Here is a 72,089-nt window from a genome sequence, read left to right on the forward strand (position 1 = left end):
ACGCGTGAGCTCCACCCACTTCCGGCGGAGTCTCCGACGCACCAGAAACATGTCACAGGGCCGCGCCTGTCATGTTCCCCGCCGGCACGGCCCAGATCTCTTGCGTAGTGTAGTGGGGGGGGAGGATGCCCGCATGCGGCTCCACACATGGCGGACATCTACCTCCACGCGAGGGGATGTCACGCCCACAGCAACGCACACGGAGGTGCCCCAATGAGCCCTGCCGTGGCGTCTCCAGAGGTCCAGGACCGACTAAGGTAGGAAACCTCACCGTTCCAAACACCCTGTCGATTCCATCTGGGGCAAGAGACCATCTTTATCCTGCAGGTAAGCCTGAGAGGTCTCCCATCAAGGACAGGAAACCTAAAACTGAGGCGGGAGAGAGGTGCCACCCTTTTTAACCTGTAGGTTTCCTGTCCTTGATGGGTGGATCCTCTCTCTCTCGTGGTGCTGTCATGGGAGTACGAATAAAAAGGTTATTACTTATGAAATGGAGGGGGGGGGGGTGAGGGGTGAGGAAAGAGACTGAAAACGAGAATAAAAAATAGCACGTGTTTATTATGTACAGGAATGCTGAGCACTATATACAGGTAGAGAATTTGCAAAGTGTCAGGGATCCCCAGTCTGGACACAAGATATCTATACAAATCACATAAAAGTCTACCATGTGAAACAAGCGGAGAGTCTTCTTCAGGACTACATGACCCCATGGGAGGAATTCATTTCTGTAGTGTCGACTTTCACGTACAAGGGGAACGTCTAGGCCTTACAAATTGATGGAGGTTTACAACGCCAGCTCAAAATCTAAAAGCTAGTGAATGCCCTCGCCCTGCCAATGTGAACAAAACCAAGGTTAGCAGTTCTGGTTGTACCCATCTCATTACATACCTAGCATTATATTGCACTGGACTTAAAAGGGGTATCCACATCTCCAAGATTCTATCCCAATATGTAATAGGTGTAATAATAAATAATATTAGCAAATATCTCTAATTAGAAATGTAGTATAGTACTTTTGATGCACTCTCTCTCTTTCCTCATGTGCAGACATTGCAGGACCTTAGGTATCCATGGTTACGTCCACTGATAAAGTCACAGCTAGTTGCTAGTGGACGTAAGCATGGATACCTAAGGTCATGCGATGCCTGCACATGAGGAAAGAGACATAGCGAATCAACAATACTATATTTCTAATTGGAGATATTTGCTAATATTACTATTATACCTACTACATATTGGGATAGGATCTTGGAGATGGGAATACCCCTTTAAGAGTAACAGTTGTTTTAGAAGTTTTATATTCTTTAGTACCTGTAAAAACGAGAAACAAGGAGCTTCCTTTTTCCTCATGGACTGATCTTTCATTCTTAAAATTCACAATTCATAGGTAAAATGTGCTTTCAGTGACTAATAGGAGATGGTATATTGGTGATTAGAAAATTCTTTGGAGAAGTTTAAACAGTAATTTCAGAAGAACTTGCAGCAGAAGGACTTTCTAGCTCCCTCTTCCACTCTTCAAAGAATTTTAAAAAGGACCAATTGCCATATCCCATCTAAGTAACGGGAAAATTGAACAAAGAGTGAATGATCAGTCCAGGAAGAGAAAGAAGCTGAGTTCTGGGATGAGATGCATTACAAAAGTTGCTTATTTTCACATGTCCAATTGATTTATGAAATAAAACTGACAGTTACTCTTTATTAACTCTGCAATAGTTGGTCGATTCACTATGACAATTGAGGACTTGATATGAAGCAACACCTGATGCTAAGGGACTATTCCAAACTGCTGAAGTAAGAAGTCCAGGAAGAATTCACAAATAGATTTAAAGGCGATAATTACCTTCATTTTGAGGACAAAAATAAGTAACTTTGCATTAGAACGTGATTAAAAATGTATTATCGTTTAGTTTCTACAGCCCAACGTGTCTCCATTGTAACAGATTCTGTACAGTCAGATTTATACTTTTTTCTTGCTAACCTATTAAAATGGAAGGGGATATAGTTAATAGGATCAGTCTAGAAAAGGCTTTGACTGTTGTCTGTTACCATGAAGAAACATAGATCTGTATCAGAGGTGTAGAAAAAAAATCAATTAAGACATTTTTAATAATGTCTCATAGCACAGTGACATTTTTTATTTTAGAGATATTAAGACAAAAATAAAAGTGCAGGACCGAAAAGTATAGTGCGTGATAAAGGAATATAAAAACACCAAAAATTGTTGTGTTCTACCAATCCCTCACAATGTCAATACTGGTGAACGGATAAAATTTGGTTTCTATTCTTGTCATATGCATCTTGGGAGAAAAAACAGTTTTACATGTTAATCTTCACTTGTGGAAACAGAAGTGGTACTTGGTGGTCCACTGTCCTGCAAATATGAGAAGACCCCTGTGTTGATTGTGCCCCCCGTACAGCTGCTCCATATTTTCAATGCAAATTCCAGGAAGAAAAAAAAAACTGCGCAAAGTGAATAATACTATGCAATAAATGTTGAGAGGTCTCTATACAGACTCAGCGCCTCCGCTTAGCTGGGGTGGGCCCAGTGTCCGGCGCAGTGGGGTTCAGCAGGTATGCTGCTGGGTTTACTTCCTGACGCAAGATTCCACTGAGGATAAATTCCGCTGATGTGATGGGAACCGATGCTGGGACTGACTTGCAACGAGCAGCGTCTTCAGGACAGGATACGATAACACATTTTTCCTAAGAATAAAGTCAGCAAAGATCATATGGTCTGAAGTCAAAGGCAGCTACTATGTTCACCAACGGCATTCATGTGCTTGCTTACCTTAAATGACCGAGGCAATTTAGGGAGGAAGGTCGCTCCACTGCAGCGAATGATATCTTTCATGTGGTCAGGTTCCGGTTTGACATTCGCAGTTACATGAATTTCATAGCCCTACAATGACAAATCCATTTATAGCAGCTGGCTCTTTGCATTTAGTATCCTTCTGCATAAATAATGTCACAAATGGCTAACCCACCTGCCTGGCACAGCTCTTAAACCTGCAACTTTTCACAATGCGCTGCATGCAACTCAATATTAACTCCTTAAGGACTGAGCCACTTTGTACGTTAATGACCAGGCCAATTTTTTCTATTCTGACCACTGTCACTTTATGCAGTAATACCTCTGGAACGCTTCAACGGATTCCACTGATTCTGAGACTGTTTTTTCGTGACATATTGTACTTCATGATTGTGGTAAAATTTATTTGATATGACTTGCATTTATTTGTAAAATAAACAAATTTGGAGAAATTTTTTTAAATTTTGCAATTTTCAAACTTTGAATGGTTATGCCCTGATATAAGAGAGATGTGTCACACAAAATACTTAATAAATAACATTTCCCACATGTCTACTTTACATGAGCACAATTGTGAAACCAAATTTTTTTTTTTTTTTGTTAAGGAGCTATAAGGGTTAAAAGTTGACCAGCGATTTCTCATTTTTCCAACAAAATTTAAATTTACAAAACCATTAAGGGACCACATCACATTTGAAGTCACTTTGAGGGGTCTATATGACAGAAAATACCCAAAAGTGACACCATTCTAAAAGCAGCACCCTCAAGGAACTCAAAACCAAATTCAAGAAGTTTATTAACCCTTCAGGTGCTTCACAGGAACTGAAGCAATGAGGAAGAAAAAAATAAACATTTAAACTTTTTTTCACAAAATATTTAATTTAGACCAAATTTTTTTTTATTTTCACAAGGGTACCAGATAAAAATGGACCCCAAAATGTATTGTGCAATTTCTCCTGAACATGCGGATACCAAATAAGTGGCGGAAAACTACTGTTTAAACGCATGGCAGGGTTCGGAAGTGAAGGAGCGCCATTTGACTTTTTGAATTCAAAATTTGCTGGAATAATCAGCAAACACCATGTTGCGTTTGGAGAGGCCCTGATGAGCCTAAACAGTGGAAACCCCCCACAAGTGACCCCATTTTGGAAACCAGACCCCTCAATGAACTTATCTAGATGTGTGATGAGCACTTTGAACCCCCAGGTGCTTCTCAGAAGTTTATAACGTAGAGCCGTAAAAAAAAACAAAAAAAAAAACACACACACACACAAACACCACAAAAATTTATTTTAGCCCCAAGTTTTTTATTTTCACAAGGGTAACAGGAGAAAATTGACCTCTCATTTTGTTGTGCAATTTCTCCTGAGCACGCCAATGCCCTACATGTAATTGGCAACTACTTTTAAGGCACAGTGCAAAGGTCAGAAAGGAAGGAGCACCATATTATAGTACAGATTTTACTGTTATGGTTTGAGGGTGCCATGACTCACTGGGAGATCCCCTGAGGTGCCGTAACAGCAGATTCCCCCATAAATGACCCCATTTTACAAACTACACCTCTCAATGAACTCATCTAGGGGTGCAGTGATCATACTGATACCAAGGGTGTGGCACAGTCACAGTGTGTCACAGAATTTTATTCCATTGGGCAGTGAGGAAAAAATAAATTTTTACCGCAAAAATGTTGTTTTAGCCCCATTTTCACACTGGATAATGGATAAAAATGGCACCAAAATTTGTCCCACAATTTCTGCTGAATGTGGCAATACCTCATATGTGGCTGCACAGTACTGCTTGGCCACACGGTGACACTCAGGAGGGAAGGAGCGCTATTTGCCTCCTGGAGCGCAGATTTTCCTAGAATAGTTTGCGTACTCCATATACAGAGCCCCTAAATGCTAGAAGAGCAGAATCCCCCCTCAAGTGACCCCATTTTGGAAATTATACCCCTGCCAAACATGTGGACACTAAATGTGGTTTAGACACACTGCGGTGCTCAGAAGGGATGGGGGATTTGGATGCGCAGAACTTGCTGAATTTCTTTTGGGGGCGAGGAGCCATTTAGCTTTTCCAGAGCCTTTGTACTACCAGTAACGTGGAAGCCCCCTATATTTCCATTAACACATGGGTGAGGAGCCATTTAGCTTTTCCAGAGCCTTTGTACTACCAGTAACGTGGAAGCCCCCTATATTTCCATTAACACATGACAGACCTGAGTGGGGGCTTTTATGTGAAGCCTTTATTGGGAACATTTTACATAACATTTTAGATCACATTTATCCGGCGCTCTACGCTGAGCACTTACTTTGGGGTTTCCATCTAAATCTCCAAATGACAAGATTCAGATGAAACCCTGGAGGGATCCATTCACTATAATGGAGATAAGGCAGCAGAGTTACTCTGGACTCCGTCTGGCCTCTGTTCAGCGTTATCCTTCTTTTCAGAGGTGCACAAAACTGTGGCTGACCGCGCTTTTATTTACGCCTAAAAAGATGGGCACCGCCGGATCATAGGTCAGGCGCCGTCCACAGTGTGTCTGTCTCATTACTGGGAATCTTCCATCAGGGGTTTCCGTCTGAATCACGTATTTCAGAGAACTGCACCCCTCAAGGTGCTCAAAACCACACTCAAGAAGTTTATTAAACCTTCAGGTGCTTCACAAAAATTAATGGAATGTGGAAGGAAAAAAAATTATCAATCATTTTACCCTTTTCCCACAAAAATGTTGCTTTAGCCTCAAATTTTTCATTTTCACAAGGGTAACAGGAGAAAATGCACCATAAAATGTGTTGTGCGATTTCTCCTTCGTGCGCCGATACCCCATATGTGGTGGAAAACTACTGTTTGGGTGCACAGCAAGGCTTTGAAGGGAAGGATCACTGTTTGAGTTTTGGAATGGGAAATGGCTGGAATCGATAGACGCCATGTCGCGTTTGGACGGCTCCTGATGTGCCTGAACAGTGGAAACCCCCCACAAGTGACCCCATTTTGGAAACTAAACCAGTCAAGGAATTTATCAAGATGTGTGATGAGCACCTTGAACCTTCAGGGCTTCACAGAATTTTATATTGCTGAGCCGTGAAAGTTAAAAAACACATTGTTGCCACAAAATTATTATTTTAGCCCCAAATTTTATTTACATAAGGGTAACAGGAGAAAATGGAAGCCAAACTTTGCTGTGCAATTTTTCCTGAGTACGCAGATACCCCATATGTGGTGGAAAATTACTGCTTTGGCGCACAGCAGGGCTTGGAAGGGAAGAAGCACTATTTTGGCTGGGATAGGTTGCGGACACCATGTCACATTTGAAGAGCCCCTGATATGCCGAAACAGCAGAAACCCCCACAAGTGACACCATTTTGTAAACTACACATCTCAAGGAATTCATCTAAGGGAATAAAGAGTATTTTTAACCCTCAGGCGATACACAAACTTGTATAATATTGGGCTGAGTAAATGAAATACTATTTTTTTCCACTAAACTGTTGCTTTGACCCCAAGTTTGCAATTTTAAAAAGGGGCAATAGGAGAAAATGTTACTCAATTTCTCGAGTACATAAATACCCCATAAGTGGTCGAAAACGACTTTTTAGGCACAGTGCAAAGCTCAGAAGGGAAGGCGTGCTTATACTACAGTGCAGATTTTACGGTTGTGGTCTGCAGGTGACATGATCCACTGGGAGAAACTTAAAGGTCCCAGAACAGAAAAAAACCCCGATAAGTGGCCTCATTTCACAAACTACACCTCTCAATGAATTCATTTAGGGGTGCAGTGATCATATGGACACCACATGTGAAAAAAATACTTATATTTTTTACTACAAAAAAAAAAAAAATAGCCTAAAACTAAGTGCCCATGTTGCGGAACTGAAGCATATTTTTTACGCTTCTCCCTGGCGGGAAAATCGCATGCGGATTTTACATGAGGTTTTCCCGCCAGGTCGAAGCGTTTGTGAGGCGTCTTTGCAGCGTCTTTGCATGCATTTCCGCATGCGGGTTATCAAGCACTTCTCCAAGTGATTTAAGCATCACTTGGAAAAGTGCTTGACAACTTGTTCACACTATATAAATCCATGCAACCGGCATGGATTTATATAGTGTGACCAAGTAATAGTTAAAAAAAAAGAATCAGAATGGTAAAAAATAAAAAAATAAAGTTTATACTCACCTTATGATGCATTCTGTGCCCCGTCCGGAGTCTTGAGCGGCTCACGCTGTTGTGTGCAGGACCTGCGGTGACGTCATTGAGTCATGTGATGGGTCACATGACTCAATGACATAGCAGGTCCTTCACACAACAGCGCGACGGAGGGAAAACATCAGAAGATAAGTATAAACTTTATTTTATTCTTTTTTTTACAGGTTCTCTGGTACCCAGGTCTGGATGAGAGTCTCCTCTCCTCCAGACTTGGGTACCATCCGCACATTGATTCCGCTGCGCTTCCGCAAAATTAATGAACATGCTGCGGATTTTTGACCGCAGCATATACGTTGCGGAAAAATCTGCAGCATGGGCATTGACATTGCGGAATGCCATTGGGGACCATGGGGTGCGGATATACATGCATTTTACAAGTGTTTACGCTACGGAAATTCCGCAGCATATACTCTTGTAATAAGCAACGTGGGCACGCAGGCTTAGCCCCAAGTTTTATATTTTCACAGAGGACAATGGGTAAAAATGGTGCCAAAATGTGTCACACAATTTCTACTGAACGTGGCAATACCCCATATGTGGCTGTACAGTACTGCCTAGTAGTGATGAGCGAGTACCGTAACATTCGTAATCTCTATACTCGTAACGAGTACTTTGTAATAATCACGTATTTGTTCCGGATAGCGAGTACAACGTAAGTCAGTGGGTAATGTGAGTAATTTTCTGCTGGACCCTACAAAGGGGTCTGGGGGCCTGAGGAAAAGGCTGGAATGGATGGGAAAGTGATGAAACAGAATGGGAAGAGCCAGGAGAATGTGCCTGCATGCATTTCTGACTCACATATGGTTTCTGGGAACAAGTTTCTCGCAGTATTACGCCACTTTTACAGACACACAAGAACTACCACCAAACCTAACCTAAATTGCATTTAACAGGCCAAAAAGGTTAAGAAACAGTTTTTCCTGCATAATCACTTGTATATAAAGCTAAATAAACCAGAGAAACAAAAAAAAAATCCCTTTTAGCCTTTGTTCACACATACTGTTGTGGCTTTTTTTTTTTTTTTCGCCTTTTACAATTGGGAGGGCCCTGACATACATTTTAAAGGTCCCTTTGTCATACATCATTTTTAGTTCGCTATTCCACAGCACTTTACAAGCACAGCTAGAACGTACTAGTAGGTATGTTGATCTTTGACATAAGAGGCCTCAGGTAGCTCTGTAACATGCGTTTTGGAGGAACAGATGTTACTTAGACATTTGGGCGGTCCCTCCATCATTGACACTCAGATAGTGGAATGCATGTTCCATAGCAGTTTACAATGTGCCCATTGTAGCGTTGGGCTTGACCCTCCTCCTCCTCTTCCACCACCATGTGATACTGCAGCTCTAAATTCAAATGTTCAGAGGCCCTGCAGTAGGCAGGAAAGCTGAGTTTTGCGAGAGCCCTCGTGTGGCCCTGTAACATACATTTTGAAGTGCCCTCCTCTAGAAATTTTGGAGGTCCCTCGTGTACATTTGAGAGTGCCCTCACTTATTCATATTGTAGGGCCCTCACTATTATTTAACTCATTTAAGGGCAGAGACTACAGTGAAAAAGGCCAAAAGGCATGGAGAACTAGAAGGTAGCAGTGAGTGCGGCTTGTGATCCTCCAGTTTGGCTGAACTGTGTGAACCAGAAAAATAAAGCTGAACTCAAATATATCACTTGTGCAAGTCAAAGGATATATGGTGCCCCCCCTCCAGGATGGGTTGGAGAAGCTTCTCCAAATGGCTCAGAGATTTTGACTGTCAATATTCCCCAGATTATATAGGAAGAGAAGACTTCTTGATACTGTACTACTTGGTCCAGTGCAGAATGTGCATCGTATTTCCAAAAATTACTCCTGGGGGCTGTGTCAGAAGTGCAGGAAGATTCCATGACAAGGGCCTCCCTGGACAAACATTATCTATGATGGAGTACTGTAGTAGTTGTGGCCCTCAATTCAAGTTTTCAGAGGGCCATCAGTCGGTCATCAACAGTCTGTGTAAATTTCTATTGAATATGTATCCCCTATCTCAGTCACAATGTGGCACAATCTGTGACAAGAGCCTCCAATGACAAATATTAGTTTGGTAAAGATATGGTCACATCTCATCGGACATCATGACACACTGGTGTACACCACCTTGTAGTAATTGAGTCTTAAAGGAAGGGAGTAAGAAAGGAAAAGAGTGTGTCTAAAATTAATCTTTATTATGAAAATTACTAAAATTGATAATTAAAATACCTCATACACATATATCCGTTAAGAATGTATATAAGATCACAGTTATTAAAGTCGATATACAAAAATCTGTGATCCAATAAATTTAGATGAGAGCTGATGTAAGTTATCAATCAAGAAAACCCTGACTCTTGTCCCTTGTAAATTATTTGTCAGGTATTTAAATTTCATATATAGGAAGTCATGGAGCTGATCACTACAGAGGTCATTATTTTATGACTCTTCAGTAATTAATTTTTGATCAGTCGCCTTGCTAACCCGTAACTTAGTGCAATGTATTCACCAATAAGTATGCTGACAATGCTAACATCAAATAAATTGTGATAAGCATTGGCTGACCTACAGATCCTTATAGATATAATGCAATCCAGAGATAATAAATTTAATATACGGACACAGAATTTTATATCAGCCAGCACTCTCACTCATGCAATCATAAATTATCTTCTTATTTCAGATTATATAATCCTGTCTGGTGTGGTCATAAGGGCCCTTAGAAAAAGCCGGTATTCCGGCGAAACACGCGTTAGGGACTCTAGTTAGATGGTGACACAAAAAAAAAAAAAAAGATTGAATATATAAGTCTTATGGAGCTGTGCAACAAATAAACATTGTATGACCTGATGAGTATGCTAGCTCTGCTCTGATGCTGACAGCCTTTGATCAATAGGCTGGATCGTTGGTGGTACTACGGAGCTTGAATCGCTGCCCGTTCGCAGGCGTAGTGCGAGTGGTATATTGCTGCACGTGGCTGGGCTGTTCCAACTGGCTTAAATATATGCCGATTTGAACAGTTTTTGTGAGGGTCCGCACTAGCAATGATCATGCGGACTGCTCAATTGTGTGGCTAGCACAGAAACATTTAGGGCGGTAGATTTGAATGTCCACTGGCAGTCCTGACAGCATAACTGCATGTAGGATTGCCAATGTGAACCGCTCCAATTGTCCATGACCGGCTGGGCACATGTGATGGAGTGTAGTTGCTCTCCTATAGAAATGGTTTATCTTACAGCACGCAGGCTAAAATCAATATGTTAATTTATCTATGACCACACTAGACAGGATTATATAATCTGAAATTATATAATTTATGATTGCATGAGTGAGAGTGCTGGCTGATAATAAATTTAATATACGGACACAGAATTTTATATCTCTGGATGGAGTTATATCTATAAGGATCTGTAGGTCAGCCAATGCTTAGCACAATTTGTTTGATGTTAGCATTGTCAGCATACTTATTGGTGAATACATTGCACTAAATTACGGGTTAGGAAGGCGACTGATCAGTAATTAATTTTTGAAGAGTCATAAAATAATGACCTCTGTAGTGATCAGCTCCATGACTTCCTATATATGAAATTTAAATACCTGACAAATAATTTACAAGGGACAAGAGTCAGGGTTTTCTTGATTGATAACTTACATCAGCTCTCATCTAAATTTATTGGATCACAGATTTTTGTACATTCACTTTAATAACTGATCTTCTATACATTCGTAACGGATGTATGTATATGAGGTATATTTTAATTATCAATTTTAGTAATTTTCATAATAAAGATTAATTTTAGACACTTTTCCCTTCTTACGCTCTTCCTTTAAGACTCAAATATTAGTTTGGTAGGACCATTGTACATTCCAGATTTGTCCACTGCACAATGTCCATATGGTTTGTAAAAATTAGCCCTATGGGATGAGTCATGGGTGACGCAGGAAGCCACCATCCCAAGGGCCTCCAATCACAAATTGTAGCTAGGCTGGAGTAGGAATACGGTCCTGGTTTGTCCACTGCACAATGTGCATAGGGTTTGTAAAAATTAGCCCTATGGACTGAGTCATGGTTGACTCACTATTTTGGCTGTGACAGCTAGCTTGGCTTGTGCCATCAACATCTGAAAATTTGTCAACAAAACCCAAAATGCCAAAAAAGCATGTTAAGGGACGTGGACATGGTGTCGTCAGTGGTGTGCGAAAAGGCACTCAGTCTGTGTCAGGTTAGAAGAAGCTTGATGCATCCACTATGTTCCTGGAAAAAATTCCCAGTCTGGAACATAAAAGTGTGTGGAAGCCAGAAGAGCGAGAGCAGATTCTGTCTTGGATAGCAGACAAGGCCTCTACGCATTTATCAAGCAACAACAAATCTTCCACGACCACACAGTCTACTGTGGATACACAGAAGGCTGGCCCATCCAATCCTGAAGCTGATTCTCCTTCCTCCCACCATTATCAGTCACAGGAGACATATGACTCCAAGCTTGGCCACTCCGAGGATCTGTTGGGTACATATCATTTGGTTGGCTCTGGCCTATCACCATGCAGTATTGAAAAGGGACAAGAGGAGGTGGCGTGCGGTGTTGCTCAAGTATTTGAGGACCTACGGCCAGAAGAAAGCCACTTGGAGGAACGTCATTTACTGTCTCCAGAGGTGGAGGCTGATGATAATGAGACACAGTTGCCATCAGGTCAGCCTACATTGTCAACTGGGAAGGAGGATGAGATGGAAGACGAGGTGGTCGATGAGTCCACTGATCCGACCTGGACCGTTAGCACGCATAGCCATGACAACAACACAGAGGAAGATGGATATGTAGCACCAACACAGGCACCAAGGAGTCGTGGTTTGCCCAGAGTGAGAACTGGGTCAACTGTTCCCAAGAGTACCCCCGCTGTGCACCAAGTCAGGGCAAGGGGGTGTTCAGCTGCTGTGTGGAATTTTTTTTCTGAAAGTCCTTCAGAGAAAAACATTGTAGTCTGTAGCATCTGCCATACCAAGTTGAGCAGAGGCCAGGGCAAAGGCAACCTGAGCACCACCAGTATGTGAAACCACATGGCAGCCAAGCACCCCAGTAGGGGGGTGGGGCGGAACACCAGGGTACCAAATCTGCATCTGCGGGTCAAACCAATGCTATGTCGCCTGGGCTATGTCCTTCAGAATCTGCTGTTCAGGAAGCAGGAGCTCATACCTCCTGCCCACAAGCTGCGGTTGCTCACACACACAACAAACATCAACCACATCCACTTCCTTGTCCCAGCGAAGCATCCAATTGTCCGTGCCGGAGAGCTTGGAAAGAAAGAGTAAATACCTAGACACGCATCCACAGCCACAAATACTGAACTCGCACATTGCCAAATTGCTAGCTGTGGAGATGTTGCCGTTTTGGCTTGTGGGAACACAGTCTTTCTGTGATCTCTTGGCTGTGGCTGCCCCACAATAGAGTGTTCCCAGCCCCCACTATTTTGCCTGGTGTGCCGTCCCTGCACGTGTTAAACAATCTGAACCATGCTCTCACCAACGCCGTAACCAGGAAGGTCCACCTAACAACAGACACATGGACAAGTTGTTGTGGACAGGGACGATACATTTCTGTCACGGCACACTAGGTGAACCTGGTGGAGGGTAGGACAAATGCGCAAACTGGAACATCACACATCCTACCCACGTCAAGAATAGCGGGCCCAAATTCTGTCAGGGTTTCCGCCTCTTCATATTCCACTTCCTCTCTCCCCTTCTCTTGCTCCTCATCCTCTGCTGAATTACCCTCCCCATCACTGACAAGCTGGGACCTGTGCAGCAGCGCATTGACAAAGCAGCAACACACTCTGCTGAAGCTGATCTGTTTAGGTCAGAAAGCACACACTGCATCAGAGCTGTGGCAAGCTTTAAAACAGACTGATCAGTGGGCTCTCCCCGCTGCACCTCCAACCTGGTCTGGTTGTCTGCGATAATGGGTGTAACCTGGCGGCTTTAAAGGTTGGCAAGCTGGTACACGTGCCATGCATGGCTCACGTGCTGAACCTAGTTGTTCAGAAATTTCTGAACACTTACCGTGACCTGCCGTACCTACTTGATAAGGTGCGCCGTATTAGTGCCCATTTCCACCGTTCCTCTACCGCTTTTGCTGCTCTTACAGCGCTGCAAAAGCGCTTGAATTTGCCAAGTCACTGACTCATTTGCAACCTGCCCACGCGGTGGAACTTAACCTATCATATGTTGGCGAGGATTAGTGAACAGCAGAGGACAGTAGCTGAATACCAGCTTCAGCATGCCCGTCAGACTGAGAGTCAGCCACCACACACAACTGTCGAGTGGGTGTGGATCGCAGACATTTGTGAGGTGCTTGAGAACTGAGTACTGCACCAACCTCGTGAGCAGTGATCAGGCTATTATCAGAGTAACCATCCCAATGCTGTCTCTCTTGAAACAATCACTGCATAATCTCAAAGAGGAAGCTTTGAGTACCCAGCATGTTGGTATGGAGCCAGATTTCCCAATGGGTGATACTACCCAGCCCAGCCAATATTATGAGGCAACATTGGGTGATGAGGAGGAAGATGAGGAGGGAGAGGACTTGTTTTTCTGTGCTACCGAGGGGAATTGTAATGCTACAGAGGGGACACCTAACCCCAAGCTTCATGTCTGTCCAGCCTGGATGGGCTGGAGAGGAGGAGGTGGAGGCGAGTCAGCGTGAGGAGAGGATGGGTACTGTTTCTACTGTTGGGGACACAGAACATTTGGCTTTTTGCAGCTTGGCCCACATGGCACAGTTCTTGTGTAAGTGTCTGTGGCAAGACCCTCGCGTGATACACATTTTATCCAACAACCTATACTGGTTGGACACCTTTCTCGATCCACAGTACATGGAGAAATTTCCTTCTCTCCTTTTGGAGTCACCAAAGAGTTTTACAATGGAATCGTTCAAGAGGGCCATTGTAGATCAGTTGCTGAAAACATCACCCTCAGACAATGCTGGTGGAAGTGGTACCGGCTCTTTTCAACACTAAGGGATAATGGGGAGAGAGACAAACACCAGCTCCAACAGAGGTGGGGGGAAAATGTGCACAAATTGGGCAATTTTCAATTAAGCAGCACAACAGTAAAGGCTACCTGAGCCTCTAACAATGCCAAGTAGGGATAAGTTGCAGAACATGGTCAAGGGGTACTTAAGTGACCATACAGGCGTCCTTTCTGACGCTTCAGTTCGCTTTAATTATTGGGTGTCTAAGCTGAACGCTTGGCCCGACCTCTCCTTATATGCCTTGAGGGGGCTGGCCTGCCCGGCTGCTAGTGTGGTGTCTGAGCGTGTTTTCAGTTCCGCTGGGGCAATCATCACTGATAGGCGCACACGCCTCTCCACAGAAAATGCAGACAGACTTACTCTGATTAAATTCAACAAGGACTGGATATCTCCACAGATTGTAATTACTCACAGCAAGCCAACCTAAATTCACCAAAAATGCAGATTCATGCCACTGGTGTTAACGTCACCCCCTTCCCATTAAAACCCATTTCCTTCCTTCGTCAACCATGACTCAGCCATGGGGCTAATTTTTACAAACCTTATGCACATTGTGCAGTGGACAAACCAGGACAGTATTCCTACTCCAGCCTAGCTACTATTTGTGATTGGTGGCCCTTGGGATGGTGGCTTCCAAAATAGTGGATAAAATGGCCTGGTGCGTGCTTGGTAGCAGGCAGTAGAAAATGTTTAGACTACAGCTTTGCATAGGGCACTAAACGCTTTAAGTGGACGAATATGGACAGAAGGCAGGCTGTCACCCCCAAAACAGCGGGGAAAATGGACCGATGTTTTTTTTTTTTTTTTTTTTTTTTTTATAAAAAAGAAGCCAGCACAAAATGCTACTACTCTGTGCTGGAAAAATATTGCTTTGCCTCTGACAATAGCCGTTTTAAGATGGACACTGGAAGAACACTTTAACCCCTTAATAACATCTGACGTACTAATACGCGTCTGTGCCCTGGGACTTAAGAGCCAGACCCGTATTAGTACGTCATGGCGATCGCGCGCGCACACAGGCTGTGCGGGCGCGATCGCCGCCGGGTGTCAGCTGATTGTCAAAGCTGACACCCGGTACTATGTGCAGGGAGCGGTCCTGCACCGCTCCCAGCACATTAACCCCCGCGATGCTGCGATCGAAGTCGATCGCGGCATTGCGGGGGCAAGGGGAGGTGATCGGCGATACTCACCTCCTCTTCCGGCTTCCAGCGCAGTCTGCAAAGGCTTCCCGGGTGTTCCCATGACGACCCGATGTCGTCATGACAACATCCGGGCCACCAGAGAGCAGGAAGATTGCTTGGGCATGCGCAGTGCATCTCCAAGCAATCTTCACACTGTGCACTTCTGACAGCCTGCATGGCATAGGGATGGTGCTTCATTCCTGTGCCATGCAGGCGATCAGAAAAAAAAAAAGTGAAAGTCCCAGAGTGGGACAAAGTAATAAAGTGTATAAACTGTGTGAAAGTGGAAAAAAATAAATAAATAAATAAAAAAAAAAAAAAATAATACACCAAAAATAAAAATATAATGTACCCATCAATAAATATTATTATAAAAAAACAAAAAAAACAAAACAATAAAAGTACACATATTTGTTATCGCCGCGTCCGGAACAACCTGACCTATAAAACTGTCCCACTAGTTAACCCCTTCAGTGAACACAGTAAAAAAAAAAATGAAGCAAAAAACAATGCTTTATCACCATACCGCCAAACAAAAAGTGGAACAACACGCGATCAAAAAGACGCATATAAATAAAAATGATACCGCTGAAAACGTCATCTCGTCCCGCAAAAAACAAGCCGCCATACAGCTCCATCAGCCGAAAAATAAAAAAGTTATAGCTCTCAGAATAAAGCTATGCTAAAAAATATTTTTTTCTATAAAATAGCTTTTATTGTGTATAAGCGCCAAAACAGAGAAAAATGATACAAATGTGGTACCGCTGTAAACGTACTGACCCGAAGAATAAAGCTACCTCATCAATTTTACCACACGCGGAACAGAATAAAAAAAAAAAAAAAAAAAACAATTCCTGAATTGTTGGTTTTTGTTTATTCTGCCTCCCAAAAATCGGAATAGAAAGCGATCAAAAAATGTCACGTGCCTGAAAATGGCACCAATAACAACGTCAAGTCATCCCGCAAAAAAAGAGCCGTCCCATGACTGTCTGCCAAAATCTGGAAAAATTATAGCTCTCAAAATATGGCGATGCAAAAACTAGATTTTACAAAAAATGCATCTTTTAGTGTGTGACAGCTGTCAGTCATAAAAACCCCATATGATTCTGGCATTGCTGTAATCACACCGACCCGAAGAATAAAGTCGTCTAATCACTTATACCGCACAAGGAACGGCGTCAAAAATAAACTCTTGGGCTAGGGTTAGGGCTGGGTTTGGGGCTAGAGTTGTGCTGGGGCTAGGGTTGTGCTGGGGCTAGGGTTGTGCTGGGGCTAGGGCTGGGGTTGGGATTTTTTTCAAAAAGTAAGAAAAAAAGATGATGATATGGCGACTAGTGTTGAGAGCAAGTGCTCGCTACTTGAGTTTGCATCGGGTGCTCTGGTATGCATTGAGTATCATGGGTATTTGAGTGACATGCTAGAGTCTCTGCCCCATATGCTTCGCGGCCAAAAAACTTTACGGGGATTGCCTGCCATGCACGAGCGATCCCCGCATGTTTTTTTTTGGGTGTCTAATAACCGTGAAACATGCGGAGCAGGGACTCGAGCATGTCACTCGAGCACACGCTGTACATGGTGCATACCTGAGTACCCAATGCAAACTCAAGTAGCGAGCACTTGCGCTCAAGAATAACATTCAATATGATGACCTAATGTAAACAAATTCTGTGCCGTACCTCTGGGTTCAAAATGTTCACTATACACCTTAATAAAATCCTTGAGGGGTATAGTTTCCAAAATGGAGACACTTGTGGGGGAGCTCCACTGTTTAGGCACATCACGGGCTCTCCAAACGCGACATGGTGTCCGCTAACAAATTGAATGGAAAATCGGCTCAAATTGTTAGCGGACGCCATGTTGCGTTTGGAGAGCCCCTGTGTGCCCAAACATTGGAGCTCCCCCACAAGTGACCCCATTTTGGAAACTAGACCCCCCAAGGCACCTATCTAGATGCATAGTGAGCACTTGGAACCCCTAGGTGCTTCACAAATTGATTCGTAAAAATGAAAAAGTGTTTTTTTTTTTCACTTTTTCATTTTTACGAATCAATTTGTGAAGCACCTGGGGGTACCAAGTGCTCACTATGCATCTATAAAGGTGCCTCGGGGGGTCTAGTTTCCAAAATGGGGTCACTTGTGGGGAAGCTCCAATGTTTGGGCACACAGGGGCTCTCCAAACACAACATGGCGTCCGCTAATTATTCAAGCAAATTTTACAATCAAAAAGTCAAATGGCGCTCCTTCCCTTCCGAGCCCTGCCGTGCGCCCAGTGTTTTTTCCCCAAATATTGGGTATCTGCGTGCCCAGGGGAAATTGCACAACAAATTTTGGGGTCCATTTTTTCTTGTTACCCCTGTGAAAATAAAAAAAATTGGGTCTAAAGTAACATTTTTGTGAAAAAAGTTAAATGTTCATTTTTTTCTTTCACATTCAAAAAATTCCTGTGAAGCACCTGAAGGGTTAATAAAGTTCTTGAATGTGGTTTTGAGCACCTTGAGGGGTGCAGTTTTTAGAATGGTGTCACTTTTGGGTATTTTCTGTCATAAAGACCTCTCAAAGTGACTTCAAATGTGATGTGGTCCCTAAAAAAATGTTTTTGTAAATTTTGTTGGAAAAATGAGAAATCGCTGGTCAACTTTTAACCCTTATAAAAAAAATAAAAATTGGGGTTCCAAAATTGTGCTGATGTAAAGTAGACATGTGGGAAATGTTATTTATTAACTCTTTTGTGTGACACATCGCTCTGATTTCAGGGCTTAAAAATTCAAATTTTGAAAATTGCAAAATTTTCGCCAAATTTCTGTTTTTTTCACAAATAAACGCAAGTGATATCGAAGAAATTTTTCCACAATCATGAAGTACAATATGTCACGAAAAAACAATCTCAGAATCAGGGGGATCCGTTGAAGCGTTCCAGAGTAATTACCTCATAAAGTGACAGTGGTCAGAATTGTAAAAATTGGCCCGGTCATTAACGTGCAAACCACCCGCGGGGCTTAAGGGGTTAACCTCTCCCTACCTAATACACAATCTCTCCCTCCCTGTACCCTAGCTTTGTTGTGTCTCTACAGCTCTGAAAAGAGCTATTTTTGGTGGTATTATGGAGCTAGTGAGCGGCTCCTTTAAAATGTCCCTGCTTGAGTATCTCTACCTCCCTACTCTACACTGAACTAATATACACTGCAGGTAGCTCTTAAAAGGGCTTTCGGTTTTATCAAGAGGCCTAAACACTCTCCCTAGCAGCTCCGCGATCTCTCCCTATGCTTATAGAACGCAGGTTCCGGACGCAATGTGCAAAAAATGTCGGCAGCAGGGCTTAAATAGACCCTATGACGCTGGACGGCCAGCCAATCACAGTAGTGCCACAACCAAGATGTCAGTGGCATTACTGTGATTGGTTAAGAAGCCCAGCATGTTTAGTGGCTGCAAAGGAGGCGCCAAAACTGCAGGGCGGGACATCCGAATATAGCGAAGCGAGTACACAAATACTCGCAATATAATAAGTAACCCGAACACCATACTATCCGTGCGAATAGTAACGAATACACTCGCTCATCACTACTGCTTAGCCATAGGGCAAGACTCGGGAGGGACAGAGTGCTATTTGACTCTTGGGAGAACAAATTATTGTAGAATAGTTTGCAGACTCCACATACAGAGGCCCTAAGTGCTAGAAAAGCAGTATCCCACCTCAAGTGACCCCATTTTGGAAATTATACCCCTTTGGTATAGGTGTAGTGATTTTGACTCCATGGGTATTTTCCAGAAACAAGCAGCAGTGGATGTTGCTGAGTGAAAATTGCAAACTGCTGCTGTAGTGGCCAGTACGTTGTAGTGACCAGTACATTATGCCCAGCTCATGCTTCTGAAGACATGCACCCGTAAATTAGGCGGGCTCTCATCGCTACAGAAATGCCAAACATGTGGACCCTAAATGTGGTTTAGGCACTCTGTGGGGCTCTGGAGGGAGGGAGCATTTGGATTTGGGAGCACAAAAGTAGCTGAATTTCTTTTGGGGGGCAAGGGCCATTTCGCTTTTCCAGAGCCTTTGTGCTACCAGTAACATGGAAGCCCCTATATTTTCGTTAACAGATGATGGACCTGAGTGGGGACTTTCTTTTTTGTGGATCAAGTTGAAGTTTTTATTGGGAACATTTTACATAACATTTTGGATCACATTTATCCGGTGCTCTACGCTGAGCACTTGCATCTCGGTTTCCATCTAAATCTCCAATTGACGTAATTCAGATGAAACCCTCAAGGGATCCATTCACTATAATGAAGCAGCAGTTACTCTGGACTCTGTCTGACCTCTGTTCAGAGGTGTCCTTTTCAGATGTGCACAAAAGTGTGGCCAACAGCACTTTTATGCATGCCTAAAAAAAAAATCACACAGGTCAGCCTGCGTCCACGGTGCCTCCATCTGCATCGTCACAGGGAATCTTCCACTGGGGGATATCCGTCTGAATCACGCATTTCAGAAATTTACATGGAAACCCCAGTGTAAGGGCTCAGAGCAGAGCGCAGGATAAATGTGAGCCGAGCCTTACTGCGATCTTTGGGTGGCAGAATGAACAAATCAGCAGCAGGTGAAGAATTGGTTTTATTCATTTATTAAGCCCTTCCTCGTGTGTTATAAGTGATTAGGTAACTTTATTCTTCGGGTCGAAGCGATTACAGTGATACCACATTTATATTGCTTATGTTTTGTCACTTTTTACACAATAAAAACCATTTTATAGAAAAAAAAAAATGTTTTTGCATTGCTTTGTTCTGAGAGCTATAACTTTCTTTTATTTTTCCACTGAGAGCTGTATGGAGTTTTGTTTTTTTGCGGGACAAGGACGTTTTTAGCGATACCATTTTTATTTTCATTTGTTTTTTTTATGGCATTTTATTTCACTCCTTGTTTGGCAGTATGATGAAAAAGCATAATTTTTTGTTCCGTTTTTAATTTTTTTACGGTGTGCGCAGAAGGAGTTAACTAGTGTAACAGCTTTATAGATCGGGTTGTTTCAGACGCGGCGATGCCAAATGTGTACCATTCTTGTTTTTTGCATAAATATATGGATTTATTGGTTTAATATTTTTTTGTATTTATTTTGTGATTTTTTTTAATAGTTTGAAAACATTTTTAAACTTTTTTTTTTTTTTTTTAACTTAGTCCCTGCATGAGACTTCAATTTTTATATTTTTCTGATCACTGGTCTCATGCAATGCAATAGACATGTATTGCATTGCACGAAACCTGACAGTTTTACACTGGCAGATCTCCTGTTAGACTCAGCTGCTGGCTGAGCCTAGCAGGCCACCGTACATGGCAGACCTGCAGGTCATCATGTGACCTCTGGCTGCCATGACAATGCCAGATCTTATCACGGGGGCGTTGGAAAGGTGAGTGGACGACTACATCTCCCTGCCTTCTAAATGCCGCTAACACTATGGATCGTGGCTTCTACAAGAAGGGGTTAACATCACTGGGACCTGATCCAATCAGGTCCTGATGTTACCTGTCAGAGCTGTCGCTCTGTAACGGAATCGCAGCGCTTGCAGGACCCTGGGGGTACTGAGCGCGGCGAGACCGCCGACCGTTCATAAACATCGGCGCTGCACAGAGCCCAGCAAGCGCCGCAGTTTATGTACAGTGGGCGATCGGGAAGAGGTTAATGATTGTGCTTTGAGAGTCATTGTGTAGTTCAGACATATCAGAACCTATTGAGTTTCTTTTGTTTTAAATATGCAAGAGTACTTATGGCCTGCAACCAGCTGAAAAACAAGTTTGGGTACCTCTAAAAGTGGACGCTTCTTCGCTTTTTGCAAAGATTGTGACAACATGAAGTTGAAGATTTTCTCCTGTTCTTTATCTTTAACGAGAAATCCAGTTGGGGACAAGAAGCATCTGCTCTTCTTACACTGCAAAGAAAATTCAAGATTAAAGAGAGGATTATCCACTACTTTTAAGCTAAAAAGAATCAAAACAGAGCAGCAGAACCTGGAAGCAGCCACAAAACAGTGACGATCTGCTCTGTACAAGGTTTACATCTGGCCACCACTGGAGCTGCTGGACCCTACTAATCGGACATTGATGACTTATACTAAAGGAGAAGAGCAACACATTAGTACCTTATCTATCCAGTCCAGTGTGACAATGGGGATACCCCTTGCGAGGGCACAGAGAAACTTCACAGTTCTTCGGACCCGATCAGTTACTAGGTGGGTACATTCAAACACAGATTCTGCAATCTCTCCACCCAAAGAGAGGATCACCTCCTCACCTTCTGTATCTACAACACCTGTGAACAGAATCTGTTGGAGGAATATAAACATCAGTGGCGGAAAAAAATATGGATGAATGTGTAATCAATTAAGTATAAAACATGGACATATCAGGATTAGAAACCATATAAAAGATCATGACAACTACAGTCGAGGCAAACCTTAGGAGCAGATCCCGACTGAGCAACATACGGACTGGTAACAGCGACTGAGGTGGATGTTCTGTTGGTGCGTCGAGGAGTTCTGGCCTCTGGTGTGGTACTTAATGCAGAACGTTGGCGGGTGCCTCGAGATGGGGATGGATCAGGTGGGGGGATTTCCTGTAATGTACAACATACAGACATAAGACAGCTTCAGAGCAGTGGGAGCAGGCATAGAGCCTCGGATGCAGGGCTGTGGAGTCGGAGTCTGTGTCCATTTTGGTGGAGTCTGAGTCAGTATAAAATGAACCAACCAACTCCTAATAAATTGGGTTCATTAATTCAATGCAGGATGTGCTGTAAATGTTTTCATAAGAAGTTGGGAAAGTTATAAATGTCTGTTCTATTCCTGATCTAAGAATTTAGTTTTTCAGTTAAGATGAATCTGTGCTGCACTTTTGGTACATGCTCAGTAGGGAGGCAGTGCTGTGGAGTCAGTCGTAAGTCAGGGAAATTGAGGAGTCGGAGGTTTGGCTTACAGACTCCACAGCCCAGCTTGGACTTGACAGGTTCCTTTTAAAGGGTTTCCAAAAATATTTTTTTTTTTCCCAACTTATGAATTTGCGCTAGGTTAAAATAATAAAAAGTGCTGCTTCTCACCCCCCTTTACAGCTCCTGCAACACCTGTTCACCATTGCTCTGGGCTTTATTTTGCAGCAGTGATGTCACATCTAAAGTGCATGTTACCACTGCAGCCAATCACTTAGCTCAGTTGCTTCGCCAATGTAGACGACACAATCGACTGAGCTCCGTGATAAGCTGCAGCAGTCACTTGCGCAGTAGATCTGACATCACTGCTGCAGCTTGTAACCAAATACTAAAGTACCAGCGGGTTACAGCTTTTTTTTTTTTTATTTTATTTTTTTAAATTATTTTAACCTAGGGCAAGCTATACCGAGAAACCCCATTTCATCCCAGAAACTTTCTGCCCCATTAAAGGTTTTTCCAGATAAGCACCATTTCCGCTTACCTTTACAGTCTGCAAATTTTCAGATTCTGAAATCAGCTTTCTTGGCCTTCCTTTTCGACTTTTTGGTGTTTCTATCATTCCTAACTCTTCTTGTTCATCTTCCTTATCAGATTTCTTCCTCTTCACTTCTTCTGCCTTTGTTGCTTGTCCTCGCTTTCTTGAAGAAACTGGGGTAGAAACCTGAGGTATATCTTCTTTTTTAGCAGCTAATCTACCTCTCCCAACTGCAGGCTGCAAATTCTCCTGAGGGGACAGTTTGCTGCTCTCATCTGCGGTCTTATTCACTTCTAACTCTTCATGCGACTCTCGGCTTTCATTAGAAGTCTTCGGTCGTGCCCTTGTCGATCTTTCAGCCTTGGAGTTGTCCTCAGTCTGTTTTGACTCTTTTTCATCATCTTTGAGATTTTTTCTAGTTTTTCGCGTGGTCTTTTTTTCAACTTCTTCTTTGACTTCATGAAAACTTTCCTCAACTGTTTCTTCAAACTTTGCCTCTTCCTTGGAGTCCTCTTTAGTCTTCTTAGGCTTTTTATTTTGATCTTCTTGCAATTTCACAACCTCTTCTTCCTTTGAGAGTCTCCTTGTTCTTCTGGAGGTGGTTTCCTTTACCATTTCTTCTTTCACCATACTGACTTCTCGATTTTCTCTTCTAGTTCGTCTGAATGTTTGAGAATCGCTGATTGAGGTTTCCTGTTCTTCCTTCAGATTCTTCTGTGTTCTCCTTGATGTTCTAACTACTGCATGATCTTCAATTGTAACATCTTCTTCTGGTTTTACAGTTTCCTCCTTTGATTTATTTCTGCTTCTTTTCGGCATTTTATTACGTTCTGGCATATCCGCTTGGTTTTCTTGTTTATTTTCTTTATTTTTCGGTTCAGTATTTTTCACACTTGCACTACTCCTGGTTTTCCTCTCGACCTCTTGAATGTGTTCAGGTTCTTCTTTAGTTTCCTCCTCCTTCAGACTCCTCCGTGTTCTTCTTGATTTTTTATTCCCAGAAGTTGTATCAGGTGGACAGACTTCTTCAACCTTCTTGCTTTCTTCTGATGTACTTTCTGGGGTGTCCTCACCTTTGTCCGATTCTGGAGGCTTAACACGAGATTTCCGAGTCGCTTTTCTTCCTTGACTTTCTTCTGTTATCTTCTCTGACTGTTTCCTCTCATCCTTCTCCTGAATTATCTGAAGTGCTTTATTTTCATCTTGGTCTTTCTCAGCGATATCAACAGACTGTACTTCATTCTTCAGCCTCACAGCAACTTGTCTTTTGTTTTTTGCCGGTCTCTTATTTTTATTGGCGTGTTGTGAATCCTTATCATTGGACTCTATTGTTTCATTAACAGATGACGATGTAGATGCCTCTGGGCATGAGATTTTCTTGTTCTCCAAAAAAGCTTGATCGCAGGACTCCTTGGAAGTTGGCACTACCTCGATACCTTTGTTGTCATTTTCGGTGAAACTCATCTCCTCAGGAGGATTTACTGGTAGGATTTCTGTAGCAAGACTCTCCTTAACCTCCTCAATTTTGGAAGCAGACTGCTCAGGTTCCTCTTCACCAATTACTTTTTTTGCACTCTTTCTAGAAATTTTCTTCCTACCACGCTGCTCATTAATTCCTGTGGCTGATGGTTCAGCCTCTGAGGAATTCTTTCTGGTTCTCTTTCGAGAAGTTGTTGAGTCAGGAACTTCTTCCTTTGCTGTAGTTTCGACCTGCGATTCTGCAGTTCTCCTCCCTCCTCGTCTTCTCGCTCCGTTCTCTGTTTGCACCACTTTTATCTCTGGCTCAGAAGGTTGTGGTTCACCTGCACTCTGTTCATCCAGTTCCTCCCTTCGTGAACCAGGGCTTACAGAAGCTTTTTCTGGCTGCTCTTCCTTTTCTGGCGGAGTCTGCTGACCAAACACAGAGGAGATAAATGACAAGTGCAATGTCTCGTTTATTTTACGCAGCATGGAGAGAAATTCAACTTGCAACTAGGAAGTTTGTTTGAAAAGTTTGCACTGAGCAGAAATATAATGTGCAATTTCGCAACAGAGCAACTCTTCGCAAAATTGGATAGAAGTGAGGAAACATAGGAAAGAGAGGTTACCAAACTTCTGTTTTTATGTAGCATAAGGATTTACTCACCTGAATGTTCTTTTCAGGTTCTTCTTTTTTCTTACTTCTGCTTAGACCTGTGATACATAAAAGCATTATTCAACAAATAAAGAAAAAAGAAAATCCATTGTATTTTTTTAATGTGCTGAATGTATTGAACAGTATAAACAGTTTGAGGCACTTATACAAGAAAATGTACTGAAAAAAAATTACATTATAAAAGCGGATGTTACTTCCTCGCAGCCATGGGAAGAAGCATTGTGATGTTCACATGACATGTTATTAAAGCATTACCCCAGTGAAAAATAAAAACTTTACAACACTCTTAGGTCTTTTAAGCAGTAGAAAAGCTGTGCCGTTTATGCTTCAGTCTTCTTCATTGTAAATGATCAGATGGAAGCTGTTATGAATGTTTGCCATGTTAAAATGGAGCTGCAACTTGGTCACAGTCAGTGTTTTTACCCTTCCTTCATGTTATTACACAATATGAATCAGCACTGAGGCTGCTGTAATAAGTCTGTAATTACTGGTTATGTAAGGCTAGGTTTACACTGCATCTGTGAACTTTTCCAACAGTATATATCGAGAGCTTTTCCCAATGTATAAAGTAATGTTGAATGGGCCCATACACAAGACAGAGGCCAAAAGTGTGTCCTTCCACCCCACATTTTTGCTTTCCTATACATAAGACTACTGCAAAGAAAAGTATACTGTGCAGTGTTTGTTTTTTTTCCCCAGAGGGTCCTTATGGTGGATGATTGTCTCAATAGCCATTCCGACTTTGGCTACTCACAGGCTTATATCTCCCGACATTGGCCACAAATATAGTGTGGACCTAGCTTAAGATATTCAGGTTCTTTTACTTATATCGCTATATGCACCTGATGCTGACATCAGCAGGGAGAAAGCAAAGGGCAGGAGTAATGCAAGACTATATTGACATACATGGAGCGTGACACCTACAAGTAAATGAAGCTACCAAACTGCAACGGGCAAACTGATTGTTATTTATTGACCTGCTCAGAAAACATTTAGGAAGCATTCAATCGGACATAATAAGATCTGCAGTTAAGTGGTCATATAGTTTATCACCCTCAGTAATGGACTCCCCTTTAGCATTTAATATGAATGACTGCCAGCCTGACACCTCAGTACAGTGGGTGAATGTTAGCATGGGCTCTGAAGTCATAAGCTGTGGCTACCTGTATGCCAGATGTCCTTATAAATAGGTGGCATTATAGAAGACATTTTGTTAATTCACATGAATTTGAGCAACCAGGAAATGATCATGGTCCCTTGATAACTTCAATCCGATCATGACCACTAACCTCTCCTTGAAGACTGCTTCCTGTTGCCTGCAGTAGACATCTCTGGAGTTACTTCCTCTGCAGCAGTAACGCTTGGCTCTACCGCCTGCGTGTTTTCGTCTGCTGTTGCATCTTTACGTACGCTGGCAGTGTGACTGGCATCATCCCCTGCAGTTTCATCTGACAGACTGCAAGCTTGTGTGGTACCATTATCTGAATCTGGGATGTCGAGACTGTAAGCCTGAGTGGCATCATTATCTGTGGCCTGTGTATCTTCATCATCTCGCGGCTTCTCTATAGTCTCCGCTGGTACGTTAGATTCCTGATTATCTTTATCTGTTGGGATAAGAGTCTGCGCTGGAGGTTCCTGTACTGTTGGACCTTCATATAACTGTGTGGCTTCAAGCTCCAGTTTCAGGGATTGCTCTTCAGTTCTGGTTGCATTTTCTGTTTCATTGCCTCCTTCCAGATCTGCAGATTCTCCTCCATGCTGGAGGCCTTCCATCCAGACTGAAGCTGGAACCTCTCTCTTAAGATGCAGCCACGTACCAGTCTCTTGAGAAGCTCTGTCAGACAAGCACTGGGAGACTGGTTGTGTAGCATCCAGAGACATGGTTTCACTAGACAATTTTTGGACGTCCTTTTCAGATTCTTCCTCACCGCTTGAGGACTGGATAGTTTCATTTACACGTCTTTCCACTGGTTCTGGAGTCCCTTGGACACTTGGTCCTACTGATTCAGCATCAGTACAAAAAAGTTGCGTTTCAGCTATTGCATCCTCGTCGATTTCATCATCATCAGATGTATTCACTGACAAAGAAAACAAAAGTCAATGTCAAACTAAATCTGTAATAATAAATATGCAGGAATTTAAGCCGAGCTGGGAACTGACATAGACAAACTGGAGCAAGTTCAGAGAAGAGCGACCAGAATGGTGACTGGTCTGCAAACCATGTCCTATGAGGAACGGTTGCAGGATTTGGGAATGTTTAGCTTGCAAAAAAGAAGACTGAGAGGAGACTTAATAGCTGTCTACAAATATGTCAAGGGCTGTCACATTGTAGAAGGATCATCTTTATTCTCATTTGCACAAGGAAAGACTAGAAGCAATGGGATGAAACTAAATGGGAGGAGACACAGATTAGATATTAGAAAAAACTTTTTGACAGTGAGGGTGATCAATGAGTGGAACAGGCTGCCACGAGAGGTGGTGAGTTCCCCTTCAATGGAAGTCTTCAAACAGAGGCTGGACAGACATCTGTCTGAGATGATCTAGTGAATCCTGCTTTGAGCAGGGGGTTGGACCAGATGACCCAGGAGGTCCCTTCCAACTCTACCATTCTATGATTCTATGATTCTATGGTGCCCCATTAAACATTTCCTGTGCATGAACAGTTGTATTAAATGCCTTCTATGGCATTTACTACATTTTTATCCATACACGCCATTCTTATCTTTATGCAACTTTTACTACGGCATCACAAGTAGTTTTATTGTGTGCCAGATCAGTTTTTGCCAACCACACCACTCTTGCCTGTATTTTCACAAGTGACCAGCAGAGGGTACACTGTGTTGATGTGCAGTTGCCAGTCCCCTTTTTCATCGGCATCGCTGTAGGCTATGGATAAGCCATGCTAGGGACAATCTAGTGCAACATCTTAGTCCTACGCCAGGTCCGTCTGCTGGCATCTTCAGTCATCTGCAGGGCGTCATTCACTATGCAATTATAAATAGCAAACAATTCTACATATGGAACCCACAATAAACCGTGACCTGTTTGACCCATCCCTGTGTAAGAGTTGCTGCCACAAATAGGCACTATCCATGCTTCCTAGACAAAAATTATAACATGCATGAATAGAATGGATGCACAATAGATTACAAAATAAAAAAATAAAAATAAAAGGACCGATAAACATATTCTAAGGAAATATGCAGAATAATGTGGTCTAGATCAGGCGTGTTCTTCACTGGTTTTAGAAAACTCATAGTATTCCACTTAAACAATTTTGAGCTAGAGACTCCATCGCAATACCCATCGTATTTGCTGGGCCAAAATAGTGGCGCATGCATATTAAAAGGTGTTTCCCTGTTTGGAAAAACCCTGTCATCTGGGAACAGTTCCCAGTAGCGCTGCAGACAATCAGTGAATTCAGCGCCTTGTGTCGTTAACTTGGGCAAAGCCACTGGGCTCACTGTTCAGCTGCAGTGCTGTTGATGTGGAGTCAGCGCTGTAGATAACAGTTACCGGGAGACACAGTGGAGACTCAGCGCTGGACCCAAGGAGGGTGAGCAAAGGACAGTTTGTGAGATTTTTTTGTTTTTTAAACTACAGCCGGGGCCAGGGTGTTTTTGCAAAACCAAAAAAACCCTTTAAAGCTACGTTCCCACGTTAATGAGCATTTGATATTGCAGATTTTCTCCACCATTTCTGCATTTATTAGGAGACGTGTGATTTTTTCATAGCTTATTTTTCCCATGTGTTTTTATGCTACGGTTTATCTTTTTTTTTTTTGATCGGTCGTGTTTTAAATAAAGCTGCTCTGTTTTTGATGCCTCTTGATACTTGGCTTTGACAAAACTTTATTAATATAATCAATTGCGGATTACATGAGTTGTTTTTTTTTTTGTTTTGTTTTTTTGGGGCGTGCGGTTTTCCGCATCTGATGCAATTCTATACCGAAAAGCCACACACAAAACTCAGAGACAGACATGTTGTGGATTTTCAAAACACACAAGTCTGGTTACACATAGTAAAAAAGTAATAAATAAAAAAGTTGTACTTACCGGTCACTGATGAAATTTGAAGCACCCCTATGGGATCAGCAGGACCTGCTCATATAAAAGGAAAATTAATAAATCCCTGCTAACCACCAGGGCAAAGTTATTTGTGTAATCTCAATGTTCAGCAGCAAAATTAATAGGGTCGAAATTGAGTAGCAGGAGGATAAGCAGAACACGGACAGAAGACCGGCTTACTGCAAGACACTCACGTTTAAATGGATCCGGCTCTGCCCACGTGGAACTGAATATAAACGCCTGTGTCGCCTCCTCCTCTTCCTCCTCGGAAACTGCAGATTACAAGAGAATGGAGACATTCATCACTCTATGTAAAGGCAATACTCACATTAGTAAGCAATTTTCTATTGTTTCATTACATCCAAAGAAAGTCTCATTATAAAAAAAAAAAGAAAAAAGATACCGTTTTGTGTCTACAGCGCCTATGCAAATCAATGGCAACAGACTACAAACAAACCCAGTGTCATACAATACTTCCTTATATCTTCTTCCTCCTAGGAGGTGGGACATGAACATGGATAACACATGAGGGGAGGATCCGACTACACGGCTTGTAGTCAGACTATGGAGACATGTACGGAGCTTTGCACATTAGCGATTGAAAGAAAAAGGCCATAGGATTTTTTATTTTATTTTTTTTTAAACCTACATGCCTTCTTTTAGAAGCACTGAAGCATCAAAAAAAGTTGGTTGCAGTGGAGGATAAAGCCAATGTTATACAGATGGTGATACCTTGCAAGTCTGACTCTTCTTGCGGCTCCAAGTAGCTTTGTGTGGCCATAGTTTCTAAATCAATACCTGTCATAGAAAGAGAAAGAAACATAGATCTTAAAAAGTAAAAAAGGAAAGAGAAAAAGGGCAAAGAAAGGAAACGGGCAAGATGGACCTGAGCCCAAATGGTAAAGCTGAATTCTGGTCAATCCTGAAAAGCGTGGTCGTTTTAAATTGACTTATGAAAAGCATCTTCACTATCACAAAATGTTTCATGAAGCATAAGCAGGTTAAATACTGTATCAATAACCAAGTAGTCGGTAAAGTTCCCTATATACAATTGATACAAGTATATATTTACAGAAACATGAAGAGTTAAACTAGTGGGCGAAGTGTGCAGGGAGCTATACCGTGATCCTGCCAATCAGCTAATTGTAAGCTCGGAAGTAAGGGAAGCCCTTTCCGCCTACATCTCTCTATGAATCAGTATTGCTGTGATCTCCATCAACGATGCCAAGAACCTCAGACAATGAAGGTTCCCGCAAGCTAATCAGTCGCCTGGCACAGAATCCCTCACCTTGCCCAAATCTCAAATCTGGATGTCAGCCTATTGCATCCACCACTGGTTTACCGACATTAGAAACTTACTTTCAGATTCTGACTTCAGAGTCTCGTCATCTTCCATATTGAATTCGGCAGGAACGACCTTAGTTTTTTCAGTAGAAGTTCCACGTACTGCAGCGATTTCATTGACTGAAGGTACCGTGGCGTCCTCCTGAATGCTATCGGCGTCCTCGTTGTCTTCTTCGGCCTGTGCGCTTTCCTGTCTGGATACAACAGATGATCCACCACCCTCTTTCACATCTGTGTCACTATCCAGGTGAGGTTCAGCGGCCTCCTTAGTGCCATCAGTGAGAGGAGTAGTTTCGGGTTCTACTTTCTCCAACAATGGTGCAACATGTAATGCTGCATCATCATCTGTGTCAGTATCCACATGGAGAGCAGCGGCCGTCACTACATCACTTAGAGCAGTCTTGTCTTTTGGTTCAACAGTTGAGGCTTTTTCCAAGGTTGCACTTGACCCCTGAGGGTTTGGTTCATCTTCATCAACATCGGTGTCGCTATCCACACCTGAGGTCTTCTCGGCCTTTGGGCTTCCAGTTGTGGAGTCTTCTGGTCCCTTTGTCACATTTCTACTGGGGATGTCGACCTCTTCATCCACGTCTGTGTCGCTGTCCACGTTGAATGCATCTTTTGCTTTCTCTTTCGGGGACACAGGTTGAGCTTCCTTCACGTCTGCAGTGGACACATCTTCCTCTACATCAGTGTCACTGTCCAGGTGGAAACCCGCTTTTTTCTCTTCTTCCTGATTGTCTTTGTTCTCAGCTGGCTTGGGTAGGTCATCATCAGTGTCGCTGTCAATACCAAGCACAGCGGTTTCTTCAGTTTTACTAGGTTCATCCATCATTTTTTCCACTCCATCATTACTCGTAGGCTCTATTACATTCTGATCACCCTCGACATCAGTATCGCTGTCCAAGTCTTCTTTAGTCAGTTGTACTCTTGCATCGTTGACAGATTTCTCAGTATCTACGACTTGAGGAGGTTCGGCTTTCTCCAAGTTTGATCCTGTAGTTGCGGGTTCATCATAGTCAACGTCTGTGTCGCTATCCATGTAGAAAGCAGCTTCATGTGGTCCCGAGGGTCTACCGTTGCCGTCTTCTGTTGTGTTGGTTTGGATTTCTGAGGTCACATCTTTCCCAGACATGGTTGCACCATTTTCTTTAGTGTTTGCGTCACTGTCTAAGCCAACATTATCTTCTTTTTTCTTTAAGTCTGTGCTTAAAAGTTTATGCTGCCCAAGGGCGTCAATTTCGGGATTTAAATCCATTGGATCCTCCTGAATGATCTCATTTCTTGAAGATGTCACGGTATCTTCTTGAACACATGAACTACAGGCTGGCACACTTTCAGAGAATGACTTCTTTATGGCATCATCTTGCATTATACTTGCCCTCTCCTGCTCAGCCTCCAGCTTGTCATCTACTGTCTCTACACAAGGTTCAAGCGTGCCACCAAACAGGGGCTCCACCTTCCTCCCCACTACATGTTTTGCTTTACCTTCGTTGGTATCGTCTACAGCCAATCTCAATTTGATTTTGCTATCTGTCGGTTTCTCGGATTCCTTTTCTTCTTGGTCTACGGTTGTCAATGTCTTTCCCTCGTGTTTGGACTGATCTTTAAGAACAGAGGGTGTGGAGATATTCTGCGAAGAGGGTACGAAAGAGCTTCTTCTTGACGTGTCCATATCACTATCACATTTTAGGTTTAGTGAAGGAAGATGTGGCTCTGATGTGGATGTATCATTTTCCTCATCGCTAGGAAAAATAAAAATGAAATAAACAATCATTACAGCTTACAATAACTACCAAGAAAAAAAATGTGTCTCAGTGATATCTTCGACTACAAAAGAAAGGATACTGTGCGCTGGAAGTACGTGCCAGTAGAGCACAGCGTAGACACAAGATTTCGATGCTCATAGCAGCAAAGTAGTGGAGCTGAGCAGACGTCTATCAAGATCATAGGGGTGGCGCGGGGCAGGGAAAAATATAGAGAATTGGTGCATTTGTAGCATCATTTCCATGAGAGCCGCAATGTCAATTTTTTACTTAAAGGGGCGTTTCAGAGAAAATATACTTTAAAAGATCCGTCCGAGGACCATAGCTGGAAAAGAAAGTCAGCCTAGTTTTACCCAGCATCGCTGCAGGTGACTGACAAGTCTCTCGCTTTGATTGAGAACTATCAATCAACCGAAATAACACTGGGAAAAGCCAGCTAAGGGCCGCAGACTAGTTTAGTTTTTTGCTATGGTCCCAGACTGGATCTTTAACCCCCATCTTCTCCACCCAGGAGGTTGCTACTGCTCTGGTGGAGTGAGCCCTCAACCCCTCAGGTATTTCCTTATCCCCTGAAGAGTAGGTGAGGGCGATGGCCTCTCTAATACACCTCGCAATCGTAGATTTTGAAGCTTTACAACCTTTCCTAGCCCCCTGATGGCATATGAATAGGGAACTATCTTTCCTAAAACTGTGTGAAACCTCCAGGTAACCCCTTTACAAGCCAAGGTGGTTTGCACGTGAATGACCAGGCCAATTTTTACAATTCTGACCACTGTCACTTTATGAGGTAATTACTCTGGAACGCTTCAACGGATCCCCCTGATTCTGAGATTGTTTTTTCGTGACATATTGTACTTCATGATTGTGGTAAAATTTCTTCGATATCACTTGCGTTTATTTGTGAAAAAAAAACGGAAATTTGGCGAAAATTTTGCAATTTTCAAAATTTGAATTTTTATGCCCTTAAATCAGAGAGATATGTCACACAAAATAGTTAATAAATAACATTTCCCACATGTTTACTTTACATCAGCACAATTTTGGAACAAATTTTTTTTTCGTTACGGAGCTATAAGGGTTAAAAGTTGACCAGCGATTTCTCATTTTTCCAACAAAATTTACAAAACCATTTTTCTAGGGACCACATCACATTGTCACTTTGAGAGGTTTTTATGACAGAAAATACCCAAAAGTGACACCATTCTAAAAACTGCACCCCTCAAGGTGCTCAAAACCACATTCAAGAACTTTATTAACCCTTCAGGTGCTTCACAGGAATTTTTGGAATGTGGAAGAAAAAAATGAACATTTAACTTTTTTCACAAAAATGTTACTTTAGACCCAATTTTTTTTATTTTCTCAGGGGTAACAGGAAAAAATGGACCCCAAAATTTGTTGTGCAATTTCCCCTGGGCACGCAGATACCCCATATGTGGGGAAAAAACACTGTTTGGGCGCACGGCAGGGCTCGGAAGGGAAGGAGCGCCATTTGATTTTCCGATTGTAAAATTTGCTTGAATAATTAGTGTGTCCGCTAACAATTTGAGCCGATTTTCCATTCAATTTGTTAGCGGACACCATGTCGCGTTTGGAGAGCCCCTGTGTGCCTAAACAGTGGAAACCCCCCACAAGTGACCCCATTTTGGAAACTAGACCCCTCAAGGATTTTATCAAGGGGTATAGCGAACATTTTGAACCCAGAGGTACGACACAGAATTTGATGACATTAGGTCATCATATTGAATAAGTTGTCATTAGTCTTGAGCGCAAGTGCTCGCTACTTGAGTTTGCATCGGGTACTCAGGTATGCACCATGTAGTGCGTGTGCTCGAGTGACATGCTCGAGTCCCTGCCCCGCATGTTTCACGGTTATTAGACACCCAAAAAAAAAAACATGCGGGGATCGCTCGTGCATGGCAGGCAATCCCTGCAAAGTTTTTTTGGCCGCGAAGCATATGGGGCAGAGACTCGAGCATGTCACTCAAATACCCACGATACTCCATGCATACCAGAGCACACAATGCAAACTCAAGTAGCGAGCACTTGCGCTCAACACTAGTCGCCATATCGTCAGCTTTTTTTCTTACTTTTGAAAAAAATCCCAACCCCAGCACAACCCTAACCCCAGCACAACCCTAACCCCAGCACAACCCTAACCCCAGCACAACCCTAACCCCAGCACAACCCTAACCCCAGCACAACCCTAACCCCAGCACAACCCTAACCCCAGCACAACCCTAACCCCAGCACAACCCTAACCCCAGCACAACCCTAACCCCAGCACAACCCTAACCCCAGCACAACCCTAACCCCAGCACAACCCTAACCCCAGCACAACCCTAACCCCAGCACAACCCTAACCCCAGCACAACCCTAACCCCAGCACAACCCTAACCCCAGCACAACCCTAACCCCAGCACAACCCTAACCCCAGCACAACCCTAACCCCAGCACAACCCTAACCCCAGCACAACCCTAACCCCAGCACAACCCTAACCCCAGCACAACCCTAACCCCAGCACAACCCTAACCCCAGCACAACCCTAACCCCAGCACAACCCTAACCCCAGCACAACCCTAACCCCAGCACAACCCTAACCCCAGCACAACCCTAACCCCAGCACAACCCTAACCCCAGCGTTTATTTTTTACGCCGTTCCTCGTGCGGTATAAGTGATTACACGACTTTATTCTTCGGGTCGGTGCGATTACAGAGATACCAGAATCATATGGGGGTTTTATGATTGACAGCTGTCACACACTAAAAGACGCATTTTTTGTAAAATCTAGTTTTTGCGTCGCCATATTTTAAGAGCTATAATTTTTCCATATTTTGGCCGACAGTCATGTGACAGCTTGTTTTTTGCGGGATGAGTTGACGTTTTTATTGGTGCCATTTTCAGGCACGTGACATTTTTTGATCGCTTTCTATTCCGATTTTTGGGAGGCAGATTAAACAAAAACCAACAATTCAGGAATTGTTGTTTTTTTTTTATATTCTGTTCCGCGTGTGGTAAAATTGATATAGCAGCTTTATTCTTTGGGTCAGTACGTTTACAGCGGTACCACATTTATATTGTTTTTCTATGTTTTAGCGCTTTACACAATAAAAGCTATTTTATCGAAAAAATTATTTTTTTGCATCGCTTTATTCTGAGAGCTATAACTTTTTGATTTTTCGGCTGATGGAGCTGTATGGCGGCTTGTTTTTTTGCGGGACAAGATGACGTTTTCAGCGGTACCATTTTTATTTATATTTGTCTTTTTGATTGCGTGTTATTCTATTTTTTGTTTGGCGGTATGATGATAAAGCATTGTTTTTTGCTTCGTTTTTTATTTTATTTTTTTACCGTGTTCACTGAAGGGGTTAACTAGTGGGACAATTGTATAGGTCAGGTGGTTCCGGACTCGGCGATACCAAATATGTGTACTTTTATTGTTGGTTTGCTTTTTTTTCATAATATTTATTGATGGGTACATTATGTTTTTATTTTTGGTGGGTTTTGTTTTAATATTTTTTTTCACTTTGACAGTTTTTACACTTTTTTACTTTGTCCCACTCTGGGACTTTCACTTTTTTGATTCTGATCGCCTGCATAGCATAGGGATGGAGCACCATCCCTGTGCCATGCAAGCAGTCAGCGCTGCACAGTGAGAAGATTGTTTGGTCGTGCACTGCGCATGACGAAACAATGTTCCTGCTGCCTGGTGACCCGGATGTTGTCATGACGACATCAGGTCGTCATGGCAACACCCGGGAAGCCGCGGCAGACAGAGCTGGAGGCCGGAAGAGGAGGTGAGTATTGCGATCACCTCCCCTTGCCACCGCAATGCTGCGATCAACTTCGATCGCAGCATTGCGGGGGTTAATGTGCCGGGAGCGGTGCGGGACCGCTCCCTGCACATAGTACCAGGTGTCAGCTGTGACAATCAGCTGACACCCGGAGGCGATCGCGCCCGCACAGCCTGTGTGCGCGCGCGATGACGTATTAATACGGGTCAGGCTCTTAAAGCCCAGTGCACAGACGCGTATTAATACGTCATGGGCTGTAAAGGGGTTAAAGACTGTGATTCACATTTTCCGTGGTTTGGGAGGCATGAAACAGCTGACAGGTTCCTGCGGAGGAGAGGAGCACTTCTAAATAAAAAGGGTCATCTGTGCTTACTCTGTAATAATGAACATGACACTTTGCAAACAAAGCAAGAAAATACAATCAAATTGTCCATAGGCATCTATGCCAAAAGAACAGACTTGCTTTTGGTATATATGCTTTTTTTTTGAGAATTGCTGATTACTATGTAGGCCAACAGACAGCACTCCAGGTTGAGTGGTGATCAAGCTCATTTCTGCTACATCTGTATATGAAATTACATGCAAAGTATTTCCAGTGCAACAGTACAAGGGCAGCTTATTTTGCTGCCATCATCTAATCACTGGGTCACTTTAGAACATGTTAAGGAATTGCTGCAGATTTTTCATTCCAAATCTACCAAACAATACAAATTGGTAAGAATAAAAATAAAAAAATAAAAAACACATTTACACATTCTAAGAAAAAATAAAAAAAATAAGTCAGTGAGAAACATCCACAAGTAATACATGCAGATTTTGTTGTCGATCTGTGACCAAATCCATGCAGAAGCTTTTTGCAATGTGTTAACATGGCTTTAACATTGGGCTATCAAACCTTACCTTTCAGGTACAATGGTGTCTGCAGAAGGGGTAAAAATGGTTCCTGAACCCGAGGTCTTGTGATTGCCCTTGAAAGATCCACTACCTGCAACAACGTAAGTAAGTGGAAATAAGCAACATTCAGAGATGTACAAGTTGATGTATTTTAACTATTATTGGAAACGTATTTTCTACTCTGATGCTATGGATTTGCAGAAAAGTCTTAAGGTTTGTCTTCCTTGCATCGGCCTACGCACAGAACACAGGTAACAGTAGCACAAAAGGTAAGGGCCATTACATCATATTTACTATAGATCCGGGCATAGGTCAGTGCCCAGAATACACAGATTACGTATCCCCTGCCGATCCTTGACACAAAGCTACTCCATCTGCCAGCAGAGCAATCTACTGATAAGAGATGATCATATTTGTTCCCTGTTACTCAAGGATTCGAGATTAATCTGCCATCCAGCAGGAACTGCTATTGTACACAGCACATAGAACAATAATATAATAATAATAATGTTTTTATTTTTATAGCGCCAACATATTCTGCAGCACTTTACAAATTTTAGGGGGGACATATACAGACAATACAGAATAAGCATATGCCATATCGAAAGGAGTGAGGGCCCTGCTCGCAAGCTTACAGTCTATGAGGAAATGGGGGGAGACACAAAAGGTAAAAAGTACATATATTGTATATTCATAATGCAGCCTTGATATACTAAATAGGATAAATAATAATACATGGACTGGTCGCCTGCCAGTATGTGTGCAGTCCTGACCGAGGCTATTAAGTGCACGGTTGGTATGAACCTGAAGTTGAAGAAGATTTTAATATGGGGGAAAACTGGGACGGACAGAGTGTGTTTAGGCGATACGCCAGTCTAAAGAAATGTGTTTTTAGGGTCCTCTTGAAACTGTGGGTATTGGGAATTAATCGAACTGTCCTGGGTAGTGCATTCCAAAGAATTGACGCAGCACGCGAGAAATCTTGGAGACGGGAGTGGGAAGATCGGATTATGGAGGATTTTAGTTTTAAGTCATTTGCAGAACAGAGGGCACGTGTAGGGTGATAGACTGAGACAAAGGAGGAGATGTAGGGGGGTACTGAAGCATGGAGCGCTTTGTGGGTAAGCGTGATAAGTTTAAATTGAACTCTATATTGGATGGGTAACCAATGCAATGACTGGCACAGGGAAGAGGCATCGGTGTAGCGGTTGGCGAGGAATATGATCCTGGCTGCTGCGTTAAGGACGGATTGGAGAGGGGAGAGTTTAGTAAGAGGGAGACCGATTAGTAGAGCGTTGCAATAGTCAAGACGAGAATGAATAAGAGCGACAGTAAGAGTTTTTGTCAAGGTGAGAAAAGTCCTGATTCTTGAGATGTTTTTGAGGTGTAGATGACATGAACGAGCGAGTGATTTGATGTGAGGAGTGAAAGAAAGATCTGAATCAAAAATGACCCCAAGACAGCGGGCTTGTAGCTGGGGAGTAATGGTTGAGCCACAAACGGAAATGGCAATATCGGGCACAGGTAGGTTAGTGGAGGGAGGAAAGACGAGTAGTTCAGTTTTTTACAGATTCAGTTTTAGGTAGAGGGAGGACATAATGTTAGACACAGCAGAAAGACAATCACTGGTCTTTTGTAGCAATGCAGGGGTGATGTCCGGAGCAGAGGTGTATAATTGGGTGTCATCAGCATAGAGATGGTACTGAAAACCAAATCTGCTGATTGTTTGTCCAATAGGAGCGGTGTATAAAGGAGAAAAGAAGGGGGCCTAGGACTGATCCTTGAGGAACCCTGACAGTAAGGGGAAGGAGAGAGGAGGAGGAGCCAGCGAAAGACACAGAAGGAGCGGTCAGAGAGATAGGAGGAGAACCAGGAGAGAACAGTGTCCTTGAGGCCAATAGTGCGGAGCATAGTGAGGTGGAGCTGGTGATCCACAGTGTTGAATGCTGCAGAGAGATCCAGGAGAATCAGCAGGGAGTAGTGACCATTAGATTTAGCTGTTAGTAGATCATTAGAGACTTTAGTGAGGGCAGTTTCAGTAGAATGTAAAGAGCGGAAACCAGATTGTAAAGGGTCAAGAAGAGAGTTGTCTGAGAGATAGCAGATGAGACGGGATTGGACCAGGCGTTCCAGGAGTTTAGAGATAAAGGGAAGATTGGAAACAGGTCTGTAGTTGGCCGTGCAGTTCTGGTCAAGGGATGGTTTTTTAAGTAATGGATGTATGCTGGCGTGTTTAAAAAAAAGAGGGAAAGATACCAGATGAGAGGGAAAGGTTGAAAATTTTAGTTAGGTGAGTGGTGACAGCTGGAGCAAGGGACTGAAGGAGATGTGAGGGAACAGGGTCACTGGTGCAGGTGGTAGGGCGAGAAGATGCAAGGAGCCTGATCACTTCATCTTCCGTGACTGGTTCGAAGTCAGAAAGTGAGCAAGATACAATGTGGCGGGGGGGAGCATGCATAACATTTGGGGATTGGGAGAAAATTTCCTGTCGGATATGGTCAATTTTTTCTTTGAAATAATTGGCCAGATCGTCAGCGCTGAGGTCGGTGGTCGGGGCCTGTGCTGTTTGATTGAGGAGAGAATGAAAAGTGTCAAAGAGTCGTTTAGGATTATTGGAAAGTGAGATGATGAGGTTGTTAAAGTAGGTTTGTTTGGAGAGGTGAAGGGCAGAGTTATAGTTTTTCAGCATAAATTTATAATGGAGGAAATCTTCGGCCAGATTAGATTTTCTCCACAGCCGTTCAGCGCACCTGGAGCACCGCTGGAGAAGACGTGTTTGAGGCGTGTGCCAGGGTTGTCGCAGTCTATGCCGAATTCTTCTTTGTGTAAGAGGTGCGGCTTCATCCAGGGCGCATAGCATTATTTTGTTATAATGCTTCAATGCAGAGTCGGGACATGAGAGGGAGGAGATTGGGGCCAATGATGATTGCAACCTTTTTATAAATTTCTGGGTGTTAATGGCACATAAATTTCTATAAGTGTGGACGGTGGGAGTGTCTTGAGTAGAGTCACAGTTCTTGACAGAGAATGAAAGAAGATTATGGTCAGAGAGTGGAAGGGGAGAGTTAGTAAAGTCATGTACTGAGCAAAGCCCGGAGAAGATCAGGTCCAATGTGTTCCCGTCCTCATGTGTAGGAGAATTAGCAAGCAGTGAAAGGCCGAAGGAGGAGGTTAGTGATAAAAGATGAGCGGCAGGTGGGGAAAGAGGATCGCCAATTGGGATGTTAAAATCTCCCATGATTATAGTGGGGATGTCGCAGGATAGAAAATTTGGAAGCCAGGAAGCAAAGTGATCCAGGAATTGACGGGGGGGGGGGACCTGGAGGGCGATAGACAACGGCCACTCGCAGGGAGAAGGGCCGGTAGAGTCTGACTGTGTGGGCCTCAAAAGACGGGAAGATAAGGGAGGGTACAGGGGGGATAACCTGAAAAGTACTTTTGTTGAAAGAAGCAGTCCAACCCCTCCATCTGATCTGTTGTCAGGTCTCGGGGTATGAGAGAAGTGTAGGCCACCATAGGAGAGAGCTGCAGCGGCGGTGGTGTCCGACTGCTGGATCCAGGTTTCAGTGAGAGCCAGAAGGTTGACGGAATTAGAGAGGGAAAAAGTCATGGATGTAAGAGAGTTTATTACAAGCTGAGCGTGCATTCCAAAGGGCACAGTTGAATGAGACAGAAGATATGCAGGTAATATTAATGAGATTAGCAGGGTTTCTGAATGTAAACAGGGAAAGAGTTAGTGTTATTATTACTGGAGGGTCCTGGGTTGGGAGAAATATCACCTGCAACTAATAGAAGGAAGATACAGAGAGTGAGCAGATGGTTGAGTGATTTGTGAGAGCGTTTCCTGTGTTGTATGGTGGGAATGAACAAGTGCACAAACAAAGATTACTGGGGAGGAGTAAATTAGGGAAAAAAACAAAGTTTATATTCCCCACAAAAATAACAATTTTGGAGTATCTGTTTTTAAAAAAATGTGCATATCGTTGTTCCTCTATTATTCTTTCTGGAATAGTATGCACTGTTTGCTAAATTTAAAGCTCATGGCCCAAACTAGTCAAGATAAATCACATTGCCGCAGCACTTGGGTGAAGAAAAAGTTGTCAGCTTCATCCTGTGCTTCCTTGCAGCAAATAGCACACGCGGGATAGCCATGCCTTATCACAGATTCAGCAAGGAAAGAACAGAAGAGGGGACGGGAGAGAGCCAGGGGGCGCGCGAGACGGGAGAGAGCCAGGGGGCGCGCGAGACGGGAGAGAGCCAGGGGGCGCGCGAGACGGGAGAGAGCCAGGGGGCGCGCGAGACGGGAGAGAGCCAGGGGGCGCGCGAGACGGGAGAGAGCCAGGGGGCGCGCGAGACGGGAGAGAGCCAGGGGGCGCGCGAGACGGGAGAGAGCCAGGGGGCGCGCGAGACGGGAGAGAGCCAGGGGGCGCGCGAGACGGGAGAGAGCCAGGGGGCGCGCGAGACGGGAGAGAGCCAGGGGGCGCGCGAGACGGGAGAGAGCCAGGGGGCGCGCGAGACGGGAGAGAGCCAGGGGGCGCGCGAGACGGGAGAGAGCCAGAGCGTTAGCAACCAAGATCACCTCAATGCGAGACATCACTCTGGCACAACATCCCACCATAAACCTCCACCACCTATATGATAATAAACATCTCTACAACCAAGGAGTCAGCCTTCTCGCCAAAGAATTCAAAGACCTAGAGCTCAATAGAGTCCCAGGACATGAAGCCCTCATGAACCAAAAACCTGTACAAAGAGCACCTCCAACAAATAGACCTAACACTGAATATGCTCAGCAAACTGGAACCTGTACCCAAAATTAGGCCATGAGAGACAGAAACCATGGAAGACACCACCCGCCCCACACAGAGTAAAGCAGAGCAGTGACATGGAGGAGATAAAGACCATGCTCAGCTCTCTGTGCATAAAACTCAGACGACTGGACTAATTGCCTATAACATGGCCACCAATCAGCGATCCAAATTGTCCTATGCAGGGCATCTCATTAGAAGGTATATAGCCATACAATGCCACCTCTAACCATTAGTAGCTAGAACAGCCAGGGCCTGAACACTTTAGCCTTTGGACATAAGACAGACGAGCCAGATTGCAATCAAAGACTGAAAAACATCAATATACAGATCCTCCTGGAAACATGGACTAAAGTAGATAATGAATCCGTTGTCCCCACCGGATACAAGTAACTCTGTCCCTGCCCTAGTTAACAAAAACAACAAAACAGGTCCGTAGCTCAGGAGGAATATTAGTATGGTACAAAGAGGAGCTTCATGAACATATCAGAGCAGTGAAGAGAGGAGACAGTCAGATCTGGGTAAGAATAAGCCGCTCCATCCTCACTTCTCGGGCCGATATCTACCTTTGTGCAGCATACGTAGCTCCTCCAGAGTCTCCATACTTCAACCCAAACAGCTTTGAGACCCTACAGAGCGAATCTGCCCACTTTCAGACTCTTGGCAACGTTCTCATCTACGGAGACCTCAATGCAAGAACAGGAAGGGAGAGAGACTACCTGACCACTGAGGGAAACGTTTATATATTTGGAGCGGATACAGACTGTGACAACCCAGTGCACACCGAGAGGAACAGCTATGACGGCACAGTGAATAAAAGTGGCAGAACACTGCTGAACTTATGCCAAAGCCTCGGACTTCGTATCCTTAACGGTCGCACCAAGGGAGACTCATTGGAAAGACACACCCTAAACTCCCAAGTGGGCAGCAGCGCAATAGACTATGCCATCACCGATATGGAACCTACAAGAACTGGCGCCTTTATAGTCACCCCACAAACACATCTGTCAGACCACAGCCAACTGCTCCTATACATCAAATCCACAAACAAATCACCCTCACAAACTCCACAGCAGACCGGCCTTTTTAGCTTGCCTCCATCCTTCAACTGGTCCAAGATGTCGGCCCCAAAATATACAGATGCCATCAACAGACCAGAGATCAAGGATAAGCTCCAACGCTGCCATAATAATGAACTTAACCCAGATGGAGTACACCTAGCAGTAAGGGACCTTAATGACATACTCTATGCCATGGCAGAAATGTCCAACCTGAAAAGATAAAGCAGCAAGAGGCCGAGTAAGCAGAATGTCAACAACTGGTTTGACAAGGAATGTAAAGCTATAAGGAAGGTCCTAAGAATGGCTTCAAATAAAAAAACACAGAGTCCCAAACAACCCCACCCTGAGCCTACCGCAGCATACAACTGAATTACAAATCCATCCTCAAAAAGAAAAAGCAAAACCACATTTCCACCAAACTCCTCCAACTCCAAGATGCCCTTGAAGACGACAACGCTGGGAACTATGGAACCACCTTGGATCCATCCGGAAAAGCAACAACCTCCACATCCAGAGCTGTACCTTCTGGCTCCAGTATTACGAAGGACCTCTACAAAGACAACCCAAGTGAAGACCTGAACCCGGCACAAATAGACCTTGTGAACAAACTGAAGGATATGGAGGAAAAATTCAAAAACTTCCAAAAAAAACCCTCTAGACACATCAATTACATTGCCAGAAATAAGAAAGGATCACACTGATAAAAGGTAAAAAAGCCAGCGGCCCAGATGGGATCCTCCCCGAAATGCTGAAAGCTATTCAATATTGTACTGCATACTGGCCATTTCCCCAAAAATTGGAACCAAGGACTCATAACCCTGATACACTAAAATGGGGACAAGTAATGGGGGGAAGAGGAAAGTGCAGCGGCCATTGCAGCACAATATGTCAGTGCCTGCCACAGACCAAGAGGAGACTGATATGTCATGGACCCAGATAACCCACCCTGGATGTGTCCCCATCCCCCCATTATTTTACCACTAGCTTTGGCAATGCTAACATGTACAGTACAGACCAAAAGTTTGGACACACCTTCTCATTTAAAGATTTTTCTGTATTTTCTTGACTATGAAAATTGTACATTCACACTGAAGGCATCAAAACTATGAATTAACACATGTGGAATTATATACTTAGCAAAAAAGTGTGAAACAACTGAAAATATGTCTTATATTCTAGGTTCTTCAAAGTAGCCACCTTTTGCTTTGATGACTGCTTTGCACACTCTTGGCATTCTCTTGATGAGCTTCAAGAGGTAGTCACCGCAAATGGTCTTCCAACAATCTTGAAGGAGCTCCCAGAGATGCTTAACACTTGTTGGCCCTTTTGCCTTCACTCTGCAGTCCAGCTCACCCCAAACCATCTCGATTGGGTTCAGGTCTGGTGACTGTGGAGGCCAGGTCATCTGGCGTAGCACCCCATCACTCTCCTTCTTGGTCAAATAGCCCTTACACAGCCTGGAGGTGTGTTTGAGGTCATTGTCCTGTTGAAAAATAAATGATGGTCCAACTAAACGCAAACCGGATGGAATAGCATGCCGCTGCAAGATGCTGTGGTAGCCATGTAGGTTCAGTATGCCTTCAATTTTGAATAAATCCCCAACAGTGTCACCAGCAAAGCACCCCAACACCATCACACCTCCTCCTCCATGCTTCACGGTGGGAATCAGGCATGTAGAGTCCATCCGTTCACCTTTTCTGCGTCGCACAAAGACACGGTGGTTGGAACCAAAGATCTCAAATTTAGACTCATCAGACCAAAGCACAGGTTTCCACTGGTCTAATGTCCATTCCTTGTGTTCTTTAGCCCGAACAAGTCTCTTCTGCTTGTTGCCTGTCCTTAGCAGTGGTTTCCTAGCAGCTATGTTACCATGAAGGCCTGCTGCACAAAATCTCCTCTTAACAGTTGTTGAAGAGATGGGTCTGCTGCTAGAACTCTGTGTGGCATTGACCTGGTCTCTAATCTGAGCTGCTGTTAACCTGCGATTTCTGAGGCTGGTGACTCGGATAAACTTATCCTCCGAAGCAGAGGTGACTCTTGGTCTTCCTTTCCTGGGGCGGTCCTCATGTGAGCCAGCTTCTTTGTAGCGCTTGATGGTTTTTGCAACTGCACTTGGGGACACTTTCAAAGTTTTTCCAATTTTTCGCACTGACTGACCTTCATTTCTTAAAGTAATGATGGCCACTCGTTTTTCTTTACTTAGCTGCTTTTTTCTTGCCATAATACAAATTCTAACAGTCTATTCAGTAGGACTATCAGCTGTGTATCCACAAGACTTCTGCACAACACAACTGATGGTCCCAACCCCATTTATAAGGCAAGAAATCCCACTTATTAAACCTGACAGGGCACACCTGTGAAGTGAAGACCATTTCCGGTGACTACCTCTTGAAGCTCATCAAGAGAATGCCAAGAGTGTGCAAAGCAGTCATCAAAGCAAAAGGTGGCTACTTTGTAGAACCTAGAATATAAGACATATTTTCAGTTGTTTCACACTTTTTTGTTAAGTATATAATTCCACATGTGTTAATTCATAGTTTTGATGCCTTCAGTGTGAATGTACAATATTCATAGTCAAGAAAATACAGAAAAATCTTTAAATGAGAAGGTGTGTCCAAACTTTTGGTCAGTACTGTACTTAGTCCTGCCAATAAAGCCCATTTGATTTGACAGACCGCACGAGAAGGGAGAGGCAGAGAAAAAAAAAGGTATTATAAAAGATTAAAATAAAGAAAGAAAAATGGATATAATGAGGAAAAAAAAGCAAAAAAAACAAACAAAAACAAAACAGAAAATATATACACCCAGAATAATCAATACCTCCATCATTCCATCGTGACTGTCCCTCCGCTTGGTCTTCTTCATCTCCGGAGTCTCTCGCCAGTACAGCTCCCCGTGCTATCCTCCGTATAGCAGCGCCTGGAGTTTTTTCAATTGCCAGCGCTCCCTGAGTTGCGGGCACCAGCATAGAGTCATCCTCACTCTCCGCGACACCCGTCCTCTCTGCTACCTTCTCCTCTATAGTATATCGACAAGCCACATCGGCAAACAGGAGGAAGTCACCACCAGACAGTGCGTAGTGTACGTGCGGTGCGAGGGCCGTCTTGCCACGCCGCGTCTTGTTTAGGCTTCCATTGTCACATATAGTGTGACAATCCCCTCTCACCTCCAGGATAGCATGTTTCTTGGACACAGACTGTGCCGGCAGGGTGATATCACAGCTTGCATGACGGCCAATGAGATTTTGGCCGCGGTAGATGGAGAAATCTGTAGAAAATTTGAAGTAATAGATGAATTAGGAAATAGAAAGCGCTAATAAACCTGTGAGGTCAGAGTAAAAGGAGGCTTGAAGGAGTCTCGCTCACCCTGGGCCGGTCCATGGATCCCAGCGAACATATGCAGAATACCTACAGGTCTGTCTCTATTGCTCGTCTCATCCTCATTATCTTCATTATAGTCGAGGCGCTGAGTCTCATCCATCCTATAAGTGACGACAAAGAATCAACCTTCTGAGAAAACTAAAGGCCCACCACACAGACTAGATGAGCCCACTGATATCGGCAGCTCAACCAACAGTCTAATGAATGTTTATGGGGATCACCGTCAGGGGAGAGAAAGATTCCAGCACATCTGATTTTAAACTGCAAAACTTCTGTTCTTAGTGGGAAGCTGCCACCAGAGGAGTCTGGTAGACCTCCTCTCATAGAGAATACACAGTGTATGGAGGTGTCGGGACTAAGAGAGCTGTTGATCGTTGGAGGGGGTGGGGGGTTAAAATTTAAAGGGGATGTGTAGAGTGAAGCATGCTCAGAAAGTCTCTGAAAGCCCTGCCCAGAGCAGGAAAATCACCATACGAGCCCCCTTCATTATGCCAGTGCAGGATTCATGGGCACAATGACAGAAGAGTCAGTAGACCCATCAGTCAGGCCTGCCTCACATGCCACACATAGTCGGATGGTTAATGGTGGTGCACGGCGTATGGACACAAAGTCGTCACTGTCTGGAGAAGACCCTGACAAAACCCAATACCTTTATCACCAAGTCTTCATCTAGAGCAGGGATGTCAAACTCAAATACACAAAAGGGCCAAAATAAAAATTTGGACAAAGTCGCAGGCCAACCTTGATATATACCGTATTAAAAAAAATGTCTACAAATGAGGACGTTTTTCCTTACCATCAAATATAAAAGATGAACTTTTTCATATGGAAACAAACTTAAAGGAGTTGTCTCACAAACAAAGTACGTTTTAATTAATAGATCTTAGAATAAAATAAACACACAATCACATACGAGGCATACTGGAATAATATAATGTGTTATTTAAGAGCAGTAAAAAGCATATGGCCCAATGGCCTAATTTAAATATGTAATAACAAAGGATAAAAAACCTTGAATAATACAGATAAAATATGATGTCAACAAAATTGTCCCCCCCAAGAACAGTATGATACCGGCACAGCGAATTCCTCCACAGAATGATGAACCTTCTGTACCACCCCAGCAAAGTAAGGTGACCTCAACAGCGCCAAATGTGATCCCCATACAGTATAATGGGCCCCGCATAGTCCTCCATACAGTATAATGGGCCCCGCATAGTCCTCCATACAGTATAATGGGCCCCGCATAGTCCTCCATACAGTATAATGGGCCCCGCATAGTCCTCCATACAGTATAATGAGCTCCACATAGTCCTCCATACAGTATAATGAGCTCCACATAGTCCTCCATACAGTATAATGAGGGGGGATGGACGGTCGCAGGCCAAATTTGGACATATGTGATCTAGAGCAAGAAGAGATGTGAAAATGGACGTCCATGATGTCACAGTATGACATCACTCTAAACAGGGCCTGGATTAAAAGGTAATTCCCATCTTCATAGATGGGTATGGTAGGACAGTACATGTAATAACAAGCACTTTTGCAATTTACTGCTTATTAAAATTTTCAGACATTCTTGAGATATTAACACTTTTGTTTACAGCTCGTTGCCTAGGAGACGACCACCGCTGCTGTGTAGCTCATAAGCGCTGCACTGATGCTGGCCGGAATTAGGAGGTAGCGCTTCAGCGATCCCGGCCAGCATCTGAGATATAGATATATCCTCAATAGAAAAGAGCACTGTGCATATTCCGTTGTCTAGCGGTGGTCGGTCTCCAAGGCAATGATCTGTAAACAAAATTGTTAACATCTCAAGAACGGCTGAACATTTTAATAAGAAATAAATTGCAAAGTTATCTGTATAGACAAGCGTGATCCAACAAGTTCCATCTAGGAATATGGGAATACCCAGTTAAGGTAGGGTGTTGGGCCAACATCTACCTATCCCCCCATCACAGCCGTGTCTAAGGGATTTATGGGATTAGTGACCTCCTCCACTTAGAAATCAGAAGAGGGACACGCACATGTGCAGTCTCCATCCCACCTGCTCTGGGAGGGTGGAGGAGACCCCAGGGCTCATCTTGCCTTCCATTAACCCAGTCCTGACCTGCAGATGTCACTTTTAGCTCATTTAAAGACGCGATCTGATCGGCTGTTTGCAGGGAAACTCCATTTTTGGCTTCTTTAGTTTTCAGGAGACTCCTACAGATGCACGCCGCCATGTTGCCGTAGCCTAACTCTATGGAAAGTTATAGCCAAACTTTTTACCCTGTACAAAAAAAAATACCCAAATCTCCCATAGACCATATAGCTGCCACTACAGACCCCCCAGTCCCGGGCTGAAGCCTTACTTCAAATAGGATCTATGTGTATGTGCAGCAGAGCAGTTCAGTGCCCCTCCCCCCACAGCCTGGCACACTCATGCACTTTGTTCAGTGCCCCAAGTCCATGGCCAGCTCCGGGGCAGAGTTCCCAGCCTCACAGGCCGCCCTGCCCCCCACAGCACGTCCCCTCACACTCAGTGCACCCGGCAGACGGGACACTACGTACACAGACACGGGCACAGACGATGTATATACGAGCAGACATGTCCACACCTCACTTCCTGCCTCTCTCCCGCTGCTCCAATGCACTCCGCACGCTCGCCACGCCCACTTCTCAGCATCTCTCCTGCCTATTGGGCGGTACGCCTGTCATTCATTCACGCCTCTCGGGTTAGAATCCGTTTAAACAAATGCGTGACGTCACGGAGGTGGGCGTAACCTTTTCCATTTCGCCCTTCCGATTGGCTGACGAATTATAAGTTCGCAATCAAAGCATGCCGCGCGGTAGAGGAGTAATTATGTGTGTGACTGGTGTCTGCGGCGCAGGAGCCATTTTGATTGAGGAGCTGCAATTAATCGCTGGCCTTGCAAATGGCCGCTGCCCTGTTCTCAGAAGTTCATGACATGTGAGGACAAATAAAGTCTCTGCCGCCATCGTGAATCCTCCTCACCTCACAGTCTTTGTGTCTCCATTCACCATTTTTTATAAGATCTCTGCTTGCTGTGACTAGAAACCATTGTTTAACCCTTTCTCTCATGGGAGAATTTTTTTTCCATTATTTTTTTTGCGCTTTCCTATCTTCTTCCAGAACTTTTTCAATTAAATTATTGCATTTTGATCTATATATATTTTTAAAGTTTATCCTACGGATTAAATAGTTATATGTTTTGGTAGATCTGACTTTTACGGATACGACAATATCAAATATGATTTATTATTATTTTTTTTATTTCCGGCTTTATTTTTGATTTGTGAAAAAGAGAGAATGGGATTAAAACATATTTTTAATCATATTTTTTAAAGCTTTATTATTTCTTTTACTTTATTTGTTTTTTTAATTTCTCAAGAGGGACTTGAACCCGCACCCGACATATGATGGACATGTAAGTCACAGGTCGGGAAGGGGTTAAGCCTCTGCAAAAGGACACAATAAGCCAAGGTGGACTTGGACCAATACAGCTTTGAAGCCCATGATTGGCTGCAGCGGTCACATGGCTAGACGTGATGTAATCGCTGCCGCTGTGTTAACAAGGACACATCAGTACCGCTCCTAAATACGCCTCATTGTTTCTATATTGGAGACGTAAAAAGCGATCAGAGCGCCCCGTGGTCAAAGCTTTATACTGATAGACGGAAGACATGAAGATGAAGAGTTAAAAATATCGATGACATAGAAATGATTGATAAATAAATGAGAGAGATATCGGTCACTACATATGAGATGGGTGGATAATACGGATGAGCAAATCAATGCAAATCGAATTAGTGTCAAATTTTAGGGAATTGATTGCAATTTGACATTCAATTTAGGGGCAACTCACAAAAACAAAAGCCCTCTGCCATTTTACACAGAGCATCAGGTACAGAAGGATGATGTGACCTCAGGTTTCACCACAATATCTTGCAGCTGTTGCGTCACATGGTATAGCACAGTCAAGCAAGAGGCACTATCACAGCCTGTATAAAAGCCGAAGCAGGGAATGCAGCGGCCATTTTGTGATGAAGCTGGATAGTGAGTGGATGTCACAGCTCAGCAATAGAGGAAGACATAGAACACTGAATAAACATTACATATTCTGTGTGACAGCTCAGCAGAGAAGAACAGCTACCTTCTGTTTATCCACAACATTTGCAGTCTAATGTGCCATGGCGCGACATGTGGATTAGCTTCATGGTTCCTGTGGCTACTCATGTAACCATTCGTTGCCTCTAGACGGTCTCCCTCAGATGTGTGCAGACGACGTGCTGGCCTCTCTTACTAGTCTACACATGTCTCTCCATAAACTCCTGTGCGACTTCAGCCATCTATCGGGGTACAACGTCAATACTGCCAAGACTGAAGTCATCCGATCCCTGAACATCTCTGAGACTCAATTGAGGAAAATTAAAAGAAGCTTCTGATATCAGTGGTGCCAGCGTTCGCTCAGATGCCAGCACTTTTAACTCTCCATATGCGGAAATACGACGTCTTCTACTTAAAGGGACAGCCTTCCATGTATCGACTCTCGAGATGACTACACCAGAGAAACTACTTCATATATTTGAAACCCCCCCATTCCAGTGCCTCGTATGAGGAATCTCCAATCTGCCATTCTGAGGTTTGTCTGGGCTGGAAAACTGCATAGAGTTGCCAAATCTGTTCTGTTTCTTTTTGGCTGGATAGCTAGTCTGTGAGTGGTTTATCACTGCCAAATGTGTACTATTACTGGGCGGCACATCTGAGACGACTACCCACCTGGATGATCCTCCAAGCATATACGAGATAGATGAAAATAGAGAAGAGATATGATCAAAAAGTAATGTCCGAAGCTAGGGAGGCCTGTTTGGCCAAAAGGTGTGGAGGGGTCCTAATGTCCCTCCGACCCACCACTACAGTAACCCTTCATGATTGAGATAATTCATATAAACATGATACTATACATTCATCAATTATACACAGGTTTTGTAGGAGCTCTGTGATAATAAATATTGCACCAGCCCAGAGTATATGGTAAGAGGTAAAGAATACAAAGTACAAATCAACAAATAACAGCTGTATTAAGGTTCACAAATACTTAATACCGGAGCATGCATTAGAGCAAACCACTGTAAATATACACATAAATGTGCAGTGGTTGATCGTGACCTTAAATAGCCCTGATAGTACCAAGTAGCTCAATCAAAGGATGTGTCCCTATTGTATATGGGTTGTTGTAGATACAGGATGCTGCATCAGCCCAATACAAACCCAACCAGAGGTGTGACCAGAAAACAATATCACATGCTGGGAAGCCTGTTGCACCGAAAGGTGTAGAGGGGTCTTAGTAACCCAACGCGTATCGCCACACACGGTGGCTTCGTCAGGGGTCTATGCGGTGCATGTCCAAGTGTTGGTGTATAAATACACTCAGTAATAGCCAATTACCGGATAGTCAGCTGTTCCCGGGAAACGCTGAGACCGTGCGCATATCCAAGTAGCGGTGCGGAAGCCGGAAGTGTGAGAGAGCCGCGCAGGCGCACTATGCACCCCCCGGGTCACGTGTGGGATTCGCGTATCCAAGGGAACCGGTTATGCCAGCGGGCTGTCCCACACCTCCAGACGCATGCGTGATGAGTAGCATAATCTGCATAGTGCGCCTGTTCCTAAGCAACCAAACATTGCCAAGGAGAAGTACTAAAATTGCATCTGAGTCTCCATGCACAAAGGAGATCTGAGCGGTTATACATGCCAACCTATGTTGCCAAACTGTCACCATCCTGTGGGTGACCTCCTGTCTAATAGGAAGTCCTAAACCTTGACTTCATAGAGATGTACAATTAAAGGGTGGAAAATTGTGGCGGACACCATTTAAGAGCTCATACCGATTGTGCAGCAATGCTCCAATATGCCAGCATCAGCCCAGAGGACAAATAGCCTCCACGCCTCAGTTAAGATGCATGGCGACATACACAAAGTTCCACTACTGAACTCACATCTCCAATTGTGTCCCTTAGAGATGTATTTATAGAGACAAGAAGTTATATTTAATTTTTTATTTATTTTAAAGGACAACAGCATGTAATAACGTAGATGATAAAAGTACAGTATGATGCTGTCAGTCCATGCCGCACTTGACACATAGCAAAATTGTAAATATGAAACCAAATTGACTTGTATTCTCTCATATACTAACCCAATTACAAAAGACAATCCCAACCTAAGCAAATGGTACAGTAGTGATAATTAGAAACCGCGCCATATGTTGGTCTATGGGCGCGTGAGAAGCATCGGACTGCACTCGGATGTAATCCAAGTGCAGTGCGATTATCACTGGTCCAAGCAGTGCGATTATCACTGGTCCAAGCAGTGGAAACAGAATGGAAATGACTACTCCGTCTACTCTGCACCTGTGTTCGGATAGTCTTAAGCAAGAGAACCAGGGCACAGTGCAATGACGCCTGGATCAAGTATAATCCGAATCTGACACCGGAACGCATACCCGATAAACCCCGGTTCTCTCACCTGCGGGAATCGGCAGCTGTATGTCTCAGGCCCAATGTAACAGTTGCCCAACATGTTGCACCCCCAATGTACATCCTAGATCAAATAAAGGGGGTCACAAAGGGAATGTGGATGTGAACATGTCACAATTGCTGGGCCAGACAGCTGTGGATCCCAAAGGCGAGTGATTCCATGGGATACCGCAATTAGGTAACCCAGTCAGAGGAGAACGAATACCTTGGCCAGTCAACAAGGACTATGACTACCAAGAGTCCCAGGGGGAGGGACAAGTCCAAAGTCCCCCTGGGATGCCAGGCTTATGGGAGCAGCCTACAGTGCCAAGCATAGACCGTTAAAAAGGGCATCTTTTGATAGTATGGCCCACGACCGGAAAATAAAGCGAGGTATGCGTAAAAGGACGCCCCGCTCCCATTTAGTGGAGCCAAATGCTTCGATAATCTCCAAAAAACCTTGGTCTATAAGGTGGTGTAAAATCTGACATCACCAATGGCTATCCGCATATGCCTTGATTTTATTCAGTACCATTACAGTGCATCGATAAAGTATACGATCATGGAGAGGAATGTTGTGCCAAATCCCCATACCAACCAGGGTCTAGAAGGAAAAAGCCCAAAAAAGAAGGTTTCACTTCTTACATGAGCGATATCTATTGTAAATTGTACAATAGCTCAGAAACTGGCGAATCCTTGCAGCACACAGTGCAGACCGAACAGTATAGTCCTCCATATAGTATAATGACCCCATATAATGCTCCATACAGAATAATGGACCTCATATAATCCTCCATACAGTATTATGGGCACCACTAAGTCCTCTATACAGTATTATGGGCCCCATATAATGCTCCATACAGAATACTGGCCCCCATATAATGCTCCATACAGAATAATGGCCCCCAAAAAAGGCTCCATACAGAATACTGGCTCCCATAAAATTCTCCATACATAATACTGACCCCCTTATAACGCTCCATACAGAATACTGGCCCCCATATAACGCACCATACAGAACACTGGCCCCCATATAATGCTCCATGCAGGCTGTGCCCCCACATAATGCCCCATGCAGGCTGTTTCCCCCCACAGACATAATGCCCCATGCAGGCTGTCCCTCCCCCCCACACACACACATAATGCTCCATGCAGGCTGTCCCCACCCCCCACATAATGCCCCATGCAGGCTGTGCCCCCCCCGCAATGCCCCATGCAGGATGTCACCCCCCCATATAATGCCCCATGCAGGATGTCACCACCACCCCCCCCATATAATGCTCCATGCAGGATGTCACCACCACCCCCATATAATGCCCCGTGCAAGATGTCACCCCCCATATAATACCACTTGCAAGATGTCACCCCCCCCATATAATACCCCATGCAGGATGTCACTCCCCCCCATATAATGCCCCATGCAGGATGTCATTTCCCCCCCCATATAATGCCCTATGTGTAGCGTCGGCGTCCCTGCCTCCTGCTAGGCAGGGACGCTGTTCCCCTCACCTCTCCGCTCCGTGTCCGGCGTCTTCCTCCCGCTCTGTGCTTAGGGCGCGCGGGCGCTCCGTCCTAAGGAGTCCCCGGCCAATGGCCGGAGGACCTCGCCATATATAAGACACCTCCTCCAAAATGGAGGTGCCCGAGCAATGTTGTTGCATAGCCTATCACTCTGCTTCAGCCCTCAGGTCCCGTAACCAGATACCTGCCAGTTACCTGCCAGAATCCTGCTTGATACCTGCCTGATACTTGTCTATCTGCTTACATTCCTGCGGTCCGACAGTCTGCCTAACAGCCCTGCCAGTCTGTCTATGGATCTGTTTGCCCGCTCACCTGGGAGCGCTCATCTGCTACCTGCCTGCTAGCCTACCTGGAGGCTCTACCGTCACGTGCTGTGACCACCTGCCTGTCCAGAGACTCTTACCCGCTCACCTGGGAGCGTCCGCCTGCTACCTGCCTGCTAGCCTACCTGGAGGCTCTGCCGTCACGTTCTGTGACCACCTGCCTGTCCAGAGACTCTTACCCGCTCACCTGGGAGCGTCCACCTGCTATCTGCCTGCTAGCCTACCTGGAGGCTCAGCCGTCACTTGCTGTGACCACCTGCCTGTCCAGAGACTCTTGCTCGCTCACCTGGGAGCGTCCACCTGCTATCTGCCTGCTAGCCTACCTGGAGGCTCAGCCGTCACTTGCTGTGACCACCTGCCTGTCCAGAGACTCTTGCTCGCTCACCTGGGAGCGTCCACCTGCTACCTGCCTGCTAGCCTATCTGGAGGCTTAGCCGTCACTTGCTGTGACCACCTGCATGTCCAGAGACTCTTGCCCGCTCACCTGGGAGCGTCCACCTGCTACCCGCCTGCTAGCCTATCTGGAGGCTTAGCCGTCACTTGCCGTGACCACCCGCCTGTCAAGAGACTGTCCCCATCACTTGCCGTGACCTCCTGCCCTTCTACCCAGAGACTGTCCCCGTCACTTGCCGTGACCTCCTGCCCTTCTACCCAGAGACTGTCCCCGTCACTAGCCGTGACTACCTGCCCGCCTACCCTGGGAGCCACCTGCTTCCTTACAAGGACTGCCCCTTTGTATAGTTGCTCAGAGGTTCCACCTCCCAGACCCGTTACACTATGCAGGATGTCACCCCCCCATATAATGGCCCATGCAGGATGTCACTCCCCCCCAATATAATGCCCCGTGCAGGATGTAATTTCTCCCCCCCCCCATATAATGCCCTATGCAAGATGTCATTCCCACATATAATGCCCCATGCAGGATGTCTCCCCCCCCCATATAATGCCCCATGCAGGATGTCACTCCCCCCCATATAACGCCCCATGCAGGATGTCACTTCCCCCACCCCCATATAATGCCCCATGCAGGATGTCACTTCTCCCCCTCCCCATATAATGCCCCATGCAGGATGTCACTTCCCCCACCCCCATACAATGCCCCATGCCTCCATACATTTAAAAAAAAAAAAAAAAATCAAATACTCACCTCACTTCTCCTCACCTGCTGCCGCTGTACAGCTCCGGACTCCACAGCGTCGCCGGCGTCTTCCCGCTCTGCGCTGTGACTGCTCAGCAGAGGGCGTGGTGTAAGCACGTCATCGCGCCCTCTGACCTGAGACTTCACAGTGCAGGAGCCGAGGAAGACAGCGGACCTGCTGCGGAGGCACATGGTGAGGTAAGCATTGTGCCAGAGCCCTGAGCAAGTGGGGGTGGCGGGCACTGGCACCGCTCTCTTCCGCTCACGGGTCCCATAGCGCGCTGGGGTGCCCGACGGCGAGTGCCCCCCCCGCCTGCTCAGGGCCCTGGCACTTGCCCGGTCCTGGCGCCGGGCCTGACCCCACAGATTCTCTGTGGGGTTAAGGTCGGGCGTGTTTGCTGGCCAATCAAGCACAGTGATACTGTTGTGTGTAAACCAGGTATTGGTACTTTTGGCAGTGTGGACAGGGGCCAAGTCCTGCTGGAGAATGACATTTCCATCTCCAAAAAACTTGTCGGCAGAGGGAAGCATGAAGAGCTCTAAAATTTCCTGGTAGACGGCTGCGCTGACTTTGGTCTTGATAAAACACAGTGGACCTACACCAGCAGATGACATGGCTCCCCAAACCATCACTGATTGTGGAAACTTCACACTAGACCTCCAGCAGCTTGGATTGTGGCCTCTCCACTCTTCCTCCAGACTCTGGGACCTTGATTTCCAAATGAAATGCAAAATTTACTTTCATCTGAAAACAACACCTTGGAGCACTGAGTAACAGTCCAGGTCTTTTTCTCCTTGGCCTAGGTAAGACGCTTCTGGCATTGTCTATTGGTCATGAGTGGCTTGACACAAGGAATGCGACACTTGTAGCCCATGTCCTGGATACGTCTGTGTTTGGAGACTCTTGAAGCATTGACTCCAGCAGCAGTCCACTCCTTGTGACTCTCCCACAAATTTTTAATGGCCTTTTCTTAACAATCTTTTCAAGGCTGTGGTTATCTCGGTTGCTTGTGCACCTTTTTCTACCACACTTTTTCTCTCCACTCAACTTTCCATTAATATACTTGGATACAGCACTCTGTGAACAGCCACCTTCTTTAGCAATGACCTTTTGTGGCTTACCCTCTTTGTGGAGTGTGTCAATGGCTGCCTTCTGGACATCTGTCAAGTCAACAGTCTTCCCCATGATTGTGGAGCCTACTGAAATAGACTAAAGGACTTTTTTAAACGCATCGGAAGCCTTTCCAGGTGTTTTTTGGTAATTATTCTAATTTACTGAGATAATGACTTTTGTGCTTTCATTGGCTGTAAGCCATAATCATCAACATTAACAGAAATAAACACTTGAAATAGATCACTCTGTTTGTAATGACTCTATATAATATGTGAGTTTCACTTTTTGTATTGAAGAACTGAAATAAATTAACCTTTTGATGATAATCTAATTTAATGAGAAGCAATTGTATATATACTGTAATGCAGCGCCTGGCAGCATTGCTAAAATGTCCAGGGGGTGTGTTCTAGCTGACCATATACCTCCCCTCAGGTGACTGATCACATGACTGTGACATCATCACAGGTCCTATGTGCACAGACTGATATATAAACCCTGTTAGTTTTGAAACAGGTGTGAAAGGCATGAGGCCTGATCCCTGTGTGTGGGACACCCTTAGCCTGGAGAGGCTGGAAGAGAGAGGCTGGAGAGGCCTGGTGAGGCAAGAGCCTAAATCCCTGTGTTTGGGATGCAGTAGCCCTGGAAGGCACGTGGCTTGGAGACCACGGCTGGGAAGCCTTAAAGCCACAGCTGTGGCAGAACAGAGCTGAGAGAAGCAGCTAAGACCCAGCAAAGGTAAAAATGGTTCTTTATATGGACATTGATGTTGTACCTTGCTGAAGTCTGTATCTAAAGCCAAGCGGGCATGTCTGCCATTGGAAAGGTCTCCTGGATGTTATGTGTATAACCATGCCGGTGAGCCACTGAGATGGACTATGTTATGTGCAGTTATGAAGTGTAATAAACTGCTGGATGTCATGTTATCAAAAAACGTGGCTGGTGTGCTTTAATTAACCCCGTGAACCGAGTGTTTCCCAGCGTGATGAATAGCGCTACCTTACATGTGGTTCGAGAATGCGGGCAACTGCAGCCCGGTTGCTAGGGGCAACTGCAGCCCGGTTGCTAGGGGTAACGGCACAGGACAACGAGTGTGGATACAAGCATCTTGCTGTGACTCGGCGGGGTCACGAAGATTAAAGCATCTTGCTGTGACTCGGCGGGGTCACGAACATTAAAGCATCTTGCTGTAACTCAGCAGGGGTTACGAAAATTGTCGTCGCACTCAAACCTGGTTTGCTGTGGCTCGGCGGGGTCACAAAGATTAAAGCATCTTGCTGTAACTCGGCAGGGGTTACGAAAATTGTCGTCGCACTCAAACCTGGTTTGCTGTGGCTCGGTGGGGCCACGAAAATTTTCCGAGGAGAGCGGTGTGTGTGAATAGTGTACCGCGAGGGCTGTGAACGGAGCAGCAAAAGAAAATGAAGCTTTTGAGCGATTAAAGTGCCGGTTAAAACCGCAGCAGGAATTTGAGAAACGTCTACAGGACATGGTGCAGGAATGGCAGGAGCTGTTGGCACCGTATAGAATGGCGGTAGTGGACCATTCTGTGGACTCTCCGGGGGCGCCAGCATTGTCCTAGAGTGCCCGGGAAGGTGGTAAGAGATGTTGTGAACTGAGTCCTAAGACTGTTGTTGATTTTTTTTGTGAAAATTCTCCTACAGGTGTGGGTGTCCAAAAGGGGCGGAGTCTAAAAAGGGGGCGGATTTCCAAAAGAGCGTGGAGTATAGAAAACCAAAATTTGTTACTGGTTGTGGGTTGGTACCGCCTAAAAATGACAATTTGACCGTTGATAACGGGGTAGCTCCAGTAGAAGGGGTTGACGTCAAAGTGGGAGGTGACTTATTGGTCCACGACACCATGGGGAGTAACACAGACCCCGTAGCTGACGGTGACACTTTGAAAGTAGAAGGAGAGTTCAGTCAGGAGCAGCTTAACGAGGAGAGAAAGTCCCCCTCTCGTCGTCGACGGCGCAAGGGTCACAAAAAGGTTGCTCCTATAGTCTTTGCTGCAAGTGAAAATAAAGAAAATGTAGTACTGTGTGCCTTTGTTTCAAGTGTGGATCCTCCTTTAGAGGCAGAAGAGGAGGTGACGTTGCCAGTAGCAACCTCCGATACAGTACTGAGACAGAAGGATCAGGATCTGACAGCCATGAAAGAGGAGGAGGCCAGTCATGACCAAGAGCTGGAGCCTATGAGGCAGCAGTGTCAGAGTGATGTGCAGCAACTATGGGAAAACCTGGAGTCTGAACGGCGAAAATATACCAGGTTGTGAGGAACTTACAGCAAGAACTGGAGGAAAGCAACGAGGAAGTTAACCAATGGAAGGAAATGTTCCAGGGAATTAAGGAGGACCGCCGCAAAACCAAGGAGGAGGTTTTGCAGTTGAAACTTGAGAAGGAGGCGCTGCAGGATGAAGTTTCTGGGCGTGAACAAAACCTAGAACGACTGCGCGAACAGTTCAACCGGGAGCTGTGTGACTCCAAGAAGGAATGTAGTGAACGCAGTGGGGAACTGCAACAGATTAAGAGAAACTATGAGGATCTCCTCAGGGTTAAAGAAAAACTAGAGGATGATAAGGCGGATGCAGAACACATGCGCCAAGTGGTTGAGACCACTCTGCAGGACACCCGTAATGAAAATGATGATCTCCGCAGAAAGACCCTAGGTCTGGAAGCTCAGGTGAAGGAGCTGTAGATGTTCTGTGATGATCTCCAGAGGGCAGAGACGTGCCTTAAGGAAAGAATCAGCAAGATGGAAGCTGAGTGGAAAAAGATGGAGGAGTCTATCGGAGAAGCCACAGACCAGGGCCAGGAGTTGGCCACTGGAGATGGGAGGTATGAAACAAATACCTACTCGAATAATGCGAGCTCGGATGATTCGGTGGATGTAAGAACCGAGATCAAGGAGCTCAAGGAGACGCTACAAGCCCATTTGAAGCAAGAGAACCTTGAGAGACTGGCTGTTGAGAGCCGAGTGGGCGCATTGGAGACAGAGAGGTCTGAGAGAACTCTAGTGTTAAAAGAGCAGTTGAAGCAGGAAGAGCTTTAGAGATGGGCTGCTGAGAGGCGAGTAGCTGAGCTAGAGGAAGAAGTTGTTAAGCTCAAAGGTCGCCTGGCAAAGCACCACTCAGTGAACGAGGCCTCCTTGGAGAAGGAAAAGGGCAAACAAGTGGCACTTACTCCTTTATAGCATGAGAAGGTGGACCTCAGGAGAGCTGAGAAAGTGTTAAAAGAAGATAAGTATGAAATAGAAGTGGTCAAGACGAGAATTCTTGAGGTCGTAGCTGTGAGTCGGCTCAGGAGAAGCATACAGGATGAAGAAGCTGAGAGTCAGTTGTCCCTGCAACCTGAGCCGGATGACTGCTTGGAAACCTCTGGTGAGACAGAAACGTCTTGGTACAAGTGCCTCATAGATGTACCCGAGGATTTGAGAGAAGAGTGCACCAGAGAGTCAGTGCATGAAGAGTTTAAGAAGGCCGTGGGAGCCTGTAAGGTGTACTCGACACCAGAAGCTAAACGGCTGGTGGTCCTGTCCACAACCGAAGTCACAGTGAAGAGGGTGGCTATCCTAAGTGACATGCACTGGCGATGTATTCGCACAAAGCAGTTTGTCCGATTGAAGACGGAATAAGCCATTAGACAACTGGAGCTTATGAGAAAAGCTCAAAGTCTGCGTGAAGAGGTCATCCGGGTGCCTCATGTTCTGGTAAGAAAGCTCATTGGGAGGAATGGCCGAACCATGCAAATGATGGTAAAGAAGTCTGGGGTGATGAAAGTAAGCAGTCCACGTGACCGTCAGGACTGCATACCAGATGAAGATGCTATGGTGTCATTCTCCACTGTAGGAACGGAAGAAAGTCTTGCATATATACGCATGCTAATGGAGTACCGAATGACCTACCTGCGAGAGGTAGAACAGTGGAATCTCGCCAGACTGCGAGTGGAAAGACAGCATCGCCTGATGAGCAGCAGAGGATGGCACCCGTCTAGAAATTGTGAGACCAGACAGAGAAAGGGCCCTTCAAATACTAGAACAGCTACAGTAGAAGGTAGAGACCTTCCAAGATGTCCTGAGGGTAGTGGGCGTGGGTGTAGAGGTAGTGAGACCTCCAGTAACTCAGGTTTGAGAGGCCCATACAAGCGACCCAATAGAGTATGGGACAGTACGGAGTGAGTCACACTGCTATATTGACCGCTGGGACCAGGGAAGGTCTGACAAGGTGACGACTGACCGCTGGGAGTGGGGGAGTTCTGACAAGATTACGACTGACCGCTGGGAGCGGGGGAGGTCTGACAGGGTTACGACCCAGAAATGTGACTTGACGAAGTCAGTGACAATGACAGATGGTAGGTCCCTAAGGAATGGGCTAATGTCATTGACTAATGTTCCAGGGCTGAGCAGCGCAATTGTCAAGTACATGGTCTCTGTGTGAACCATGGGTTATAGTGTGATTGTGTATATTATGTGTTCAACCCCACAAGTTTGAACAGAGGGGGGGGATATGTAATGCAGCGCCTGGCTGCATTGCTAAAATGTCCAGGGGGTGTGTTCTAGCTGACCATGTACCTCCCCTCAGGTGACTGATCACATGACTGTGACATCATCACAGGTCCTATGTGCACAGACTGATATATAAACCCTGTTAGTTTTGAAACAGGTGTGAAAGGCATGAGGCCTGATCCCTGTGTGTGGGACACCCTTAGCCTGGAGAGGCTGGAAGAGAGAGGCTGGAGAGGCCTGGTGAGGCAAGAGGCTAAATCCCTGTGTTTGGGATGCAGTAGCCCTGGAAGGCACGTGGCTTGGAGACCACGGCTGGGAAGCCTTAAAGCCACAGCTGTGGCAGAACAGAGCTGAGAGAAGCAGCTAAGACCCAGCAAAGGTAAAAATGGTTCTTTATATGGACATTGATGTTGTACCTTGCTGAAGTCTGTATCTAAAGCCAAGCGGGCATGTCTGCCATTGGAAAGGTCTCCTGGATGTTATGTGTATAACCATGCCGGTGAGCCACTGAGATGGACTATGTTATGTGCAGTTATGAAGTGTAATAAACTGCTGGATGTCGTGTTATCAGAAAACGTGGCTGGTGTGTTTTACTTAACCCCGTGAAGCGAGTGTTCCCCAGCGTGATGAATAGCGCTACCTTACAATACACATATACAGTCCTTCTCATCGTTATTGGCTCCCATGAAGTTTAAGTACATAATGAGGAATATCTCCTGAAAAAAAATAATCAATTAAAAATTTTTTTGTATAGAGCACTCGTGTTAAATACAAAGGAGCAAGTGATAAACTATAATTTAAAACAAAAAAACAATGGGAGTGAAAAACAGAAAAACCTAAAGCTTGCTGTGTCACTGGTTTTGGCACCTTTACATTAATTTAGTATGGAAACACATTTTGACCCGCCTGTGGTAAATCACGAAAGAGATTCACCTGTGATTAATCGTTGGTGCCCTTGTGACATGAATTAGCCAATGAATGATGACTTCAGTGTTTTAAAAAGCCACATGGTAGGCCCTGTTCCTTTGTCACAATGATGAAGACAAAGGAGCTTTCGGAGGACATCAGAACTGCTATTATTAGCAAACACAAGACTTCCAAAGGATACACGGCCATCTCCAAAGGCCTTGGCATCCCAGTTTCAACAGTGCGCAATGTTATTAGCAAGTTTGCCAAGCAAGAAAGCATCAAGAACCTCCCTAGATGTGGGGGAAAGAGGAAAATTGGCAAGAGATGTCTTCGAAGGTTGATGTGAATGGTGGAAAAAACACCACGTCAAACATTCAAAGACCTGAAGGCCAACCTAGAACAGTCTGGGGTCATGGTTTCAACAAGCACCATATGCCGCACAACCAAGCAAAGATTTATGGGCAAAGGCCAAGGCGGAAACCATTGCTAAAGAAAAGACATAAAAAGGAAAAACTGCTTTTTGCCAAGGAGTACCTTGACAAAACACAATCCTGGGAAAATGTTCTGTGGACAGATGAAACAAAAATAGAGCTTTTTTTTGCAATGCAAAGCAACAGTTTGTTTCCAGACAGCGTAATGAAGCTTATAAGGAAAATAACACCTTAACAACAGTTAAGCATGGTGAAGGATCCATAATGCTGTGGGGTCCAGTAAGCAGAACGCAGAAGCCCGGTCCGGTTACCACTCCTTGCTTCTGTTCACCGGGCCCCATATGCCAGTAAGGGCAGTAATGTCCTGATTGTGGCCCTGATAGAAGTCATGGGACCCCATAGCAGAAGTTCTAATTCCTGCTCCCCCCCCCCCCCCAAAAAAAAAAAATAGCAATAATATTTGGCTGGGTCACATAAGAGCATATCTCACAACTTTTCAGCCCTTTTAAAATAATTCTCCTCCTATTGAAGCCCCTAGATTTCCCTTTCATTGCACCCATAAAGTATGATGGCAGCAAACACAAACACTATATGAATACCTCCAGAGCGAATTCCTCCACAGTACCCTCCACACACACAGTATGATGAATCCACTGTACCCCCACCCCCCTCAACCAGCCCAGCAAAGTATGGTGACCCCAACACAGTATAATCCCCCACTGTGACCCCCACACAGCCCTCCATGGAGTATAATGGGCCTACATACAGTACAATGGCCCTCACAAGTCTCCACACTGTATAAAGGCTCCCACTAGCTCTCCAAATAGTATAATGGCCCCTCCACATCCTTCCACACAATCTTTCACACTGTATAATTACTTGCATACAGTATAATGGGCCTCAAATAGCAATCCATAAAGTATAAAGGCTCCCTCATAGCCCTCCAAATATTATAATGGCCCCCACATAGCCCTCCAAATAGTATAATGGCCTCAACATAGCCCTCCAAATATTATAATGACCCCCATATAGCCTTCCATATAGTATAATGGGCCCCACATAGTCCTCCATATAGTATAATGTCCTCCACATAGTCCTCCATATAATATAAAGCACCCTCTATAGTCCTCCATATAGTATAATGCACCCTCGATAGTCCTCCATATAATATAATGTACCCTTCATAGTCCTCCATATAATGTAATGCACCCATATAGTCCTCCATATAGTATAATGCATCCTGTAGTCTGCCATATAGTATAATGCACCCTATAGTCCTCCATATGGTATAACGCACCCCCCATAGTCCTCCATATAGTATAATGTACTCCCCCATAGTCCCCCATATAGTATAATGCACCCCATAGTCCTCTAGTCCTCTATATAGTATAGTGCACCCCATAGTCCTTCATATAGTATAATGCGCCCCATAGTCCTCCATATAATATAATGCGCTCCATAGTCCTCCATATATTGTAATGCACTCTATAGTCCTCCGTAAAGTATAATGCACCAAATGGTCAGGCCCGGCGTTAGCACCCGGGCAAGTGCGGGGGGCCCTGAGCAGGCGGGGGAGCCCACTCACTGTCGGGCACTCCGGCATGCTATGGGACCCGTGAGCGGTGCGGTGCCAGCGCCCCCCCCCCCCCCCGCTTGCTTAGGACTCCGGCACAATACTTAACTCTCCCCGTGCCTCCGCAGCAGGTCCAGTCTCTTCCGTGGCTGCTGCACTGTGACGTCTCAGGTCAGACGGCGCGGTGACGTCTTTACACCGCGCTCTCTCCTTAGCCGTCACAGGCAGCGCAGAGCGGGAAGCCGACACGGAGGAGGAGTCCGGAGCAGCGGCAGCAGGTGAGGAGAAGTGAGGTGAGTATTTTTTTTTTTATATATGTATGGAGGCATGGGGCATTATATGGAGGGGGGGCATTATATGGGGGGTGCAACAAGTGACAACCTGCAGGGGCATTATATGGAGGGGGACGTGACATCCTGCATGGGGCATTATATGGGGGGAAGTGACATCCTGCATGGGGCATTATGTGGGGGCACAGCCTGCATGGGGCATTATATGGGGGGGAAGTGACATCCTGCATGGGGCATTATATGGGGGGGGAGAGGTTACATCCTGCATGGGGCATTATATGGGGGGGAAGTGACATCCTGCATGGGGCATTATATGGGGGGGAGTGACATCCTGCATAGGGCATTATGTGGGGGCACAGCTTGCATGGGGCATTATGTGGGGGCCTGTATTCTGTATGGAGCGTTATAAGGGGGCCAGTATCCTCTATGGAGCATTATATGGGGGCCAGTATCCTGCATGGAGCGTTATATGGGGACCAGTATCCTCTAAGGAGCGTCATACGGAGGCCAGTATCCTGTATGGAGCGTTATATGGGGACCAGTATCCTGTATGGAGCATTATATGGGGACCAGTATCCTGTATGGAGCATTATATGGGGACCAGTATCGTGTATGGAGCATTATATGGGGACCAGTATCTTGTATGGCGCATTATATGGGGACCAGCATCCTGTATGGAGCGTTATATGGGGATTATTATTCTGCATGGAGCGTTATATGGGGTCCATTACTCTGTATGGAGCAATATATGGGGCACATAATACTGTATGGAGGACTATGTGGTGCCCATAATACTGTACGGAGGACTATGTGGGGTCATTATTCTGTATGGAGGACTATGTGGTGCCCACTATACTGTATGGAGCATTATATGGGGCCCATAATACTGTATGGAGGACTATTCTGTCCGGTCTGCACTGTGCGCTGTGAGGATTCGCCGGTTTCTGAGCTATTATAGAATTTACTATAGATATCGCTCATGTAATGTAAGAAGTGAAATCTTCAGCATTGAACTATATATACAGTACAGACCAAAAGTTTGGACACACCTTCTCATTTAAAGATTTTTCTGTATTTTCACGACTATGAAAATTGTACATGGTCTTCCAAAAATCTTGAAGGAGTTCCCAGGGATGCTTAGCACTTGTTGGCCCTTTTGCCTTCACTCTGCGGTCCAGCTCACCCCAAACCATCTCGATTGGGTTCAGGCCTGGTGACTGTGGAGGCCAGGTCATCTGGCGTAGCACCCCATCACTCTCCCTCTTGGTCAAATAGCCCTTACACAGCCTGGAGGTGTGTTTGGGGTCATTGTCCTGTTGAAAAATTAATGATGGTCCAACTAAACGCAAACCGGATGGAACAGCATGCCGCTGCAAGATGCTGTGGTAGCCATGCTGGTTCAGTATGCCTTCAATTTTGAATAAATCCCCAACAGTGTCACCAGCAAAGGACGCCCACACCATCACACCTCCTCCTCCATGCTTCACGATCGGAACCAGGCATGTAGAGTCCATCCATTCTCCTTTTCTGCGTCGCACAAAGACACAGTGGTTGGAACCAAAGATCTCAAATTTGGACTCGTCAGACCAAAGCACAGATTTCCATTGGTCTCATGCCCATTCCTTGTGTTCTTTAGCCCAAACAAGTCTCTTCTGCTTGTTGCTTGTCTTTAGCAGTGGTTTCCTAGCAGCTATTTTACCATGAAGGCCGGCTGCACAAAGTCTCCTCTTAACAGTTGTTGTAGAGATGTGTCTGCTGCTAGAACTCTGTGTGGCATTGACCTGGTCTCTAATCTAAGCTGCTGTTAACCTGCGATTTCTGAGGCTAGTGACTCAGATAAACTTATCCTCAGAAGCTGAGGTGACTCTTGGTCTTCCTTTCCTGGGGTGGTCCTCATGTGAGCCAGTTTCTTTGTAGTGCTTGACGGTTTTTGCATCTGCACTTGGGGACTCTTTCAAAGTTTGCCCAATTTTTCGGACTGACTGACCTTCATTTCTTAAAGTAATGATGGACACTCATTTTTCTTTACTTAGCTGCTTTTTTCTTGCCATAATACAAATTCTAACAGTCTATTCAGTAGGACTATCAGCTGTGTATCCACCTGACTTCTGCACAACACAACCGATGGTCCCAACCCCATTTATAAGGCAAGAAATCCCACTTATTAAACCTGACAGGGCACACCTGTGAAGTGAAAACCATTTCTGGTGACTACCTCTTGAAGCTCATCAAGAGAATGCCAAGAGTGTGCAAAGCAGTCATCAAAGCAAAAGGTGGCTACTTTGAAGAACCTAGAATATAAGACATATTTTCAGTTGTTTCACACTTTTTTGCTAAGTATATAATTCCACATGTGTTAATTCATAGTTTTGATGCCTTCAGTGTGAATGTACAATTTTCATAGTCATGAAAATACAGAAAAATCTTTAAATGAGAAGGTGTGTCCAAACTTTTGGTCTGCACTGTATATTTCTGTGCAGTATCTGTGCATCATGAATCGTGGTATGTGTTAAAGGGGCCCACTGAGACTCTTTCACCCAGGGCCCACAAAAACCTGGAGCCGGCCCTGCAAATGGTCCTCCATATAATATAATGCACCCTCCATAGTCCTCCATATATAATGCACAACCCATAGTCCTCCATGTTAGTATAATACACAGCCCATATCCTTCATATAATATAATGCACAGCCCATAGAACTTCAGATAGTATAATGCACAGCCGATAGTCATCCATATAGTATAATGCACAGCCCATAGTCCACCATATTAGTATAATACGCAGCCCATATCCTTCCTATAATATCATGCACAGCCCATAGTTCTCCATATAGTATAATGCACAGCCCATAGTCCACCATATTAGTATAATACGCAGCCCATATCCTTGCTCTAATATCATTCACAGCCCATAGTCCTCCATATAGTATAATGCCAGTATTAATATGGCCATCGTGTACTCACTGATTTAAAATAAATAAATACTCACCTTCCATCCGCTCCCCCGCCACGTGGCGTCCTCTTCTGAATCTGGCAGCTGACTTCAGCGTGCAAGCGACAAGAGCGCATGACGTCACTGCCATATGCCCCCAGTCACGTGTATGCCGATGTCAGCTTCTGGCATCTGATTGGCCGGCAGCGTGAATTGCACACACATCCAGCTGAAGTACTTGCTGGCGTCGACGGGCCCCTCACCTGCCAGGCCCGGTTACGAGCTCTGTGACCGTGGTAGTTACTCCACTGCCTATCTATAACCTATCCATAATTTTCTCACTGAATCCTTAGTCCTATGGTTCCTATGGTTGTTGGGAAGGAGCCACCTGCTTACTGTTGCTCATTTTAACAGGTGCGCGTTATCTAATTGCTTCCCAATGAAAACTGACTTCTCTGTCTCTACTCGGTCTATATGCTAGAATTAAGGACATTGGAAGCCTAAAGTACCACACTGCTTCACGTAATGATATGATTGAGAGGTTCAGAAAGACATGGGATCTTTGGGACCTCTGGGCTGCTTTTTATATATGGAGATTACTCCTCATTGTGCCCCTCCTCCCGCCTTTTCTTTCTTCGTGTTCTTTTGTCCTTTATTGTCAATATTTGTTTTATTCTTGTAGTCAGTTGCACTTTGTCATACGCCTTCTCCCAGTTTGACAAGCAACTTTATATGTATGAAGCTTCACTTGTTTCATGTATTTTGCTGTTGGGACTTTAGCTTTGTTTTTCATTCTGGTGGATATCCACTGTTTTATTATTTTATGATGCGAGGGGTGTTCAATAAGTGTTCCATCAGTGTGAGAGCTGAGCTTTTCTGTGCATGTTGAGACATATTGGGACATACAATAGACGCAGTAGGAGTTCAGTCTGATGAAAGCAGTTGAAGTGACAGGATGGCAAGTGCAGTACAGTGCGGTTCTACAAAGAAAGCAAGGGATTTGGAGCTTCGTTACGTGATTAAATTCCTTACAAAGGAAGAAAATAAATGAAGGGATGATTGCTGCATATGGTGATGATGCACCTCCCAGCTACGAAGTAAACATTTAGTCCAAGCAGGTTAAATGGGGTAGGGTAATAATTGAAGATGACTCCAGTTCAGGACAACGTGTCAAAGCATCTTTTGAGGAAATGTGACGTAAAGTGGACGCCATGATTTTGGAAGATCTTCAGATAAAAGTCAGTGTTATTGCTCATGGATTAGGCATTTCAGTCGGCACGGTTTCCATTATCATTCATGTTTTGATGATGTAAAAGGTCAGTTCCCATGAATGTTGACGCCTGAGCAAAAAAAAAAATATCGCCAGCAATTTAGCCAAGAAAATTTAGACATGCTTAGAGAAAATCCAGGAGACTTCTATTCTCAAATTACTGTGATAAAACCATGATCCTGAGACCGAACGAGAGTTCATGCAATGGAAACACAAGGGGTCACCAACTCCAAAGACATTTTCATGTCTAGCCGTCAGCTGGAAAGATCACGCCTACAGTTTTTCAGCATACAGAAGGCATTTTATTACTAAAATTAAAGCCACTCAAGACAATTACTGGAGACACCTCTGCTTCAACAATGAAGGCATTACGTGATGTAATCAAAGAGAAACGCCATGGGGAGTTGTCGGCAGATTTTTTGCTGCTTCACGACAATGCGCAAGCTCACAAGTCTCGCAAATCACAAGCTGCTATCGGTGAATCTGGCTTCATGGAGCTTTAGCATCCACCCTACAGTCCAGACCTGGCTCCCATTGATTACTTTCTATTTCAGAACCTGAAAAAAATTCTGAGTGGGCAACAATTTCCTGATAATAATGCAGACAAAGAGGCAGTAACAGGGTTCTTGCAGCAGTAAGAAATAAGAATACTTACAGAGTGGCAAGATCTTTGAACAAACTTGCTGTACTTTGTTACAATGTACTTCTTTTACTTTGTAAAAGCAGGAAATGTTCAATAAAAGTACAATATAAAAAAAACCTAATGGATCGTGAATTACACGTGTATTTCCGTGCAGTGCTACATGAGCTATGGTGGTAGATTCAGCCCATTCTGTGAGTTAGTTACACAGCAGCATCTGCCTGTAAGGCTGCGTGCCCACTATGCGTTTTTCAAGCGTTTTTGCCATGGAATTTCCGCAGCGAAAACGCTTAAAAAAATGCTTGGTAATACGTGCCCCATGGTTCCCAATGATAATCCGCACTTGCTGTGCACATGCTGTGGAAATTTCCGCTGCGGATTATCATTGCGGAAAAATACGCAGCATGTCCATTAATTTTGCGGACACGCAGCGTGATTGCAGCCATTGACTTGCATTGAATCGCTTAATATCCACATCACTACATGTGCACATGCGGATATGAAGCGGTTCAATGTGCGGATGGTACCCGGGTCTGGAGAAGAGGAGACTCTCATCCAGACCCGGGTACCATAGTACCTGTTAAAAAAAAGAATTAAGGTAACTGATCACTTTTAGAGCATTGAAATTTAAAAAAAAGGAAAATATAGCCAATTCTCTAGCCTGTGCCTGACAGGCGCAATGTCCCTAAACTCGTTATGAAACATATCGCCCCTGACGGAGGGTTAAAATAAAAAATATACATTATACTCACCTTCCGATGTCCCCCGGTCTCCTCTATGGTGCATCCTGGCTCCCCGGTGGCTTGCGATGGTGTAAAAGGACCTTCCATGATGTCATTTAGTCATGTGACAGGTCATGTGACCGCTGATGTCTGCTGTCACATGACTAAATGACGTCATGGAAGGTCCTTTTACACCACCGCGAGCCGTACAAGAGACCGGACGCACTGGAGAAAAGACCTGGGGCCATCAGAAGGTGAGTATAATGTTTTGGGTTTTTTTTACCATTTTTATTATTTTTTTAACTATTAACTTGGTCACGCTATATGAATCCATGCTGGTTGCATGGATTTATATAGTGTGACCAAGTTGTCAAGCACTTTTCCAAGTGATGCTAAAATCACTTGGAAAGCGCTTGACAACCCGCATGCGAAAATGCAAGTGAAGAACGCTTGACAAACGCTTCTACCTGGCAGGAAAAACACATGTAAAATCCGCATGCATTTTTCCTGTCAGGGAGATGCAGAAAAAATCTGCAGCATTTCTGCATCGTGGGCACATAGCCTTCCAGCAGCGATCAGAGCTAAGCTCCAATCTCTGCTATTAAAGCCTTAAATGCTTCTGACAGAGGAATTTAAGACAAACAATTCAGAAGACGTCTTACATACAAATACAAAACATTGCATGTGCCCCAAAATAGTATCAAGAAAAAACGTTGGCTCATCACACAAAAAACAAGCCCTCACCCAACTCCTTCGAAAGAGAAATAAAAGCGCTACAGGTTTCAAAAAATGACACAAAACTTTTTTGCATTTTCTTTACAAATTCCTGAATTTTTTCCATACCAATAAAAAACGTACAGAACTTTGGTGTCGCCATACTGATTTTCAGAATCATTTTACCTGGTCATTTTTACCGCACAATGAATGCAGTAAAACAACAAAAAATGGTGGAATTACTTCCCCCCCCCCCCATTTCTTAGTACATTTTATGGTAAAGTGAATGGTGTCATTCAAAACTACAACTCGTCCTGCAAAAAAAAAAAAACAAGCCCTCGATGGCTACATGGATGGTAAAATAAAAAGTTATGGAAAAAAAGAGAACATAAAAAGCAAATGTGGCCACGACGGAAAGGGGTTAGCAATAGTGTTGAGCGAACATGCTCGACACTGCTCGGTACTCGCCCGAGCATCACGCTACTCGGGATGTTCGGCGAGCACCGAGCATTTCCGGGTTACTCGGGCAGGAGCTCGGGTCTCCGCCCTGCATGTTTGGCGCTCTTTACAGAGCCAATGAACATGCAGGGATTGCCAGCCAGTCACTGTAATGCCGCAGCCATGTTGGTTGTGGGCATTACAGTGATTGGCTGGCCGCACAGCGTCACCTCGAGTATTTAACCCCTTAATAACATCTGACGTACTAATACGCGTCTGTGCCCTGGGACTTAAGAGCCAGACCCGTATTAGTATGTCATGGCGATCGCGCGCGCACACAGGCTGTGCGGGCGCGATCGCCGCCGGGTGTCAGCTGATTGTCACAGCTGACACCCGGTACTATGTGCAGGGAGCGGTCCTGCACCGCTCCCAGCACATTAACCCCTGCGATGCTGCGATCGAAGTCGATCGCGGCATTGCGGGGGCAAGGGGAGGTGATCGGCGATACTCACCTCCTCTTCTGGCTTACAGCGCAGTCTGCAAAGGCTTCCCGGGTGTTGCCATGGCGACCCGATGTCGTCATGACAACATCCGGGTCACCAGAGAGCAGGAAGATTGCTTGGGCATGCGCAGTGCATCTCCAAGCAATCTTCACACTGTGCACTTCTGACAGCCTTCATGGCATAGGGATGGTGCTTCATTCCTGTGCCATGCAGGCGATCAGAAAAAAAAAAGTGAAAGTCCCAGAGTGGGACAAAGTAATAAAGTGTATAAACTGTGTGAAAGTGGAAAAAAAATAAAAAAATGTGCAAAAATATTATAAAAAAATAAAAAAATAATACACCAAAAATAAAAATATAATGTACCCATCAATAAATATTATTATAAAAAAAAAAAAAACCAAAACAATAAAAGTACACATATTTGGTATCGCCACGTCTGGAACAACCTGACCTATAAAACTGTCCCACTAGTTAACCCCTTCAGTGAACACGGTAAAAAAAAAAAAAAAAAAACGAAGCAAAAAACAATGCTTTATCACCATACCGCCAAACAAAAAGTGGAATAACACACGATCAAAAAGACGCATATAAATAAAAATTATACCGCTGAAAACGTCATCTCGTCCCGCAAAAAACAAGCCGCCATACAGCTCC

General features: G+C 44.6%; 1 protein-coding gene across 3 annotated transcripts; it reads right to left on the reverse strand.

The window, feature by feature from the left end:
* Window positions 1–538: 538 nt before the first annotated feature.
* On the reverse strand, window positions 539–48,634 carry MDC1 (mediator of DNA damage checkpoint 1). 3 transcript variants are annotated; one of them, XM_073641763.1, is made up of 16 exons: window positions 48,501–48,634; window positions 45,886–46,001; window positions 45,341–45,787; window positions 36,658–36,742; window positions 30,214–31,943; window positions 29,587–29,652; window positions 29,049–29,126; window positions 28,843–28,887; window positions 26,077–26,865; window positions 24,779–24,825; window positions 22,660–24,540; window positions 21,651–21,809; window positions 21,337–21,519; window positions 21,001–21,126; window positions 2,789–2,899; window positions 539–2,703 (listed from the first exon to the last, which is right to left on the reverse strand). In XM_073641763.1, exons 1-16 carry the CDS (start codon window positions 48,566–48,568, stop codon window positions 2,515–2,517), a joined length of 6,120 nt encoding a protein of 2,039 aa, XP_073497864.1. In that variant the 5' UTR covers window positions 48,569–48,634; the 3' UTR covers window positions 539–2,514. The 3 variants fall into 3 exon arrangements, with proteins under 3 accessions (XP_073497864.1, XP_073497865.1, XP_073497866.1); XM_073641764.1 differs by having other exon boundaries at window positions 48,454–48,577; XM_073641765.1 differs by lacking the exon at window positions 48,501–48,634 and adding an exon at window positions 48,255–48,273.
* Between the last annotated feature and the right edge of the window lie 23,455 nt (window positions 48,635–72,089).

Source organism: Phyllobates terribilis, unplaced genomic scaffold (genome assembly GCF_046119375.1).
Source record: "Phyllobates terribilis strain yellow unplaced genomic scaffold, ASM4611937v1 Scaffold_7__3_contigs__length_470593459, whole genome shotgun sequence".
Taxonomy (NCBI): Eukaryota; Metazoa; Chordata; class Amphibia; order Anura; family Dendrobatidae; genus Phyllobates; species Phyllobates terribilis.

Bases quoted from the DNA above. Each gene is read 5' to 3' on its own strand.
- MDC1 (XM_073641763.1), bottom strand. From the start codon at position 48,568: ATGCTGAGAAGTGGGCGTGGCGAGCGTGCGGAGTGCATTGGAGCAGCG. The intron at 29,127-29,586 runs GTATCACCATCT...TGTAATCTGCAG, and splicing joins AGAAGAGTCAGACTTGCAAG to TTTCCGAGGAGGAAGAGGAG. The intron at 2,900-21,000 runs GTACCCAAACTT...TTGTCATTGTAG, and splicing joins AGAAGCGTCCACTTTTAGAG to GGCTATGAAATTCATGTAAC.